Source organism: Garra rufa, chromosome 11 (genome assembly GCF_049309525.1).
Source record: "Garra rufa chromosome 11, GarRuf1.0, whole genome shotgun sequence".
Classification (NCBI taxonomy): domain Eukaryota; kingdom Metazoa; phylum Chordata; class Actinopteri; order Cypriniformes; family Cyprinidae; genus Garra; species Garra rufa.
The window spans coordinates 47,191,508-47,262,326 of NC_133371.1; the positions used below are offsets into that span (position 1 = coordinate 47,191,508).

Here is a 70,819-nt window from a genome sequence, read left to right on the forward strand (position 1 = left end):
TAAATCATATCACATTATATTAGATCATATTATGTTGTTATGTTATGTTTGTTATTTTATGTTATATTATATTATATCATATCATATATCGTATTATATTATATTATATCATATATAATATATTATATCATATTATATCATATTAGATCATATTATATTATCTTATATTATATTATATCATATATTATATTACATTATATTATATCATATCATATTATATTATATTATATTATATTATATCACAATATATGAATTTATTCATATATATTCATATATTATATCAAAATAAACAAAAAATGTAATATATTACATTACATTTATTATATTATATTATATTAGATCATATTATGTTGTTATGTTATGTTATGTTTGTTATTTTATGTTATATTATATTATATCATATCATATTATATCATATCTTATATCGTATTATATTATATTATATCATATCATATTAAATTATATCGTATATAATATATTAGATCATATTATATTATCTTATACTATATTATATCATATATTATATTATATTACATTATATTATATCATATCATATCATATTGTTATATAATATTATATTATATCACAATATATGAATTTATTCATATATATTCATATATTATATCAAAATAAACAAATAAATGTAATATATTATATTATATTATACTAGATTAGATTAGATTAGATTTTATCAAATATCAATCATATTACATCATATTATATTATATGTAACCCGTGGCCACAAAACATCAAAATGTCATAAGTAGCAATAGCCAAAATAATAGTCAAAATGATATTTTTTTCTTTTATGCCAAAAAACATTGATATTAAGTAAAGATCATGTTCCATTAAGACATTTTGTAAATTTCATACCATAAATATATCAAAACCTAATTTTTGCTAAGAACTTTATTTAGACAACTTTAAAGGCCATTTTCTCAATATTTTTTTTCAGTTTTTTTCACACTCAGATTCCAGATTTTCAGATTCATATTTATTTAGCTTTCAGATTATGTACAAATTTATTTATTTATTTTAAATAATTGCCGCATATGACTGGTTTTGTACCCCATTGTCACATATATCCTAAAAATATTTAAAATGTTCTTTAGGATATTTACAAATAAGGAAATAGAAACATAAACTAAATGTAATATGCTAATATAATACAATATGTTTAATTTCCATGTTTCCTTTTAGATGTTTACTCTAATTCACATCAGATTTGAGCAGATACTGAAGTTTCCACACAAGGTTTCATGCTGTTTTATTTTATAATGGGGTCACAGCGCCACCTAGTGACTGACTGAAACACATGCTACAGGCTTATTCACTATTTACAATTTAATTCTTCCTGTTTCTCTTTAAAAAATGGTATTAAATTATTACAACATACATACAATTAATTATTATTATTATTATTATTATTATTATTATTATTATTATTATTATTATTATTATTATTATTATTATTATTATTATATGCTGTTCTTTTCAACTTTTTATTGATCAAAGAATCCTGAAAAAGTATCACAGGTTCACTGAAAAAAAATTATTCATTGAATTTATAAAAATTTTTTTAAGGTAAGTGGTTGCAATCAATTTATTTTAGCTGCATTTAAGTAAAAAAAATGTTAGTGAAAAAAGTTAGTCAACAAAATGTGTTTATTTAAATGTAGCTAAAATTAATTGATTGCAACCACTCACCAATTAATCATTTTTTTCAGTGTTCCAAAAAAAAATCTTTTTCCAACACTGATAATAAATCTAAATCTAAAGGATCACGTGACACTGAATACTGGAGTAATGATGCTGAAAAATTCAGCTTTGCATCACAGAAATAAATTAGATTTTTAATGTATATTAAAATAGAAGAACATCGTAAAAAATATTTCACAATATCACTTTTTTTCCTGTATTTTTTTTTATTATTAAAAAATAGCCTTGATGAGCATTAGAAATGTATTTAAAATACAAAAAAAAAAAAAAAAAATTCTCACATTCTCACAGTTTATTCGCTATAGTTTATATAGTTTTTGTCCCAAATTTTTATCACAAATTTTAAAAGTAATAATTTATTTAAAAAAAAAAAAAAACAACAAAAATGTACTGACCCCAAACTTTTGAACAGTAGTGTATATTGTTAGAATTAGAAAAAGATTTCTATTTTAAATAATTGCTGTTCTTTGTAACTTTTTATTCATCAAAGAATCCTGAAAAAAGCTATAACAGGTTCCAAAAGAAAATCTGTTTCCAACACTGATAATAAATCTAAATCTAAAGGATCACGTGACACTGAATATTAGAGTAATGATGCTGAAAAATTCAGCTTTGCATCACAGAAATACATTTGATTTTTAATGTATTTTAAAATAGAAGTACATTATTTTACATTATAAAAATATTTCACAATATTACATTTTTTTCAGTATTTTTGATTTAAAAAAATAGCCTTGATAAACATTAGATGCACATTTAAAATCTTACTGATCCCAAACTTAAATATATAGTATATAGTATTTTAAAACTACTATGTGTGTGTGTGTGTTTTTAAACCTCTTGTGATAACGCTAAATATAAATTTGGCAGGTCTCCATTAGAGTGACACGACAGTTTCTTGATCTGCATTACACAAGCAAGAATACAGATAAACATGCTTTATCAACATTAGCACGCACATTTAAGATCTGGTTCGTGCTGAGTCACAATGAGCTCATCATATTCAGCCGTGGATACATTATAGTGACAAAAAAGACATTTACAACCATATCTGACTTTATAGGTACACTTTATCAGATCACATGACGTCCTGTGAGCTCACCTGCACTCTGGACCGCAGATAAAAGCCTTCAACGGCAATGCCAAAGCATGCACTCTGAGGGTGAAAGCAAACATGGCAACTCGCTGGGGAATCTGTGGAGCTGGAAACATCAGTCATGATTTCTGTGTGGCCCTCAAGACACTTTCTCATGAAGATCACCAGGTACTTTCTAAATCAATTTAACCCTATCTTAACTCAAATCTGATTTAATTATTAACTTTTCTGTCTCTGTCTGTTTCTGTGTGTGTCGCAGATCGTTGCAGTTGCAGCAAGAAGTCTGGAAAGTGCAAAGAAGTTTGCAAAAACTCACAAGATCCCGACTGCATACGGCAGCTACCAGGATCTGGTGAAGGATCCCAATATCGGTGAGTAAACAGACAGAGCTTGAGAGACAGAATTAAAGGAACAGGCACTCATAATGATTTACAAACGTCTCCCGTCAGATGTGGTGTACATCGGCATTCTCCACACACAACATCTGCAGGTGGGTCTGCTGTTCCTCAACTCTGGGAAGAACGTGCTTTGTGAGAAACCCTTCGCCATGAACCTGCGAGAGGTCAGAGAGCTCGTCTCCGCCGCCCGGGAGAACAACGTCTTCCTCATGGAGGTAAAAGAAAGATCTGATCTACTAATGTAGAAGGGACAAAGAACAAACAAGGCGCAAAAACTCTTTGGATTCTCTATGAAAGACATTTTGAGGTCCATGTATAACACACAAAGTAAATAGTGTCTAAACTGACATCCGTTTCCACTCTTAAAAATAAAGGTGGTTTAAAAGGTTCTTCACAGCGATGCCATAAGAGAACCATTTTTGGTTCCACAAAGAACCATTGAGTCAAACGTTCTTTAAAGAACCATCTCTTTCTCACCTTTTTATAATCTGAAGAACCTTCTTTCTCCAAAAAAAAAACTTTTGTGAAACAGAAAGGTTCTTCAGATGTTAAAGGTTCTTTATGGAACCGTTTAGACAAAAAGGTTCTTCTATGGCATCGTGAAGCACTTTTATTTTTAGGAGTGTGGGTGTTAATTTCCAGATACTTTAACAGCATCATTATTGTTATTTTACTTACAATGGAAGCAATCAAAATCAACGAAGAGCAATGATATTCAAAGGCTACACTGTCTTGTTTCCAGCCAAAATATCTAAAAATTCTTAAATCAAGAAGGATTTTCTAAACTAATAAAAAATATACTTGCTTTCAGAAAAAAACTACCCAAAATTAAGTGCGTATTTGCTTGAAACAAGCTAAATAATCTGCCGATGGGGTAAAAAAAAAAATCCTGTTTTCTGTTTGAAATAAGATTTTTTTGCTTACCCCATTGGCAGATTTAAAAAAAATATATATATATTTTGACTTTTTATTTTGAAAATAATTTTTACTCATCTAGATTCTAGAACATCCTTCTTGATTTAGGAATTTTTAGTTATTTTGGCTGGAAACGATAAATAATAAAAAATAATGGAAATAATGACAAACAATTAAAAAAAACTCTAATTTATGTGAAAGATGTAAAAAAACATTATGACACATGCCATTATAAATATAATTGTGTACAATATTGTGGTATATATATATATATATATATATATATATATATATATATATATATATATATATATATATATATATATATACTATGTACATCTCTCCCCACATTTTCATTAACTTAATGCATTTTACTTTTGTGGATTCTCATTATTCACATTCATAATTATCATTAAATTATTCTGAAAATAAAATCTTATAATTAAAATCTACATTAATCTACTGCACTACAAAAATGCATTACTACTATTATTTATAAATGCATTAATTTATTTTATTGATTAAGTTTTTCCAATAATTGCATTAAAGTAATGGAAATATAAGGGAAATGTGTTTACAACTTAACAATCGCTTTTTTGTAATGCAAAAATTGTTCTATTCATTTTAAATGTTATTTATTTTCACCAGTTTTTGTGATTCTATAACTTAGTTCTCTGATACAATTTATAAATATATTCAACTGACTGAAGTATATTTAGACAGTACAAAAGCAAAACATCTTTGCACCGTATTTGCCATGGATATAATACATATTAGTATAATGTGAATAAATAAGATGAATAAATAAACAAGCTTTCCATGGATGTGTGGTTTGTTAGGATAGGACAATATTTGGCTGAGAGACAGCTGTTTGAAAATCTGCAATATAAGTGTACGCAAAAATTTAAATATTGAGAAAATCGCCTTTAAAGTTGTCCAAATTATGTTCATAGCAATGCATTTTAAGTGTTACTAATCAAAAATTAACTTTTGATATATTTACAGTAGGACAAAATCTCATTTTCATTTTTTGGCCTAAAAGAAAAATCAATCATTTGGACCCATACAATGTATTTTTGGCTATAGCTACATAAAAACCTGTACGACTTAAGACTGGTTTTGTGCTCCAGGGTCACATATTACTATCTTAAAGTCAACACACTGTCAGCTTTTGCACATTTTTTTTGCTCCACACGAGTCCAAAAGAACAGAATGAAGAATCTCATGACAGCTGAAATGAAAGATGGCACCTGTGACTTTCTCTCTGATTTTCTGTCTCCGTCAGGCGGTGTGGTCCAGATGTTTCCCAGTGTACGCTGAGGTTGGCAGGCTGCTCTCAGAGAAAACTATCGGGGATGTGAAGATGGTGATGGTGTATTTTGGCCTGCCTCTGCTGGACCGCGAACGCACCACACAGAGAGAGCAGGGAGGAGGAGCGCTGATGGACATCGGCATCTACTGTCTGCAGTTCGCACTCATGGTTTTCAAAGGGGAACGGCCAGAATCCATCCATGCCACGGGAGTCCTGCTACCCTCAGGTAAAATAACCACCACATTAGCTACATCCTATTTTATCTGAGATGCTTCTAAGCTTGTGGAAGGCATTTTTTAGAAAGAATGTTCACAGATGAGTAAACATTAGGGTCAAAGACGAAAAAGGGTTTAAGCATAAAAACAATAAGTGTAATACTGCTTTAAGTTGTTGTTGTTTTTCCAAAAAAAAAAAATATTAAAAAGTTGTCTGTTTACTTTAATTGCATTTTTGTTTGTGTTTTTCTGAGCAAAAAAGAAATGTCATACATTTTTCCCTAAATTAACAGAAGTCACACACTAAAATGTCATTCGGTGTAACAATCTTGTCAAGCATATTGACAACAAAAATCAATTTAAGACATATTAAAAGACAAATTGCTAACCTCAAATACTAATTGTAGTTTTAAAATTAAAATTAACCACTATAGGTTTTGCCCATTTGTCAGTAATATTTTTTTACGCATTTAAATCACAATAAAATTGTATTCTTTTATATATTTCAATATGTAAGATGTCCTTATCAAAAGAAATTTACAAAAGTGATTTTTGTTTTGTCCATAGAAAGCACATTGAATGTAAGTTTAATGTAAGTAAGTGTCTACTTTTAAGGTTTCAAATAAGTTTTTGGAGAATAAAATGTCAAAATTTGGTTGAAATAATCTTACATTGTCATTCAGTGTATGATATTTATTTATTAGGGAAAAAATGTATGATATTTATTTTTTGCTCAATAAAACAAAAACAAAAATGCATTTAAATTAAACATAATTTTTATCTATATATATTTTTGGAAAAACAATAACAATTTAAAGCAGTATTACACTTATTGTTTTTATGCTTAAACCCATTTTCGTCTTTGACCCAAGTCAGAATAAGCATGTTGTTTGAAATTTTACATTAATATTGTGTTACACTGAATGACAATGTAACATTATTTCAACCAAATTTGAAACCTTTAAAATGGACACTTTACTTACATTTAATGTGCTTTCTATATACATACAATCACTTTTGGAAATTTCTTTTGATCTTAACGTCTTTGATTCTGAACAAACATTGCTCCAGTAGAGTTATCTGGTCTTTAATAACGTTCTCAGAACATTAACACAAAAAATGATTTACTGTATACATCATTCATGGAATGTTTTTCTGAAACATTTTAGTTTTTACTTTTTTAAATGTAACTACTTTCTACTTTCAGATGGTTCAGAGATGATTCAAAAGTAACTTATCCATCATATTTGCAAAATGTTCAAATGTAACCTTCCCTTTCTTATCATATATTTGTCCCTAATTTACAGAAGACACCCACTAACATGTCATTCAGTGTAACTATCTAATCAGGCATATTTACAACAAAAATCAATTTAAGACATATTAAAAGACAAATTACTTTCACCCCAAATACTAATTAGTTTTAAAATTAAAATTAACCACATTGTCAGTAAGATTTTTTTTTCTCATTTAAAACACAATAAAATTTAATATGCATCCCTTATTCTTTAATATATTTTAATATATGGGTCAAAGATGGTATGATGCCCACCTCAAAAGAAACTTTAAAAAGTTTTTTTTTTTTTGTCTTTAGAAAGCACATTCACTGCAAAAAACAAACAAACAAAAAATGCTTTTCTTACTTAGATTTCCAGCCAAAATATCTAATAATTCTTAAATCAAGACAGATTTTCTAGACAAGTAAAAATTATTGTCTTGTTTTCAGAAATAATAAATAAATAAATAAATACAATTAAGTGCGTTTTTGCTTGGGGTAAGAAAAATAATCTTGTTTTCTGTCTGACATGAGATTTCTTTTCTTACGCCATTGGCAGATTATTTTGCTTGATTTAAGCAAAACTCACTTAATTTTAACTTTTTCTGACAAAAAGACGATAATTTTTACTCTTCTAGAAAATCCTTCTTGATTTAAGAATTTTTAGATATTTTGACCGGAAACAAGACAAAAAATCTAAGTAAAAAAAGGTATTTTTGCAGTGTAGACATTTGCACTGAAAAACAAGACAAACAAACTGAGGAAGAAGATACATTAAATAAAAGTTCTGTCTATATTCGAGCAGGTATTCAAGCATTTTTTTGTTTTGTAAAATAAAGTAAAAAGTAAGTTGTGTATTAAAATTTAAAGCATTGCCAATGCAAAACATTTACATTTAGAGACCAAATTACACTGCCAAAAATGCTTTTCTTACATTTTTTGTCTTGTTTCCAGCCAAAATATCTACAAATTCTTAAATCAAGGAGGATTTTCTTGACAAATCAAAATTATTTTTTTAGTTTTCAGAAAAACAAGTCAAAATTAGGTGAATTTTTGCTTGAAACAAGCAAACTAATCTGCCAATGGGGTAAGAAAAATAATCTTGTTTTCTGTTTGGTTTACCCCATTGGCAGATTATTTAGCTTGTTCTAAGCAAAAACCCACCTTTTTTTTTTTTTTTTGCAAGCTACACTGCAAAAAAAAAAAAAAAAAAAAATTGTTTAGCCTCTGAATTAACAATATTTTTCTTACACGATTGGCAGATCATTTAATTTGTTTTAAGCAAAAACGAACAACATTTAGATTTTTTGAAATTGTGATTTTTTTCCCACAAAATTTTAAGTCAGTTTACCTGTCAAATAAATGCATCCTGATTTAAGAATTTTTATATACTATATAAACAGAAAACTTTTTTAAAAACAGAATTTATTTTAAATGCATTTAATTGTAGCCACTTAGTAAAGCTACACCGTAAAACTCACTTAATTTTGACTTGGTTTTTTTTTCTGAAAACAAGAAAATAATTTCTACTCATCTTGATTTAAGAACTTTTAGATATTTTGGCTGGAAACAAGAAAAAAAAGTAAGAAAAGCATTTTTTGCAGTGTATTCCTTACATTTTCTTTAGTTTGTCTTAAAAAGTCTTACATTTACCTTCATAAAACCTGCAGAAAACTTGTGTATCCTATAATGGGAATGTTAGAAGATTCTCAGTGCATGTGTTTGTAATCTGGGCTGTTCTATATTTTTTTGGATCTTCATTTAGGAGTTGACGAGTCGATGGTGGTGGTTCTGAAGTTCTCCGGGAACAGGATGGCCATATGCGCTTGCAACATCGCTTGTCATCTTTCAAACGACGGCACCATCTGTGGAACCAAAGGAATCATCAGAGTGAGTGACTGAATGAGAGCAGACACACACGGCACACTTACTTCATTTCACATCAGGACTGAACTGAAAAACACTCTTATCCTACATCTTTCATTCATTCATTTTCAATTCATCCGTTGATTCTGTTCTTGTTGATGCATTTCTAAAACAAACTAATTTTGCATTTAAATGCAGTTAATTGTTGGCACTTAGTAAAGCTACACTGCAAAAAAAACTTCCTTAGTATTTCTGTCTTGATTTCTAGTATAAATATCTATAGATTCTTAAATAAGGATGCATTTCCTTAAGTAAAATGACTTAAGTTATTATGTTTTGTTTTCTGAAAAAATATCAAAACTTTTGCATTTGAATTAATTTTTTTGTATTATTTATTATAATTATTTTACCTGTCCAGTAAATGCATCCTGATTCAAGAATTTTTAGATATTTATACTAGAAAAAAAAGACAAATATACTAAGAAAGAAAATTATTTTTTTTAAATTAGTAAATTAAATATAAGTATATAATACAAATTAATATATGCATATAAGTAATATACAATACAAAAACAAAACTACACGGCTGAATGTTATTTTATTTTTTATTTATTTTTTCATTTTTCATTTTAATTGTAGTTAAAGTATTTAAAGAAAATGTGTATTTTTGACTTTTTATTATTTTATTATTGCTATATTTTTGTTGTTATTGATTTAATTTAATAGAAATTTGAATTAGCTTTCATTTTTGTATTTTCAGTATTCTTTTTTATTGTTGCTGTAATTTTGCATTTAAATACATTTAATTGTTGCCACTTAGTAAAACTAAGCAAATAAATGCATCCTGATTTAAGAATGTTTAGATACTAGTATAAACAGAAAACTTTTTTAAAAACAGAATTTATTTTAAATGCATTTAATTGTTGCCACTTAGTAAAGCTACACTGCAAAAAAAAAAGAAAAAAAAAAAGAAAAAAATAGTTTAGCCTCTGAATTAACAATATTTTTCTTACACTATTGGCAGATCATTTAATTTGTTTTAAGCAAAAACGAACAGCATTTAGATTTTTTGAAATTGTGATTTTTTTTTTCATAAAATTTTAAGTCATTTTACTTGTCAAATAAATGCATCCTGATTTAAGAATTTTTAGATACTAGTATAAACAGAAAACTTTTTTTTTTTTTTTTTTTTTTTTTAGAAAAACAACAATTTATTTTATTTAAAAAAATATTTAGAATGTTTTTTTAAATTAATTCTACACATTTCTGGTACAAATTTGTGGTCTTGTTTCATTAATAGATTTTTCTTCTCCCTTATTCTTTATTTACTTTTAGGTTTTATATAATTATACATGGGTCAAAGATGAGAAAGGGTTTAAGCATAAAAACAATAAGTGTAATACTGCTTTAAATTGTTGTTTTTCAAAAAAAATATATTAAAAACTTTTCAGTAATTTAATTTAATTGCATTTTTGTTTTTGTTTTTCTAAGCAAAAAATAAATATCATATATTTTCCCGTAATTTACAAAAGACACCCACTAAAATGTCATTTGGTGTAACAATCTTGTCAGGCATATTTACAACAAAAATCAATTTATGACATACTAAAATATGAAATACTTTCATCCCAAATACTGATTAGTCATAATTCTACATTTTATAAATGTGCCACTATCCTAGTAAGCAAAAAAAAAAAAAATGAAAAAAATAATATGCTCCATTATTCCTTTATATATTTTAACACGTACAAGTTAAAATAAGCATGTAGTTTACATTTTACTTAAATATTGTGTTGCACTGAATGACAATCTAACATTATTTCGACCAAATTTTGACCTTTTATTCTCAGAAAACGTATTTGAAACCTTAAAAGACACTTTACTTACATGTGCTTTCTATGACCATTATTTTGATGTGGACGTTAAAATATTTTGTGAGTAAAAGACAATCACTAACCTTGTCATAAAAATGAACCAAAATGGTGCAGTAAATGCAATTCATAAAAGTTAATGTCAATTGCATTGCTGAAAATGTGCTATGGTTAAATAAAATTTGGTGCATTTTTTCTCATTAATGTTTATATTGCTAAATAAACTAAGTGTAATGTCATTTTCAACAGAATAATGCTGTTTTCATCAGTCCTCTGCTTTGTGCAATAGGTTCCGCATCCCATGCATTGTCCAACCATTCTGGAGTTGAACGGGAACAAGACGGAGTTTCCTCTTCCTGAACCCGGTCTGCCTCTGAACTTCCATAACAGCACCGGACTGAGATACGAAGCGGAGGAAGTGAGGCGCTGCCTGCTGAATGGTGACACACCGTTAAACTGTTAAAGAGCATTAGTGGATGTAGTTCTGCATCAGGATGATGTTCATGTTTATGTTGATTTGTCCTGCAGGACTGAAGGAGAGCATCAAGATGCCACTCTCAGACTCAGAGCTGCTCATTGAGATCATGGATGAGGCCCGGAGGCAGGTGGGCGTGGTTTTTGAGCAGGACAGCCAATGACTGGCCTCCGTTCCTTGACTGACCTGATTGGTTGGTGCGACTCCACACAAGAAAACAATCATGCTTGAACATTTGTGTAATGAAAAGTTGTGTGTGCACAATAAAAGTGACATAAACACAGTGGAATCTGTTTGTCAATTCACTATGATAGTCAAAAGAGTGATGCTGACTGATTAATGATCAGCGTTGGGGGTAATGCATTAAAAGTAGCACAAGTTGAGAAAAATAGTTAGAATTATTAGATTTTAAAAAATAATAATTAGCTTTTTAATTTATTTATTGTTCCTTGCCAAAAAAACAAATCTGACATGTAAACTTGGAATTCTGAGAAAAAAAGAAGAGAAAGAATTGTGAGATAAATAAAAAAATCACAATTACCTTTTTTTATTTTTTTTTTATTCAACGACAAAAAATAAAAAAAAATGAATCTGGGATATAAACTTGGAATTCTGAGAAAAAAAAGTTTGAATTGTGAGATAAAAAAAAATCACCAAAAATTCCTTTCTTTATTTATTTTTTATTCCATTATACAAAAAAAAAAAAAAAAAAAAAAAAAAAAAACTGAATCTGAGATGTAAACTTAGAATTCTGAGAAAAATTGTTAGAATTATTAGATTAAAAAAAATAATAATTAGCTTTTTAATTTATTTATTGTTCCTGGCCAAAAAACAAATCTGACATGTAAACTTGGAATTCTGAGAAAAAGAAGAAGAGAAAGAATTGTGAGATAATTAAAAAAAATCACAATTACCTTTTTTATTTATTTTTTATTCAATGACAAAAAAAAAAAAAAAACTGAATCTGAGATGTAAACTTGGAATTCTGAGAAAAATAGTTAGAACTATTAGATTAAAAAAATAATTAGCTTTTTAATTTATTTATTGTTCCTTGCCAAAAAACAAATCTGACATGTAAACTTGGAATTCTGAGGAAAAAAAAGAAGAGAAAGAATTGTGAGATAAATAAAAAAATCATAATTACCTTTTTTATTTATTTTTTATTCAATGACAAAAAAAAAAACTGAATCTGAGATGTAAACTTGGAATTCTGAGAAAAAAAATGTTGAATTGTGAGATTAAAAAAAATCACCAAAATTTCCCTTCTTTATTTATTTTTTTATTCCATTATACAAAAAAACTGAATCTGAGATGTAAACTTGGAATTCTGAGAAAAATAGTTAGAATTATTAGATTAAAAAAAATTACCTTTTTAATTTATTTATTGTTCCTTGCCAAAAAACAAATCTGACATGTAAACTTGGAATTCTGAGAAAAAAAAGAATAGAAAGAATTGTGAGATAAATAAAAAAAAATCACAATTACCTTTTTTATTTATATTTTATTCAATGACAAAAAAAAAAAATGAATCTGAGATGTAAACTTGGAATTCTGAGAAAAAAAGTTTGAATTGTGAGATTAAAAAAATCACCAAAAATTCCCTTCTTTATTTATTTTTTATTCCGTTATAAAAAAAAAACTGAATCTGAGATGTAAACTTGGAATTCTGAGAAAAAAATGTTAGAATTATGAGCTTTGAAAAAATCACCAAAAATTACTTTGTATTTATTTTTTATTTCATAATAAGAAAAAACTGAATCTGAGATGTAAACTTGGAATTATGAGGTGAAAAAATGTTCAAATTGTGAGATTAAAAAAAAAAATCACAATTACCTTTTCAATTAAATTTTTATACCATGACAAAAATCAAATACCATGACATCCAACTAAAATATGCAGGCAGTACATAATATATTGTGCAGAGATGCAGTAGACCAGTGTTTGTCACCATCTGCTGGTTCTTCCAGTCTCTCACAAACATACAGACAGACGCCATCATGCAGATCAGATGGGGAATCTGCAGCGCTGGGAAAATCAGTCATGACTTTACAGTGGCACTGAGGACTCTTCCAGCAGAAAACCACCAGGTAAAGAACCGAAACACACACCTGCTGACATTACAACACCTCCGGAAACTTCATTTTACTGTCAAACTATGATATTAACACACATGTGCACTGAATGAACGCGATAACACAGTTAATCCTGGTGATACACATCGCAGACACACACCTCAATCTCATGCATAAGACACTTTAACATGCATTTCATAACTTTTACATGATCTGCTGAATGTAAACAAAGCGCACAGTTGAATTAGGAAGTTTTACTGTGTAGCGGGGAAACAGCGACACCAGTGTGATCTGGCCAACATCGGTACTGCACTGTGCTTACGGAAAGAAAACAAAACTCGCTGTTACATATACAATAGCATTTTATTACTTATAGAATAAATACATTTGTATTAAAACTAAAATCTGGTATTATTAATATTTAAAGAATGATACAATGATATTTCCTGGCTAAATGACAGGTGGTGGCTGTGGCAGCACGTGACCTGAAGCATGCGCTGGAGTTTGCGCAGAAGCACAGCATCCCGAGGGCGTATGGCAGCTATGAAGAGCTGGCTAAAGATCCAGAGATCGGTGAGAGACTGAAACAAAACAACATCATCACGTGTGCATTATTTAAACCCCCTCCATCTGTTCTCCTGTTAACTCTAGTCAACAGAATCTCAATGATTGGGACAAGATAATAATAAGAATTCATCATCATTTCTTAAAGAATCGCTAAAGTAAATTAAGAACCTGTTTTATTAACTAGGTGGAAGTCCATTGAAATGAATAAAAAAGTAACTGCAACTCTTTATCTGTCATTTCCAACTTAAAAAAAAAAAAAAAGTCAGAATTGTGAGATTTAAAAAAAAAATCACATTACCTTTTTATTTTATATTCCATGGCCAAAATAAATAAATATATAAATAACCTCAGTCTGAGATGTAAATTTGGAATTCTGAAAAAAAGGGCTAAAATTGTGAGATTTAAAAAAAAAATATCACAATTACCTTTTTTAATTATTTTTTTATTCCATGGCAAAAAAAAAAAAAAAAAAAAAAATCTGAGATGTAAACTTGGAAATTTGAAACAAAAAAGTTAGAACTGTGAGATAAAAAAAAAATCACAATTACCTTTTTAAATTATTATTTATTCCATGACAAAAAAATAAAAACCCAACAACAACAACAAAACTGAATCTGAGATGTAGATGTAAACTTGGAAATCTGAGACAAAAAAAGTTAGAATTGTGAGTTAAAAAAAAAATCACAATTATCTTTTTAAATTATTAAATTATTATTTATTCCATGACAAAAAAAACTAAATCTAAGATGTAGATGTAAACTTGGAATTAGAATTGTGAGATAAAATCACAATTACCTTTTTTATTTATTTTTTATTCCATGACAAAAAAAACTGAATCTGAGATGTAAACTTGGAATTCTGAGGAAAAAGGGTAAAATTGAGAGATAAAAAAAATCACAATTACCTTTTTAAATTATTATTTATTCCATGACAAAAAACAAACAAACAAATAAAACAAACAAAAACTGAATCTGAGATGTAGATGTAAACTTGGAATTCTGAGAAAAAAGTTAGGATTGTGAGATTAAAAAATAAAAATAAAAAAATACCTTTTTTATTTATTTTTTGTTCCATAGCAAAAAAAAACCTGAATCTGAGATGTAAACTTGGAAAAAAGGTTAAAATTGTGAGAGAAAAAAAATCACAATTACCTTTTTAATTATTATTTATTCCATGACAAAAAAAAAATTATAAAACAAACAAAAACTGAATCTGAGATGTAGATGTAAACTTGGAATTCTGAGGGGAAAAAAAGTTTAAATTGTGAGATTAAAAAATTCTCAATTACTTTTTAATTTATTTTTTATTTCATGGCAAAAAAAAATTGAATCTGAGATCTAAACTTGCAATTTTGAAAATAAAAGTCAGAATTGTGAATTTAAAAAAATCACAATAAATATTTGTAAGCTGCCATATCAATTCCAACAGGTTTTATTTAATTTATTTGATTTATTTGAGATATCTAGATATCTTTTTTTACTGTTTATAATGTGTTACTAATGCAAAATGGAATCAGCAGTAGTTTAAGGAGTTTTATATGTTTTTTCTTTATATTTTCTTTTATTTAAATTCATTTTCATATCCTACAGCAACATTTAACATGCAACGATGTAAAGAGGAATTGCAACTTTGTATCTCAGAATTGTATCTTGCAGTTCTGACCTTGCTGTTCATTCTGTGATAAAATGTTGCAATTTTCCTTTTTCACTGAGTGACTGTACTACAAAAATATTACTTGCAGAATATGAGGAAAATCATTAAATAAAGAGTAAAATAAATAAATCCAGTAGATTGATGCTGGAATCTGATGTTGGCTGATTGTGATGGGATTGTTGTGGATGTGTTTTAGACGTGGTGTACGTGGGCACCATCCACCCTCATCATCTGGCGGTGGGCAATCTCTTCATGAACGCTAAGAAGAACATCCTGTGTGAGAAACCACTGGCCATGAACCTGAAGGAGGTCCAGCAACTGATCGCCACAGCCAAGAAGAACGACGTCTTCCTCATGGAGGTCAGCAGACGCTCATCTTTAAATTACAGTCTTGCATGACTTTTTTTCAAAATAGAAATAAGTCTTTCCTATCACTTTGTATCAATATAACATAACCTTGCTGAATAAAAGTATTCATTTCTTTCAAAAAAAGAGAGAAAAAGAAACACACTGAGTGTATAATGTTACAAAAGATTTCTGTTTTGAATAAATGCTATTCTTTTGAACCTTCTGTTCATCAAAGAATCCTGAAAAATAAAATGTACCACAGTTTAAACACAAAAACAAGCAGCACAACCGTTTTCAGCATTGATAACAATCAGAAGTGTTTCTTAAACACCAAATCAGCATATTAGAATGATTTCTGTAGGATCATGTGACACTGAAGACTGGAGTAATGATGCTGAAAATTCAGTTTGATTAAAGAAATAAATTACATTTTAACAGGTATTCACATAGAAAACAGCTATTTGAAATTATAATAATATTTCTAATTTTTACTGTATATTTGATAAAACCAATGCCGCAAATCAGCACATTAGAATGATTTCTGAAGACTGAAATGATGCTGAAAATTCAGCTTTGATCACAGAAATAAATTACATTTGAACAGATATTCACAAAGAAAAGATATATTTTAGATTGTAATAATATTTCACAATTTTACTGTTTTTACCATTTTTTTAAATCAAATAAATACAGCCCTGATGAGCTGAATGGATGTCTTTCAAAATCATTAAAAATTCTTACTGATCTTCTGAATCATATGTATAACATTTTAACTGGTTTAAAAATAATTTAATATTTTTTTAATGCATTTGTGTACATTTTATTCAATTTTATTTCAGTTATTTTAGTACAAGTTAAAACACCACAAAAAAGGCTTATCTTAATTTGTCTTGTTTTTAGTCAAAATATTTAAAAGAATTCTAAATTAGGATGTATTTACTAGATAAGCAAAAGGACATAAGATATTTAGTCTTATATTTAAGTGCAAAATCCCCCCCCCCCCCCTGGAAACAAGACTAAATATCTCATGCTTATCTACTAAATGCTTCTTAATTTAAGATTTTTTTGATATTTTGACTGGAAACAAGACAAAAATAATAAATAAGGTACGTTTTTTTTTTTGCAGTGAACTAAATGAAAATGCAAAAAGTAGCTTTGGCCTTCTCCGCAGGCCGTCTGGACACGTTTCTTCCCAGTCTCGGTGGAGATCAATCGGCTGCTGTCCCGGGGCGAGGTGGGCGAGGTGAAGGTGGTGCGTGCGGATTTCGGCGTTCCTCTCACGCATGTGGTGCGCGCCGTACAGAAGGAGCTGGGAGGAGGAGCGCTGCTCGACATCGGCATCTACTGCGTTCAGTTTGTGCTCATGGTGTTCAACGGAGAGAAACCAGAGAGCATACAAGCAACCGGAGTCTGTCTGGACACTGGTACTCAACCAACACACATACAGACAACAGAACATCACAGATATTAAGCACAGACTGTTTGTACACAACTTTTATACTTTTATACACAAAATGCAGCTCAGTGCGCTTTAAGGCATTAAAAATCATTTCAAAATTAAAAAAAAAGAAATATAATAATTAAAAAATGAATACACACTGACTAAAGGGACGATGGCATTTTAGTGCCACGTTAAAAATTAGACTTTGTTGTAATATTTCGACTTTATTCTCAAAACATTTCGACTTTATTCTCGTAATATTTCAGCTTTATTCTCAAAATACTTCGACTTTATTCTCAAAATATTTAGACTTTATTCTCAAAAAAATTTAGACTTTATTCTCGGAATATTTCAGCTTTATTCTCAAAATACATCGACTTTATTCTCAAAATATTTAGACTTTATTCTCAAAAAAATTTCGACTTTATTCTCGTAATATTTCAGCTTTATTCTCAAAATACTTCGACTTTATTCTCAAAATATTTAGACTTTATTCTCAAAAAAATTTAGATTTTATACTCATAGTATTTCAGCTTTATTCTCTTAATATTTCAGCTTTATTCTCAAAACATTTTGACTTTTTTCTCAAAACATTTCGACTTAATTCTCAAAAAAAATTTGACTTTATTCTCATAGTATTTCAGCTTTATTCTCTTAATATTTTGCTTTATTCTTGAAAACATTTTTACTTTATTCTCATAATATTTCAGCTTTATTCTCTTAATATTTTGTCTTTATTCTTGAAAACATTTTTACTTTATTCTCATAATATTTCAGCTTTATTCACATAATATTTTGACTTTATTCTCAAAACATTTTGACTTTATTCTCAGAAGATTTCGACTTTATTCTTGAAAACATTTTGACTTTATTCTCATAATATTTTGACTTTATTCTCATAATATTTTGACTTTATTCTCAAAACATTTCGACTTTATTCTCATAATATTTTGACTTTATTCTCAAAACATTTCGACTTTATTCTCATAATATTTTTACTTTATTCTCAAAACATTTAGACTTTATTCTCTTAATATTTTGTCTTTATTCTTGAAAACATTTTGACTTTATTTTCGTACTATTTCAGCTTTATTCTCAAAAATTTCGACTTTATTCTCAAAAATTTCGACTTTATTCTCATAATATTTCGACTTTATTCTCAAAACATTTAGACTTTATTCTCAATTTTTTTTTACTTTATTCTCGTAGTATTTCAGCTTTATTCTCTTAATATTTTGTCTTTATTCTTGAAAACATTTTGACTTTATTCTCGTAATATTTCAGCTTTATTCTCAAAATATTTAGACTTTATTCTCAAAAATTTCGACTTTATTCTCATAGTATTTCAGGTTTATTCTCATAATATTTAAACTTTATTCTCGTTTCATTTTTACTTTATTCCCATAATATTTCAACTTTATTCCTGTTAAATTTTGACTTTATTCTCATAATATTTCAACTTTATTGTTGTTACATTTTGACTTTGTTCTCTGAATATTATGACTTCAATCTCGTAATCTTAGATTTGTGGTACTAAAGAGACTTAAAATCCATTCATTTTAATATTTTTACATTTTTAAATCGTCTTTATTTGTCAGTGACAGAGGTTTGTTTCAATGTAATATTGACAGGTGTAGATGAAGCGATGATCGTCACGCTGAAGTTCTCTGGACACCGATTGGCCGTCTGTACCTGCACAATCACCGCTCAACTTCCAAACGAAGCCTTAATCGCAGGAACGAAAGGCACCATTAAGGTCTGTTGAATCTAAATCACGTGTTTCGTCTGCGTCTGCCTCTGATGTGTTTGTTAAACAGGGTTAAAGCACTAAAAGCTGTGCAGAAGATACTTTCCATTCCAGCTTACATACAACTCCACTCCTCTGTTTGAATTCTCAACCCATGCAATGTAAACATTTGGTGATATATTACTGGAACTGCTGACTAATACAGCTTTTAAAGTTAAATGATTGCCATACTGCTCAAACTCAATTACATTCACCCAAACAACTCACAATGATTATTCAGATTATTTACATTTGCATCCATTTTTCTGGCAGATGCTTTTATTCAACATTACTGCCTTGTATCTGATCCAGGCCTGCAGGACACATCACTTTTTATTAAAACTAGTTATATATCTTTTCATTTGTATATCTGTCACATAATTTTCACAATTAAAATTTGTCTCAATGTGTTTCCCTGGTCAGAATAACGAGATTTAAAGTGGTTAAAAATAACGAAAATAAATAGAATAAGAAAAAAATGAATAAAGCAAATAAAGAATTAAAACAATGTTTTAAAAAGAATAATTTGACAAGAAAATTAAGGATTTTGTTTTGCAATGATTAAAGAGACTAATATATTTGATGTTAGTATTTTTATTTAATATGTTCATTTAATATGTAAAAAATTTCAATATCAATTCTAAAAATGAACTTCAAAAAAGCCTATAGCAACTTTAAACTTGCTTTTTATATAGCCACTTTTATACATAAAATGCGTCTCAATGTGCTTCACAGGTCAGAATTACAGCATTTAAAGCATTTTAAGAATTATTAAAAAAAAATGAAATTCATTTGACAAGGAAGTGATGGAAGAAAGTAACAAAATAATTTAATACAACGACTAATAAGACTTTTTTAATACATTAATTCTAATAAGCAAATGTATTTAATGTTAAAAACATTTTATTTAATAATGTGATGCTGTTTTATGTCTGACGATTGTGTTCGATTACATGTGGAAGCATCTTTTTTTGGAAATTCTGTACAGAAGATGTGCAATAGCGACCCTAGTTGTGTAGCAATGAAGACACAGATTCTCAGAGCACAAGAACAGCTTAAGTAAACGTCAAGTACACTTAAATGTCTATTTAAGCATATTTCTGAGAAGCACATTTCTGAAAACTTTGCAAAAAGGAGACTGAAATAATACTTTCCTATTTTTAAGTTTAAAAGAAGTATACTAATACCACACTTGAAAGGGTTATCAGTCAAACTACAGGAGTTTTAACCTTGTTTTAAAGGTCACTCATAAAGGTTTGGGGTTGTCTTTGTTGATCAGGTTCCGGCTCATATGTGGTGCCCGACGTCTCTGATGGTGAACGGTGTGGAAAGCCATTATCCGGTGCCGGAACCGGCTCTCCCGCTCAACTTCATCAACAGCACCGGCATGAGTTACGAGGCTGAGGAGGTCCGACGCTGCCTGCTTAACGGTACAGAACTATACAATCATCATTTCATCATTACATTCTGAAAAACACATTGTTATCAGGACCAATGAGCACCTTATGCTTATTTCTTACTAATTTTAGTCTGCTGATTTCAAAAATAGTGTCTTTTTTGCTGGACCACATCACACTTTTTCATCAAATTTGATGCATTTTGTAGCATTTTTGCTTTTAACTGTTATTTTTAAGCTGAAATCAACTTGAATTATCCTTTAATCAGAAGAAAAACACCACAGACGCATGATTCCTGTCTGAATCTCAAATTCAGAATCAACTATTTGATTCATTCTCAGCAAATGTTTTACATGCGTGACATTATTTTATGCCCAATCCTTCTTATTTTTTTATATATTTTTTATCATTAAAACTAAAACTTTTTTATTGATTGACAATTGCATTAAAGTACATTAAAGCTGATACACAAATTTGACCCTGGACCACAAAACCAGTCATAAGGGTCATTTTCTTATAAGTAAGCTTTTTATTGATGTATGGTTTGCTAGAATAGGACAATATTTGGCTGAGATACAGTACAACTATTTGAAAAATCTGCAAAAAAACTAAATATTGAGAAAATCGCCTTTAAAGTTGTCCAAATGAAGTTCTTAGCAATGCATATTACTAATCAAAAATGATGTTTTAATATATTTATGGAAGGAAATGTACTAAATGTCTTCATGGAACATGATCTTTACTTCATATCATAATGATTTTTGACATAAAAGAACATTTTGACCCATACCCCTATGTTTGGCTAGTGCTGCTTAAGACATTTATCATTTGAAAATCATTTTTAGTGATATTTTTTAAACTCACCATTGTCTTTTTTTTTTTTTTTGTCAAGAATTGCACAACATAAACTTTTTTCATGCAATTATTTTTTTCCCATTTTTATCTCACAATTCTGAAGTTTGCATCTTGTAATTCTGTTTTTGTTTTGCCATGAAATAAAAAATAAAAAATGATTTTTTTTTCTTAAAATTCTGATTTGTTCTCAATTGCAAGTTTATATATTACTTTTATATTTTCAGAATTGTGCAATTTTGCCCTCATCTCTTATAATTTTATCTATAATAATTTTCAATCAATTTTTTCATCCCATGGCTAAACAAGTTTCATATACACTGCTGCTCAAAAGTTTGTGATCAGTAAGGTTTTGAATGTATTTTAAATACACTTTTTCTGCTCATCAAGGCTGTGTTTATTAGATCAAAAATACAGAAAAAAATGTAATATTACGAAATAGTATTATGATGGAAAATAACCTTCTTCTGTTTAAATATACATTAAAAATGTAATTTATTTCTGTGATGCAAAGCTGAATTTTCAGCATCATTACTCCAGTCTTCAGTGTCACATGATCCTTCAGAAATCATTCTAATATTCAGTTTTAATATTTTCAGTTTCTATTTCTTTTTTCAGGATTCCTTTTTGAATACAAAGTAAAAAAAACAGCATTTATTTAAAGTATAAATCTTTATTTATAAATCTAAATTTAACAATATACACTACTGTTTAAAAGTTTGGGGTTAGAAAATTATTATTTTTTCTTTTCTTTTTGAAAGTAATTATTGCTTAAATTCACCAAAGATGTGATAAAAGTGATAGCAAAGAGTTATAATGTAATTTATATTTGGAATAAATGCTGTTCTTTTTCACTTTTTATTTAGCAAAGAATTCCAAAAAAATATTTGGTAGCGCAACTGTTTCCAACACTGATAATAAAAGTAATAAATCAGTATATTAGAATGATTTCTGAAGGATCATGTGACACTGAAGCCTGAAGTAACAGCTGATGAAAATTCAGCTTTGCATCACAGAAATAAATTATAATTTAAAGTTTATTAAAATAAAAAACATTATTTTGAATAGTAATAACATTTTGCAATATTACAGTTTTTTTCTGTATTTTTGATCAAATAAATGCGGCCTTGATGAGCAGAAGAACCATCCTAAAAAAAACATTGCAAATCTTACTGATCCCAAACGTGTATATTAGGCCGTTTTTGGTGCATGTGTGTGTTATTTAAGCATTAACCACAAGATGGCACTTTTGTGAGATGATCAGCATGACCTTCCTGTGATCCGGTCTCTGGTGGTTTCTGTGGTGCAGGTCTGAAGGAGAGCTCACGCATGTCTCACGCAGACTCCACTCTGCTGGCTGAGATCATGGATGAAGCCCGACGGCAGGTGGGCGTGGTCTACAGCCAGGACAGCCAATGAGCTTTCAGCTGCCATCGCTGCTCATATCATCACCTTTAGTCAGTAAAGGTTTCTGGTGCTCATATTATATTGATTAACACAAAATAAAGTCAGTGTTTTATTCTGTTGACATCGTCAGTGTCTTTCTGTTTTCACTAAACACTTCTGCATATGGTATTTGATCATTCAGTCCCATTTCTTCATAATAATCCACCTGCTGCTTAAGCAAAAACAGTTTTTTCATGCACCTGTCAAGTTTGAGATTTTGAGCTTTTTTTGTATTTCATCAAGTGTTTTTTCAGACTGGTGGAAAGAAAACACTCAAAAGACACAGTTAGGTGTTTCTTTTTCAAGTTTAAATCTCGCAATTGTAAGTTTATGGAATATACATAAAAAGTCAGAATTGCGAGTTTGTATCATGCAATATTAAGAAGAATTAAGTCAGAATTGTGAGTTAAGTCACAATAACCTTTTTTCTTATCTTTTCTTTTTAATTAAGGGGAGACACTGCAGGCAAAAAACTTTTTTCATGCACCTGTCAAGTTTGAGATTTTGGGCTTTTTGGTTTTTCATTTCAACGTTTCTTTTCTGTTGCTTATAAACTTGCAATTCTGACTTTTTGTACCTCACTTTTTCTCAAATTTGTGAGATATATATCTTGCAATTGTGAGTTAGAAAGTACAGTTCTGAGGAGAAAAAAAAGTGATTTTTATATCTCACAATTCTGACTTTATTTCTCAGAATTGTAAGTTTATATCTTACAATTCTGAGAAATAAACAATATCATATCTTTTTTTTTAACATTAAGAAGAATTAAGTCAGAATTGTGAGATAAGTCACAATAATCTTTTTTTATTTTCTTTTTAATTACGGGAAGATACTGCTGACAAAAAAAAAAAAAAAACAGTTTTTTAATGCACCTATCAAATTTGAGATTTTGGGCTTTTTGGTGTTTCATAAAGTTTTTTTCCAGACGAGTGGAAAGAAAACACTCAAAAGACACTGTTAAGTGTTTCTTTTATAGCACTATATCTATTTGTGTCAATAGATTTCAATTAACAGAATTTTTTTCTCCTATGAAGCCATAAATCTCCACTTCAGTAGCGCTTACACACACCAAACTTTACATTTTTTATTCCTGTCTATATCCTGAAGGTTTTTACAGAGGGATTTGTTCAGATATGATTTGCTTGATTTTATACATTTTAGTCCCCCAAAATGGTAATAAATAAATAAATAGTGTTTCCTGTCTGTTCTAAGTTTTTTCTAAATTATGGAGTGACGAAATGAGATACTCTTTAAAAACATTTGACTCGAATATGTCAAAAAAAATTTAACAAGAATTTAGATTTTCTAGTGTCTAGAAATGTTTGCAAATAAGTGCATATTTCATTAAATAATGCCCCATTTGCATATTTCAACCTAACATTTTAGAAAACCTGTAATACAAAAAATGTTTGCAATTATCAATGTAATTTTGTGGTCCAGGGTCAAATGTGTATCAGCTTTAATGCACTTATCAAAATAATAAACGCAATCAAAGCAATTAAAATTTTAAAGTAATCAAATTTTAATGTTTTTTTAAGTCTCTTTTGCTCATCAAAGTTCCATTATTTGATCAAAAGCACAGAAAAAAGTAATACTATGAAATATTAGTGCAATTCAAAAGTTTTTAATTTGAATATACGTTAAAATATAATTTATTTTTGTCTACTCTATAGTCTTCAGTGTCACAGGATCCTTCAGAAATCATTCTAATATACTGACTTATTACTTTTATTATCAATGTTGGAAACAGTTGTGCTGCTTAATATTTCTTTGGAACCTGTGATACTTTTTTCCGGATTCTTTGATGAATAAAAAGTTAAAAAGAGCATTTATTTAAAATCTAACAATATACTGTAGGTCTTTACTGCCACTTTTTTATTGATTTAACACATCCTTGCTGAATAAATGTATTGATTTCTTTCAAAGAGAGAAAGAAAAAATGTCCAAAACTTTGAAGGTGTTCAAAAGTTTTCTTTTTTAAATAAATGCTGTTTTTTTCTTAACATTTTATTCAAAGAATCCTGAAAAAATACAGGTTCCAAAAAAAAAAAAAAAAAAAAAAAATCAGCATATTATAATATTTCTGAAGGATACAGCTTTGTGTTTAAAATATATTAAAATGGAAAAACACTATTTAAAATTGCTTTAACATTTTTGAAATATTACAGATTTTTTTCTGTATTTTTAATCAAATAAACAGCCCTCATGATCATAAAAGTCTTGTTCAAAAAGCATTCAAAATCTTATTGTTCTCAAACTTTTGAGCAGCAGTGTGTATGTATTAATATTATTATAATTATTATTATTATTTTTTTTTTTTTTGTGGTGACTAATACAATTGAAAGAATATTTGTGTTCCTTTTATATGATCCTTTTTGAACAGCTGATACTGATACGCCTGCATTAATGAACTTATCAGCTCTGGCTCAGTTTCTCATCTGATAAAGCTGGTTTGTTCTGTAGATGCTGTTATGTAAGTGACCTCGAGCAGGAACACAAAGGCAGTATTCATGAGGAAAGCACTGCCAGTACTTTATCCAGAGAGTATTCGACCTCATCTGTGATATAAAACCCACTTGTTGACAAATTGCACTTGTATTGTAAGAGATTAGACTGTCAGCTTTAGGCCTGAAGCTCTAATCAACAAATGCATGAATGCAAATAATGTCAAGTTTGATTTCATGCCTCATCGTGTGATGTATGCATTTCTCAGTGATACCTGAACAAAAGTTTTGCTGAACATCAGTTTACAAAACGTATTTTTAAGATCACTTTTTAAAAAATTTTAATATCTGAATACCTCAAAACAAATATTTTTTGTAGCAAATAGTAATTTAATAAATCAAATGTAAAAACAAAAAAACAAAACAAAAAAAAAAACAGTATTTTATAAGATGATAGTTGTGGAATGAGAATTTTTTTTTTTTTTTTTTTGAAATATGCTTCCATTTCATGTTTGATGTTTTCAAGTCTTTAAAAACAATTTTTTATTTTTTAGCTTTTGAATAAAGTCCAGATATTTTACACTTTTGGTATTTATAGAAAAGTATACTATGATGTGATTTTTTATTTTTTTACTTTTTTTACTTACAGCATTAGTGCTATCTGAGCAATAGTGTTGCTAAACAATAAACATCATTTACAAAATGTATTTTTAAGATAACTTTAAAAAAAAATTATATCTGAATACCTTAAAACAAATATTTTTTGTAGCAAATAGTAATTTAATAAATCAAATGTAAAAAAAACAAACAAAAAAACCCTGTATTTTATAAGATGATAGTTGTGGAATGAGAAAAAAAATATTTTGAAATATGCTTCCATTTCATGTTTGATGTTTTCAAGTCTTTAAAAACAAATTTTAATTTTTTAGCTTTTGAATAAAGTCCAGATATTTTACACTTTTGGTATTTATAGAAGGGTATACTATGATGTGATTGAATGTGATTATTATTATTATTATTATTTTTTTTTTTTCACTTTTTAGTGCTGTCTGAACAATAGTACTGCTGAACATCATTTACAAAATGTATTTGTAAGATCACTTTTTAAATTCATTTTGTAAATTTTTTAACATTTTTAATATTTGAATACCTTAAAATATATATTTTTGTAACAAATTATTTTTTATAACAAATAGTAATTTAATAAAATATATAAAAACAACCAAAAAAATACAGTATTGTATAAAATTACATTTTTTTTAAAGAAAAAAATAATTTTGAAATAAGCTTTCATTTCATGTGAGAACAGACTTGTTTGATGTCTTCAAGTCATTAAAAACACATTTTTATTTTTTAGCTTTTGAAAAAAGTCCAGATATTCTATACTTTTGGTATTTATAGAAGTATACTATGATGTGATTGTGATTTTTTTTTAACTTTTTTACTTATTGCTATCTGAACAATAGTATCGCTGAACATCAGTTTGCAAAATGTATTTTTAAGATCACTTTTTAAAAATAATTTTGTAAAAATGTTAACATTTTTAATATCTGAATACCTTAAAATAATTATTTTGTTACAAATTATTTTTTATAATAAATACTAATTTAATAAATAAAATGTAAAAAAAACAACAACTAAACACAGTATTGTATAAGATGATAGTTAAAAAAATTAAACATGCTTCCATTTCATGTGAAAACAGACTTGTTTGATGTTTCAAGTCATTAAAAACACATTTTTATTGTTCAGCTTTTGAATAAAGTCCAGATATTTTATCCTTTGGTATTTATAGAAGGGTATATACTATGATGTGATTGAATGTGATTATTATTATTATTATTATTATTTTTTTTTTACTTTTTAGTGCTATCTGAACAATAGTATTGCTGAACATCATTTACAAAATGTATTTTTAAGATCACTTTTTAAAAATAATTTTGTAAATATTTTATTTAACATTTTTAATATCTGAATATATTAAAATACATTTTTTTTTGTAAAAAATTGTTTAAAAAAAATTGTGATTTAATAAAATGTAAAAAACAAAACCAGTATTGTATAAGAAAAGATGCTTTCATTTCATGTGAAAACACTCATTTAATGTTTTCAAGTCTTTGAAACTTTTTGTCAGCTTTTGAATAAAGTCCAGATATTTTATACTGAACATCATTTACAAAATGTATTTTTAAGATCACTTTTTAAAAATAATTTTGTAATTATTTTAACATTTTAAATCTTTTTTGTAACAAATTATTTTTATAACAAATAGATATTTCAGCATTTATTTTGAATATTTATATAAAAATGTAATATATATGTATAAATTATAAATATAATAGACAAAATATATACAAATGTAACTATCTACAAATAACATTAGTGAATAAAAATATATAAAATCATAAAATTTACAATTTTAATATTTGATATATATAAACTTTTTTGATATTTAAGATTTTTATATAAATATAAAATATTTTACTGAAATATAGACAATATCACAAAAAATGTATGTGTGTGTATACATGTATAATTATATAAACTTTGATATTTAAGATTTTTTATATTAATATAAAATATTTTACTGAAATATAGACAATATCACAAAAAATTTATGTATGTATGTGTATATATACATAATGTAATAGAACATTAATGGTTTAAATTATTTTTTTAAATACTTAATTTAAATATACACACTACAAAAATATACAAAATCATATTCTGTATATTTCTGTAAAATATATTTTTTATATAAACCACCCAAAAAAATAGACACATATATACATATTTCTTATATATAACCACAGTAGTTCAGCCAGGTGCTTATCTCCTTTATTAATTCAGTCTTGAATAATACAACACTTCAGAATGATACTATAGTTTACTCTTACAGTTATAAGTACATCTTGCACACTAGTGACACAAAGCAGGTAGATCTGAACACACTCACTCTCACTCTCACACACATTCAGGAGCAGCAAAGACAAACAAGTGCTTCGTGAGGGGATGAACAGGAGAGATGGATGCTGGGAATGCGACCGATGCTGCTCAATCTATGCTGCTATTCATCTCTGGGAAACTCTGCCGTTCTCTTACTCCACTAAACGCAATGAAATGAGCCGGACGTGGACAAGCCAACGATAACATTTCAAAAATATATAGCACATTGGTCGCCTCGTCCCAAATCAAACGCTCTCATGAACTAGTGCAACACAGAATGTAACATTATTAGGAGCGTGAACACAGAGAGCACACAGACAGACCAGACTAACACTACAAATCAAACTAGAGTTACAGTATGAGTGAGCCCTTCGTCACACGCTCCTTTGATCAAGGGCAAAGGTTCATGCAGACAGACAGCTCTGCTTACATGAGTGTCAGACTGAAAAGGAAATGAAAAAAGTGAGAACATCCAATCAGAGAACAAAACGTCTAAGTGATGATGGTCCACTGGCCTGTGGGAGGAGCCAGGCTCATGATGAAGATGAAGATGACATCAGGTCACCGGTCTCAAAGCCTGCTGGAGTCGGGAGGGTTCGAGGGAAGGGAGGGAATGGAGTGATGTATGAACAGCAGAGGAGTGCGCTACAGTCCCGTTCAGCTTACTGCACTGGGACGACACGCATGGTGTTGGTGTAACCGGATCCTGGACGCCAGCCGGTCAGGACGATCACCACATCACCGGTCTTGAAGAACCCACGAACCTTACCTGAGAGAAAGAGCAGAGCATGAGGCTTGATTTTCCCACACTGACAGCCTTCGTCTAATTTTTTATACATTCACATTATTATTTTTTTTAAGTTAAAGGAGAAGTTCACTTCCAGAATGAATACTCCAAGACATCTTTGCATCTGTCTTTCTTCAGAAAAACATTTCAGGATTTTTCTCCATATAGTAAACTAACGTGGTGCCCACCACAGAAAGAAGTGTCTTATCTAGTGGAACAATCTGTTATTTTTCTGTTAAAAAAAAAAAAGAAGCTAAACTTTATATACTTTTCAACCTCAAATGCTCATCTTGTCTAGCTCTGTGTGAACTATTCTGTGTGTATTTTGGTTCAAGTTTCTTTCAAAAAACTCCCATTTCTTCAACTTCAAAATCATCCTACATTGCTGTTTTTACCTATTTTTTGTAAAGGGCGTTTGATCTTCTTTGTATGTTTACTTTGTAAACACTTCTGCAGTGATGTAGGATGACTATATCGGCGGCCATATCGGTATCGGCCAATAAATGCTATTTTTTAGTATTATCGTTATCGGTCCGATAACAAAATTAGGTCAATCTCTTTAAGCCGATAAATTAGGTATTATTTCTGCTGGATGAACCACTTCACATGCTTGCTACTGGCCACTAGGGGTTTAATCGTCGCACTATAAGAGCTGCTTCTAGAGAGAAGAGAAGATGTCAGCTGTGTGGGAGATTTTTGTTGTGGGAAAAAAAAAAAAAAAGGAGGACTACAGACGTGCAATCTGCAACATTTCTAGTAGGCCTTTTTTTTAATTCACACAAAGTCATGCTGTATCAGAATTAACATTTTATTTATATATTGCAAATGTTTGATTAATATTTTGATTATGCAACTAATGTTGTTCAGTGACTTGTGAGTGTTGCTTTATGTTTTTTTTTGTCAAGCAATATATGTCATGTAAAAGAAAGTTGAAATGAATAGTAACTATAGTCCAGAGATCAGTTCAAACTTTTCTGAAGTTAAAGTTTTAAAATAAAATCAGTTGTTCACTGTATGTGTTTGCCTATTGTTTTTGCAATCAGGCACAGAAAAAATATATATCAGCCTATATATCGGCTATCGGCCTCCAAACGTAAAATAATTATTAGTTATCGGCCAAAATTTCTATATCGGTGCATCCCTATTGAAAAGGAGATGTGAGTTTAACATACCCTAACTGTCTTGAACTGGAAAAAACAGGAGACCTAGACATGACAAGCGTTTTTTTCACAAATTGTCAATTTGTTTTAAAAATTACTGATCATTTCCCTAAATAAGGCCCTTCTACTTTAGAGCCTTTAAAGCTGCATTTAAACTACATTTTGGAAGTTCAAACTCACATGTGGACCATTGAAGTCCACTAAATGGAGACAATTCCTACAATGTTTTTCCTCAAGAAACATAATTTCTTATCGACTAAAGAAAGAAAGACATGAACATCTTGGATGACAAGGGGCTGAGTAAATTATCTGTAAATTTTTGTTCTGGAAGTGAACTACTCCTTTAATAATACGAACATGCAAGTAACAAACTAAAGGACAAATACAATAAAACAGACACAAATTAATAGGGTCCTATGAAATCAGTTTTATTTCTTCCCAAATTGCTTTTTATTTTATTTTTCCAAATTCTGTTTTAATTTGTCTGGATTCCGTTTTTTTTTTGTATACATTTTTTAATGGAAAGCTTAACCAAAAATTATATTTTTAAAAGCTCCATGAAATACTTTTTATTATTTTTCTTAAATTCTGTGAATCATTCCATTGTAATTGTATGGATTCCATTTTAATAGGTTAATTTAATTAATTCATAATTTTTTTTTTTTTTTTTATCATTTAAATTGTTTTATTTATTTTTTTAATTTTGAACTTTATTTTGATTATCATAGGGTCCTAAATAAACTCAAGTACCGGTACTAGTAAAATGCAGAATCGTACCATTTTTTACATCTATAAATCATAAATCTATTGCAGTGTGAAACATAACCAGTCACAGCTTATGTTCATTTTGAGCTTATTTTCAAACATGAATTTCCAGTTTTGTCTTATCATTGGGAATTGCGATGCATAGTGTTTTAATTATAGTACATTACAACATTTTGTTTCTTGCATTATCATCACGACCACCTCTGTGTCTTACCGAGTTCCATGGCAAAATTGACCCTCAGGTCCACATCCTCGGCCCACACATCGTTGGAAGTTTTGTTGTAGAATACGGGGAAGATACCACGGTACAGATGAGCCTGTCGGGCCGTCTGCTCATTACGGGTCACGGCGATGATTGGGGCACGTGGGCGATACCGGGAGATCAGATGAGCGGATCTGGACAATCAGACAACAGCGTGTTAATAAAAGTTACTTAGTTATAATACATAATGTTTTAACACCTTCTGAGGAGTTGCAGGAAACACTTTTTATTGTATTTTTATTTTCAAGGACATCAGAATTTACCTACACCACAAACTAGAGCTGTTTAACGAGTAAATCGCAATCCAAAAAAAGAAAGAAAAAAAATTTCTTACATAATGTGTGTGTACTGTGTAGATTTATTATGTACATATAAATGCTCACACACACATGCATATATTTCAGATAAAAAAAAAAAAAAAAAAAAATTATATTTTATATTTTTTTTATATATATATATATATAACACCAATTATATAAATCTAAATATTTTCAAAATATATATTTGTGTGTGTATTTACATATGGGTCACAGACGAAAAAGGGTTTAATCAAAAAACTATTTGAAAAAACAAGTGTAACACTGCTTTAAATTGTTGTTTTTCCCCAAAAATATTTAAAGCGTTTTTCTTTTAATTTAATTGCATTTTTGTTTTTCTGAGCAAAAAATAAATAGCATACATTTTTCTCTAATTTACAAAAAAGGCACCCAGTAAAAATTTTTTACAACAAAAATGACAAATTATGACATATTAAAAGACAAATTGCTTTCACCCCAAATTCCAATTAGTTGTAATTCTACATTTAAAATTTTGTCCAGTTGTCAGTACGAATTTGTTACGCATTTAAAACACAAATTAATATACTCCCTTATTCTTTTATATATTTAATATGTACAAGTCAGTATAAGCATGTTGTTTAAATTTGTACATAAATATTTTGTTACACTGAGTGATAATGTAACATTATTTCAATTAAATTGACATTTTATTCTCCAAAACCTTATTTGAAACCTTTCTATGGACATAAAATCACTTTATTTCAGATGTGATTAATCGTTTAACAGCACTACCACAAACCCACAGTCCTAACCCAGAGACAATCATGTGACTAAATTAAAGTACAGAGAACGTTAAAGCAAATACCCTACTCCATTCTATTCTGTTTGTAAAACACACATACTCAGGTCTCACACTCATAGCCATTCAGGAAATAAAAAAGGGTCAGGGAATGATAATTTGAGTTATAACCGTCAATATTGATCGAAATTATTCTGCATCACCATGCTGCTCTTAGTAAATATACAGAAAGGAACCAGTTCAATAAACTGATCAAAAGTATCAGTTTTCACAAAAATATTGTCCAGCACAACCGTTTTCAACATTGAAGATAATCAGAAATGTTTCTTGTGCAGCAAATCAGCGTAACTGACACTGGACCACAAAACCACTCTTAAAGGTCCCATATTGTACACATTTCTGGAGGTTTATTTTAGTTGTTGATGTCCTTAAGAATATATATTTGCGGTACAAGTGACAAAATCCATCTCAATATATTTTTACAGCTCCTTTTTTAGGAGCTCTGTCAAGAACAGGTCGATTTTGGCCCATCTAATTAATATTCATGAGCGTCTCTTCTGATTGGCCTGTTGTTTTCTGAGTGACGCACAGCCAGGCCAATCACAGGTAACTACGGTCATGTATCGTTGTAGCCGAACCCAGAGCCATAGAGAGAGCCTAGCCTGCTGATACTCAACAGGATATTTCAGAATGATCATTAATGTGTTTTCTTTTTCAAACACCGAATGCAGTAAGCTACATAACTGTTGCTTTAGTAAAGCCCCTTTCACAATTCGCGCTGATTCCGGAAAATTACGGGAGCAAGTGCTGTGTGAACAAAAGCCAGAACCATAAAGGCAGTGTTGTAGTGATGATGCACGTTACCCTGCGACTCTTCACAATGAAAAATACATGCAAAGTGGAATGAAGCAGCGATCAGGGAGCTCCTCACTATCAGCACTGAAGCACAGATTGTTCATCAGGTTAGTTTCAGTTCAGTGAAATGTAAGCAACGCATTACATCTCACATCCAAATGTCACATGTCTTTATGGGTTGTGTGTAAAGCACGCACAGATTCCGGAAAACAACTGTAAATGAACCAAATTGGGGGTTTGACAAAAGGAGGATGGGACAGTGGTTGGTGCTCTGGGAGTAGATCAGACGTCACATTTTTACGGAAGTCACAGCGCCTAGTGAAAAGGAACAGCTACTTTAAGCATGCTGTGTGAATTTTACTGTGGATTGACTGCTTTGAAACTTATATGGTAGTTACATAGCCCCTAGACCTCAGTTATCATGAAAAAAGCCGGGAAATTTTGATTTTGACAATATGGGACCTTTAAGTAGCACGGGTATATTTGTAGCAATAGCCAAAAATACAATGTATGGGTCTAAATGATAAATAAATCATTAGGATATTAAGTAAAGATCATGTTCCATGAAAATATTTTGTAAATTTCCTACCATAAATATATCAAAACTTACTTTTTGATTAGTAATATGCATCGCTAAGACAAATTACAGGCGATTTTCTCAATATTTAGATTTTTTTGCACCCTCAGATTCCAGATATTCAAATAGTTGTATCTCGGCCAAATATTGTCCTCCTCACAAACCATACATCAATGGAAAGCTAGTTATTGAGAAAAATGGACACTTATGACAGGTTTTGTGGCCCAAGGTCACATATTAGAATGATTTCTGATGGATCATGTGACACTGGAGACTGAAGTCATGACGCTGAAAATTCAACTTGATCACAAAAATAAATTACATTTTAATTAGGGCCGGGACTTTAACGCGTTAATTTAGATTAATTAATTACACAAAAATAACGCGTTAATTTAACGCATTTTAATCGCACTAAGTTTTGCACCGCGGAACGTTTCTCACTGGATGAGATTCGGCGGACCGATTATACTGGAGCACAAACTAGCGTTCAGACAAGCCAAAGAACTTATACCAAAGAAGCTGCGTCCGTCCTAAATAGTAGAGTATGTCCCAAATCGTAGTATGTTTAAAAAGTATTCCAAAGATTCCCGGATGGTCTACTACTTAACGATCAATGCACACTCTTAACTGCTAATATTGCCCGCAACACACTGCACCGTGAACGAGGATTCGATTAGAACTACAAACACGCATAAAAAGTGTTAAAAAACTACAAACATGGAGGATATGCGCGACCAACGGACAGGTAGAGAAAGGGGTTTGAGTGATAAATAATCAGTGTGTAACCTGATAAAAACTATTTTTTAAATGTTATCCGCGTTATATTCCATGTGCAGCAACATTTATAATGATAGGTTTGGTCATTAACGTTTAAATGCATAATTAAGCAAACACAAGAGAAGAGTTCTCGGAATGAAAGACTCGTTAAAGAACGTGCCTCTTGCTACACTTAATGGCAATATTGCACTGGTCTGTTGGACTTGGTTGAACAAAAATAAACAATATTTTGTTGCTTAAGCTTATGTATTCAGTCATTATTCAATGGTATACTAAAAATCCATGTAAAAATCTTAATTCTCACTGTTCTCAGGTCAAATATTTACATGCGATTAAGGCCCCGTTTACACGAAGGGAAAACGCAGATATTTCCCTGCGGTTTGGCCTCTCATTTACACGAAAACCCCGTTTTTATCACAGAAAACGATTATTTCTAAAAACTCCGGCCAAAGTGGATAAATTAGAAAACGCCGTTTTCACGTTGTAGTGTGGACAGTGAAAACGCTTTTGAAAACGATGACGCATATTTATAGTCATGTGACGCATATTGTACCAATAGATATCTATGTTTAATTGTGCCTGTGCTATTCACACACTGCTGCTAAAGAGATTTACCTTGTACACTCTTCAAATTACAGTCCTAAAATGATGACGGAAAATTTACTCACAGTTGCTGTCCTGCAAAACATGACGACAACTGCTTTTCAGATAAAATATGAATCAGCGCGATATAGACGTGTCAGTAGATGATGAGATATTTCCGTAAATTATCCCGCCAGAAGAATTGCGTGAAAACTTATTACGTCTGTATAATTTTGGAGGCTTTACGCATGCGCAGTAAGGCGAATTTGATGTTTTCCTACGTTTCAGTGTGGATGAGAAACTTCTGGAAAACGCTTGGAAACGCTAGTGTGGACGGAGAGCGTTTTAAAATGAAAACTCAGTTTTCAAGTGTATCCTGATTAATGTAAACGTAGCCTAAAATGCGATTAATTACGATTAATTAATTACAAAGCCTCTAATTAATTAGATTAAATTTTTTAATCGAGTCCCGGCCCTAATTTTAATATATATTCACATGGAAAACAGCTATTTTATTGTAATAATATTTTGCATTTTTACTGTATTTTTTTTTTTTTTTTTTTTAATAAAAGCAGCCGTGGTGAGCAGAAACAATAGCACTTAAAAATCCTACTGGCCTTTTTTCTTACCTGCACCAAGCTGAACTCTCACTTCAGACCCATCCCCTCTTACCTGCCAGTCTTGGTGAGCACAATAATGGCGCTGGCGCAGCATTTGAAAGAGGACTCGACCGCGCCCACAGCTACGGCATCTGACGGGTCGCGGGTCAGAATGGTGGAGCGCCGCAGCTCCTCAAACAGCTGCCTGTGGAACATGGCTGCCTCTGCCTCACGGGCAATCTGACAGCATCGGCCAGTGGGAAGGGGGAAGGGAGGGGTTACACACAATCATTCCATCAATCACTCAAACAGAGAAAAAAAATATAGAAAGAGACACATGTACCCGAACGCTTACACCAGTCCTGTACTGCTTTCGAAAGCTTTAGAAAAATTAACAGATAATTTACATTTACCTTGTCATTTAAAATTTACATGTCTTTCTTTCTTCAGTCGTAAAGAAATTTTTTTTTTTTTTTTTAAGAAAAACATTTCAGGATTTCTCTCCATATAGTGGACTTCTATGGTGTCCGTGAGTTTGAACTTCCAAAATGCAGTTTAAATGCAGCTTCAAAGGGCTCAAAACGATCCCAGCCAAAGAATTAGGGTCTTATCTATTGAAACAATGAAAAAAGCTGACAATTTATTCACTTTTTAACCTCAAATGCTCATCTTGTCTAGCTCTGGGTGTACTCTGTGTATTCCGAGTCAATACAGTTAGGGTATGTCGACAAACTCCCATTTCATTTTCTCCTCCAACTTCAAAATCGTCCTACATCGCTGCAGAAGTACCAACCAAGTGTTAAAGTGAATGTGCAAAGATCATCAAATGCACTTTACAAAAAAAGGTAAAACAGTAATGTAGGGTGATTTGGAAGTTGGAGAAGAAATACAATGGGAGTTTTTTGACATTCCCTAAATGTCTTGAACTGGAATATACAGAGTACATATGTGACCCTGGACCACAAAACCAGTCATAAGGTTAAATTTGACAAAACTGAGATTTATACATCATATGAAAGCTCAATAAATAAGCTTTCTATTGATGTATGGTTTGTTAGGATAGGACAATATTTGGCCGAGATACAGCTATTTGAAATCAGAAATCTGAGGATGCAAAAAAATCAAAGACTGAGAAAATCACCTTTAAAGTTGTCCAAATTAGGTTCTTAATAATGCATATTACAAATCAAAATTTACATTTTGATATGTTTACAGTAGGAATTTTACAAAAAATCTTCATGGAACATGAACTTTACTTAATTTCTTAATGATTTTTGGCATAAAAGAAAAATCTAAAATTTTGACCCATACAATGTATTTTTGGCTATTGCTACAAATATACCCCAGCGACTTAAGACTGGTTTTGTGGTCCAGGGTCACATATAGAGCTAGACAAGACAAGCATTTGAGGTTAAAAAGTATATAAATTGTAAATTCTTTAAGAAAATAACTAGGAATGCACCGAATGTTCTACAACCAAAACTATTCGGCCAAAAATAGCAAAAAGAGCTCTTTTGGTGTTCGGCCGTTTAAGCAAAAAGGCTGAATAAATTATAGCAAACAATGACATGACACAATCATATAGAGGTGCACACTAATGCAGCAAACATGTCTGAAGTGTGGAAGCATTTAAAACTGTCCGAGAAGGACTCAAATCATTCCAAGCATGTCTTCCATGAGAAGAGAAAGGGCTGGTTACTGTATGATGACTGAAATCATCTATTAGTAAATAAACTACAGAACGTTATGTTGTCTAATACATGCACCAACTGTATTTATTCTGATAGCGCTGCAGCAGTTTCTTAGCCAGGGTTCAAAGTCCAAAGATGAGAATCATCAATCAAAAAGTAGTACTGAGGTCTTCTTGCGGGTTTCCACCAAAACAAGTCAACATTCATAAATGTTAGTATTGTAATTTTACTGTTGCTCTGTAAAATAAAATAAAAAAGACGAATAATAATAATCATTACAACAGCTATATTATTACTTTTATTCTAACATTCTACTTTGCTCAGCAATGCTACATTTGTTTCTACATTAAAAACACATGCCTGATTCAAAAAGGGGGTCTTAAAAATGGCCACAGAATATTATTTTACTAACGTATTAGTTTTAAGCTAAACTGTGCTTTGTTGGTTGGCTATAATGTCTACTAGAATGTTAGAATGTTTTAAATTGTTGTTTTGTAATTGTTTTTTCCCCCCCTTTGAATAGTGGCTATTTAATTCAATTTTAATTTAATTTAATTTTAGGCTTTGGCCCAGTGTGTAATTTTGTTTAGCTTCAGCCTCGGCCAAGAATTTTCATTTCAGTGCATCCCCAAAAATAACCGATCGTTTCGCTAGATAAGACCCTTCTTCCTCAGCTGGGATCATTTTGAGCCCTTTGAAGCTGCATTTTGGAAGTTCACTTGCAGGCACCATAGAAGTCCACTATATGGAGAGAAATCCTGAAATGTTTCCCTCAAAAAACAATTTCTTTACGACTACAGAAAGAAAGACCTGAACATCTTGGATGACAAGGGGGTAAGTATATAATTCAATAATACATTAAATAATTCTAAAACTAACTATGATATTTGAATTAAATTGCGATTTGAAATTATAATGGATGATTCTTTTTAAGGACTACAGGTAAACATCCATGGTGCCATGTGTCTCTCTCATTTCTCTCTCTCTTCCAGCCCTCTTCTGTCCCTGCTCTTCCTACTTCCTGACTGTGATCTGTGATGGATCTGGTTTTCCACATCGTTTTCAAGCCGCCTGCCTACCTTCCGGACCCAGTGAGGACTATAAATGCAGAGGCCAGGATTTTAAAGGATGCCTCCACTGCGCCAATGGCGATGGCCTCGGCGGGATCGGTGGAGTGGGGCAAACAGCGACGCAGGTCCTCAAACACCTGCCGGTGGAACATGGCCGCTTCTGCTTCGCGAGCGATCTGATGCAGCCGGCACGTGATACAACAGGAGGAACACAGCAGAGATAGAGAGACAGACAGAGAGGAAAGATACACACATAAATGGGACAAGAAGGAGTGAAGGAGGTGATGAGTGAGAATCAAGAGTAAGAAGAAAAAGAAAACAAAGGAAAAACAAAAACGAAAGGAAAGAGGAAATTAGTGAAGGTGTTAATTCAGTGGAAATGGTTAGTAGAAAAACAACAACAAAAATGAATATTAAAACACATCCAGACTCTCACAGTAAATTATTAATGCAAATTAATATTAATTACAACTAACCAACCACCCTTAAAAGAGAAGTTCAATTCCAGAACAAAACTGTAGTCATCCAAAATGTTCATATCTTTCGTTCTTCAGTCGTAAAGAAACTGTTTTATGAGGAAAACATTTTAGGATTTCTCTCCATATAGTGGACTTCTATGGTGCCCCCTTTGAGTTTGAACTTACAAAAAGCAGCTTCAAAGGGCTCTAAATGATCCCAGGCAAGGAAGAAGTGTCTTATCTAGCAAAACGATTGGTTATTTTCACAAAAAGAAAAAAAAAAAAAAAAAAAGAAAAAAATATATATTATTTTTAACCTTTAATGCTCGTCTTGTCTAGCTCTGTTTTCTGGTTCAAGATAGGTAGGATGCGTCTAAAAACTACCATTTTTTTTTCTTCAACTTCAAAATCATCCCACATCTGTTTTACCTTTTTTGTTAAGGGCATTTGATCTTTGCATGTTCACTTTGTAAAAACTGGGTTGGTACTTCTGGAGCGATGTAGGATGATTTAAGTTGGAGAAGATGAGATGGGAGTTTTTAGACGTACCCTAACTGTATTGAACCAGAATACACAGTTCACTCAGAGCTAGAGCAGAGAAGCATTTGAGGTTAAAAAGCATATAAATTGTAATTTTTTTTTTTTTTTAAGAAAATAATTGATCTTTTTGCCAGAAAAGACCCTTCTTCCTCAGCTGGGATCACTTAGAGCCCTTTGAAGCTGGAATTAAACTGCATTTTGGAAGTTCGAATTCGGGGGCACCATAGAAGTCCACTATATGGAGAGAAATCCTGAAATGTTTGCCTCAAAAAACAGAAAGACATGAACATCTTGGATGACAAGGGGGTGAGTAAATTATCTGTACATTTTTGTTCTGGAACTGAACTTCTCCTTTAAATCAATGAAATTAATTCAAATATGGACATAAACAAAACCGTGACCAGTAAAGTGTAAGTGAATTGTGATGATATCAAGGTTAACTGTTATCATGCAAAAGCAAGTAAAAAGTTCAGAAGGAGTAAATAAGGAAGGAAAGTTGAGCACATTGAGACAGGAAATAAGACATCGAGCATGCTGGTTTTCAGAAAGCTTTGAGCTCACCCAGAATGAACAAACTAGCTTCAAGAAATTGTGTTTGTAAAAGCCAAGGGATTTAATCTGCTGGTGAATATTTCCAACTTCTGGAGTGTCTAAGTAACATGTGATTGTGAATGTGTTGGCGTGCTTTGAGTTTGCGATGCAGAGCATGTGGATAGTTTAACAACTGGCAGACAGAAAAAAACAATGTCTTCCATTTAAGACGGATAAAATGTTAAAATGGGCCGTGAGTTTTAGCGAAGGCTGTAACTGACCCTGACACAACTCAGACAAACAAAATCAGCTAGTGAAGGCAAAACACATGCGTATGAGAAAATGAAAGTCATGAAGGATGCTGTGGCATTAAAGAAATATTACGGGTTAAACATAAAAGATAAAATAGGGTCCAAAAGACAAAGCAATAATAACTAATTTAAACCTAATGATATAAATGTTACAAATTACAACTAATATTTCAGATTGCATTATTTATAGGTGACTAATTAAATGTACAGTTAGTAAATTAATGACATCTGCTTTGCACAGACAAATATTTAGGTTCTATAAAAATACTTTCAAATTCATGTTAATTTTAAAATTTAACATTAACAAATATGCTGATTATATAATTTGGAAAGAATTAGAATTATTAGTGTATTACTGGACATGGGTCAAAGACGTTAAGATGTCCACATCAAAATAAATTTACAAAAGTGATTTTATGCCCATAGAAAGCACATTAAATGCAAGTAAAATGTCTTTTAAGGTTTCAAGAAGTTTTTGGTAAATAAAAAATGTCTAAATTTGGTTGAAATAATTGTCATTCAGCATTACAATATTTATGTAAAAATTCAAACAACATGCTTATTCTGATTTCTACATATTAGAATATACAAAACAATAAGGGAGTTTGTGTTCTTTGTGTTTTAAATAAGTAAAAAAAAATACTGACAAATGGGCAAAACCTAGGATAGCAGATTTTGTCAAATTACAGCTAATTAGTATTTGAGGATAAAGTAATTAATCGTTTAATGTCATACATTTTTGTTGTAAACTTAGGGAAAAATGGAAGATATTTATTTTTTGCTCAGAAAAAAAAAAAAAAATGCAATTAAATTAAACAGAAAACATTTTTTGGGGGGTATTGTTTTATGCTGGAAACCCTTTTATGTCTTTGACCCACATACAAATTTTACTTTTTACAGATGCTTTCCAACCTTAAGAACTTGTATTTAACCCGTAAAATTTCTTTGGAAATTCCTTTAGGATTTTTTAAGATGAGTAAGTTATGAGTGAAAATAGGAGTCAGGTACTAGAACATTAGCCGTCTTAACGGTGTTAATTTATGTGTCAGTAGGGGGTGCTCTTACCATGTGCTGGGTGCGTACGGCCTCCAGAGGATAGTCTCCCTTTGCGGTCTCTCCGCTCAACATGATGCAGTCAGCACCATCCAGAACGGCGTTGGCCACATCGCTGCCCTCGGCACGTGTGGGGCGAGGCTTCTTGATCATGCTCTCCAACATCTACAAACACACAAGACTTGAGTGCACTTGAGATTACAAGAAAACATCTTTACCAGAAAGCTTTCATTAAAGCAACTAAACTGTAGCTTTGCTGACCTGTGTGGCACAGATGATTGGTTTTCCTGCTTTGTTGCAGCGACCAATCATCATCTTCTGGGCCAAGAACACCTTTTCTGTTGGGATTTCAATACCAAGATCCCCACGGGCAACCATGATGCCATCACTGGCCTCCATGATCTCATCAAACCTGATGAATAAAAAAAGATGCATTCAAATCCAAATCATTTTTACACTTCTAATACTCCATATTGAGTTCAGCTGGAGGATCCACTCACCTGCGCACACCCTCGTGGTTCTCCAGCTTGCTGATGATCTTGATGTTCTTGCCCTTCTCTCCCAGCACCTTACGCACCTCATGCACATCAGCTGCCTTGCGGATGAAGGAGGCAAAGATCATGTCGACTCCCATCTCCACACCGAACTGCAGGTCCTGGATGTCTTTCTCCGACACGGCGGGCAGGTCGACTGCAGCGCCCGGCAGATTGACACCCTTCTTACTACCCAGACTTCCTCCGTTCTCAATTTCACAAATCAGATAATCAGAGCCTGAGAAAGAGGTGAATATGGAAATGGGTAAAATTTAGGATTAGTTCGCAAAAGTAGGTGCTGCAAAAAAACTAAAATACCTAAAAATTTTCCCCAAGCTGACTGAAATCTAAAACACTTGAGTCTGTGACTAACGCTTTACGGTGTGTTCACACGGGGCGCAAGCGTCAACGTTTCCCATTGACTTTGAATGGGTGACGTCAAGCTTTGCCGAAAGGAATTGTGGATCCGTCGGCGGCGCTTCACTCGCGTTGCTCGCGGCAGAAGTTGAGAAATTTTCAACTTCTTCCGCGAGCAACGCCAGTGAAGCGCCGCGTCAGCCAATCAGATCGCTCTATGCAAATACAGTGGCCAGGCGGCAGCCAATCACGTTCATTCTGTTCAAGAGCAGCATTTCATTGGCCGACGCTGCTATGACCATAAACGTCAGCCACGCCTTCCGTTAAGCGTTAACGCTTACGCCCCGTGTGAACACACCGTTAGATGTTATGAGCGATTTCGTACTTTCGATCGCTGTAGCGCCCCCATCAGGCCGATTGGGGCGAGTCTTTGTGACTGTCCAGGCGTGTGAGTACTACCATCCCTCCAAGTTTTAAGTCTCTACAACTTACGCTTTGATCTGCACAATCAGTTTTACATGGAGATCACTGATCTGTGACCATTCCAACAATTACAACAGGGTTTCAGCATTCTGCATTTGAACCCCTAAATATTTGGATTAGAAAAATGAACAAAAAGTTCATTTAATTTATAATCTTAATTTAGGGATGTTTATGTTTGAACTGGAAAACGTTACAAAAAAGCACACAATTAATGCTGTAACTATTAATCTAACCTAGTAATCTGCTGAAGTGCACATTAAAACTTTAAAATGTTTTTAAGACCTGCAGAAACCCAATTAATTTTTATCACAGTGGCAAATCCGTCACTCACCGATCTCCAGGACCTGGAGAGAAATGAGTCCATCATCAATATAGACTTTGCTGCCCACTTCGACCACCTTGGTGATGTTCTTGTAGTCCAGCCAGAGTGTTTCCTCATCACAGTTCTCCATGAACGAATCGTCTAAGGTCACTTTGATCTTATTTCCCTTCTTCAGCTCGACCTCAGCTGTGCCGCTCTGGAACAAACAGACAGATGCATACTTGCACTATTAAAACAAATTGCCAAAGAAAATGATCTGTAGAACTAGGGTGCACATCCATCACTATTAATCTTTGCACTAACAACAGGTAATTCAGCACTAAACACTAATCTTGGACCAGCAACTGAAAGAGTACACTTACCCCTTTAATGAGTCCGGTTCGGATTTCCGGTCCCTTAGTGTCCAGAGCAATGCCCACTGGCCTGTACTGAATGCTGCCCGGCTCGAAGCTGGCACAAGCTTCACGTACATTTTTAATAGTTTCACCATGATACTGGAAAGAAAGAAATCAGAGATTAATAAAACAAGGAAACACTGTAATTTCTTGATGTAACAGTGTTAAGTGCACTTGAAAGTCTCATGGCAGTACGACTGTTATCTGACTGCACAGGTTACATCATTCTTATTCCCTCTGTGGCCAGGCTTTATCGCTTGCAACTTAGCAACGCTCAAGGTGTGTGTCTAGACTATCGAAACTGGGTTACTCTCTTCCACTCAACACTTAGACTCGTGCACAAATGAGCAGACACTTACGTGCATGGAGTGTGTGATATGACAGGACACAAAGTCCATCTGCTAGAGTTTGATCTACTGACCATGCAGTAGAAGTCTGCTGTAATAAACCTGGTTATGTGAGTACCTTTGATTCATGACGTTAGTGCTGTCCAACAGCTGTAGTACTAATCACAATCCAGCTGCTTTCGTTTCAGTAGCTTGTGTGCACTGACAGCTCAAACTCTACACACACAGTCAAGGTCATTCTGTTGAGCAACCAACAGTCCTGTGTTTGTTTAGGAGTGTGAAACGTTTGGGCTATACAGCAGAATTTGTTTAACCCAAAGTCCTCGATCAGCAGAGGCATATCACAGTAAGTTTTCAGGTTTGAATAAACATACAAAATGATAAATTGATAACGGTAGCTGTTAAATGTTGACTTTCTTTTCTGGTGTGCTCATAAACATTTTTTGTTTTAAAGTTTTGCCAAAATGCAACCTGGGCTGTTTTTTTAATACTGAAAACGAGACAAACTTGTATCTAAAAGCATAATTACGACAAATGAGCCGTTTTTGAGATTGACCGTGATTTCGTTTTGTGGTCAGTGAATGGGAGAGCTAGGGGCATAACTTTGAGCGCATCAAAATCGATATTTTTACAACACTAAGAAGGCTCGACACGACATCAAACTTTGCTCGAAGTATCGCCTGGGTCTCTACACATGAACTCCAGCAGTCAAGAAGTGTCGATCTCCGAATGCAAGGATGGATAGCTCCTAAAGCATATTTCCATATAAATGCACGGCTAATTCGTTGTTTTGTCGCAAGTGAAAAACAATATTAACCTTCTAGTTGTAAAAAGAGCCTCATACAAGCCTAATATTGTCCTATGGAGTCCATTCATTCGCATTCGGAGATGGACACTTCTTGACTGGCAAGACGGCCGCGAGCGGAAACTCAAACAGTGAAAGTGAGTTGTTCAAAACCTTTCTTTTTAGTAAACTCTGTGTGCACAATGTTCTCAATGCTGGAGTTCATGTGTAGAGACCCAGGCGATACTTCGAGCAAAGTTTCATGGTGTGTCGAGCCTTCTTAGTGTTGTAAAAATATCGATTTTGATGCGCTCAAATTTCTGCCCCTAGTTCTCCCATTCACCGGCCACAAAAAAAACGAAATCACGGTCAATCTCAAAAACGGCTCGTTTGTCGTATTTATGCTTTTAGATCTATGTTTGTGTCGTTTACAGTTAAAAAAACAGCCCAGGTTGCATTTTGGCAAAAGTTATCCTTTAAGGATTGCACTTCCAGAATCAATATTTCCTGATAATTTACTCACACCCATGTCATCCAAGATATTCATGCCTTTCGTTCTTCAGTCACAAATAAATAAAGTTTTTAAGCAGAAGATTCTAGCATTGTTCTTCAGCCAAGAAATAAAGGCGTTATTTAATGAAACGATCGACCATTTCCTCAAAAAAAAAAAAAAAAAAGCGCTTTTGTAGTTTTACCTCTTTTTTTTGTAAAGGACAAAAAAAGAAGTCTTTGCACTTTAACTTTATAAACACTAGGTTGGTTCTTCCGCAGCGGTGTAGGGCGATTTTGAAGTTGGAGGAGAAAATGAGATGAGTTTTTCCAACATACCTTTATTGTCTTGAGTGCACAGAGTACGCATTCACATCGCAGAGCGAGCATTTGAGGTTAAAATGTAAATAAATTGTCTTTTTTTCTCTTTTTGTAGAAAATAACCAACTGTTTCACTAGATAAGACCCTTATTTCGTAGAGATCATTTAGAGCCCTTTGAAGCTGCATTTAAACTGCTTTTATAACCTTCAATCCTTCGAGCACCATTAAAGTCCACTATATGGAGAAAAATCCTGGAATGTTTTTCTCAAAAACAATTTCTTTGCGACTGAAGACAGACAGACATGAGCATCTGGGATGACATGGGCGTACATTATCAGGAAACTTTTATTTTTTATTTTGGAAGTGGAGTAATCCTTTACCCATTTATCTTCAGGTTTTGGAAGGGCGATTGAATGATTTTGCCCTAAATGAACCTTTTGCTCCAAACATGTTAAGCTCCAAACAGCCCAGAACAGGATCAGATTGCTTCCACTTGTACAAATACAAAGAATAAATTCTGTTCATGACACACTTCTGTCTATCAGTCAGAAATCTGAGCTGAATTGTCAAACTGCAGCTCACTTTCAGAACTGAAAATGACGTTCACCATGATCACGAGGCTTAGCTCATAGCCAGCGACTCTTTTATGAACCATTAGTGTGTGATAAAACCTCACCCTTTATGCCGTAGACAGACGATAAACTCTTCATTGGGAGGGAACAGATAAACTATTTATAACAGCCTCAATGTAGATTAGGTTACGCTCGCTCTCTCTCGGTGGCCTTTGAACCTGGTTGAATACTTTAACTCCTCTTTCAGTCTACAAACCTAAAGCTGTGAGCAAGTTTGAGTGATTTATGTTTGTTTTGTTAGAGGATGACATGCATCGGTCAAATTCATAACTAGATATGAACAGAAGAGAATTAGACTGAGAGAAAAGAGTAACGAGAGCAAGAAAGTGTGTAAATAATGAAGTATGTACCTCGTGTGAGCCGTGAGAGAAGTTCATGCGAGCGATGTTCATGCCAGACTTAATCATCTCCTTCAGCATATCCACAGAGCGAGAGGCCGGTCCTGTGGTCACATGATACAGAATACACTTCCTGTTACCTCCAGACTAAATTACGTGTTTTTTTTTCAAAATCCCATATCTGCTTCATGACATGAAATTAATCCAATAAAAGGTCTGGGAAACCGGTCTCAGCTAAAACACAACAGCACTCATCAGACAGGACCTGGAGTAATTAAAGATTTAAATAACATAACCCTCCAGAGAATGTGCGAAATTGTGATCACAGAAGCAAATGCATTCTATTTCTGCTGTATTATAAAGCTGTTTGAAAGAGTGGCAGTAAGAGCTTGTAGGACATTCGTTTTGAAATGTCTATCTGAGCATCCACTGACCGATGGTGCAGATGATTCCAGTGTTGCGGGCGATGGTGGGCTCAGAGTCGATGTCCAGGAGACACATGTGCTCCAGGAAGGTGTCGGCCATGGCAGCGTTGAGCTGCTGCGTCTGGATGAAGGCAGAGCCCATATCCTGAGCTTTAACGTGGGGCATATTGGAAGAGACGGGTATTATCCTACAGAGAGAGAGAGAGACCAATGTAATGACATCCACATGATCAATTGACTTGTTATAATGGATATAGAGACAACAAACAGGGTTAGTACAGATACTATAAAATTAACTTCTAGAACTTTCAAGGACTTTACGCACTACTTTGTCGTTTTTCAAACACTTCAATCAGAGATCTCACTTATCAAACAATGTCTTGTCTTTCAAATACTAAAAAATAAATAAATGGATGGATAAATACATACTAATAAAACAAAAAGTGAAGCACATGCAAAGTACACTACACTTTTAATACAGTAAAAAAAACTTATTTGTATTTGTGTATACTTTCTTCATTTGTTCTTTGTTTTGTTTTAATAACTGTACTGCCTTAATTGTTTGATGTTTTCTACCATTTAGGAAAAAAAAAAAAAAAAAGCAAAACCGCTCTGAAATCCTGATCTGAAGCAAATGATTTGCCATAAATAGTCTAAAGTCCCGGACTGAATCAAATCATTTTTGAACCTCACTCTAAAATCCCGATCTAAAGCAAAAGATTCATGAACCTGCACCAAAGTCCTAATCTGAACCAAAGGATTTGCAATCCACGCTCTGAAGTCCCAATTTAAAGCAAAAGATTTGCGAACCTGCTCCAAATTTCCGATCTTAATCAAATGATTCAAAATCCGTGCTGTGAAGTCAGGATCTCAAGCAAAAGATTCATGAACCTGCACCAAAGTCCCGATCTAAATTAAATGATTCACGATCCACACTCTAAACTCCCAATCTAAGGCAAAATAGTTGCAAACCTACTCCAAAGTTCTGATCCGAATCAAATGATTGGCGATCCGCGCTCCAGAGTCCTGATCTGAATCAAATGATTATTTCAAGTACCTCTTCAGAAATATTGCTATTTTCAAGATTTTTCCAGGCCTTAAATTTCAAAAAGTCAGATTCAAGCACTTTACACACCATGTACGAACCCCTGAACAAAAGATTGAAAACTAGAGTACATCTTAAAGGTAAGGTAAACATAGCAGACTGTAGTGATTAACCCTGATTTAAACTCAATAGCATAAACAGAGACAGGTTCTCTGCAGGGAGCCTGACGCCATAAAAAAATTAAAAGCATTTTGCTGAAAATTTAGAGTCACATAAATTTAGCTAAAGTGCTATCCTCATGCCAGATTGAACAGAACATGATGTCCGTGTGTGTAGCGAAGGTGTGGTGAAAAGGAATGTTTCCTGTCCATGTTATGCAACAGATTCCAGTACTCCAGAAACATGAGAGTTGTAGCAAGTTAACATAAAACTTTCCACGCGTTCTGTGTTTCAGTGGTTTAGGCTTTGGTTTATGGCTTGTAACCAGAGGGTTTCAGATTTGTTTACTTGAAAGATATTTCCTGAACTCACGTCCAGTGTACTGAATCAGAGTCTTTCTGACAGGGTTCGTGCAGATACTGTAAAAATAAAAATTTATTTTTGAATTTCAAGGACTTCAATCAGATATCTTGCTTATCAAACAATGATAAGCAATTAAAACCATGGTTAATTTTCTTAACAGATTTGTTATTAAGTATAACAGTTTAATGTTTGCAGAAAAAACAACAAAGCAATGACCTACAGTAGACGAGGAACTGTACATTCATTACAGAAAAATGTATCTACAGCTACAAAACATGTTAGGGCAAAGCAGAGTGAAGATCAAACACACAGAATACAGAACAGTAAACCAATTAATCTTATACAAACAAACTTACACACATCCTAAGAATGTGACCGAACAATGACATGTCTTTATGGTCTCTGAAGTCATACAGCACTAATCAAACACACACAACCCCACGAGCTGGTCTTTGTGTGCTTGAGCTGACCTTGATTTTGTATCTTAAGGGGGCTGTTACCAAAGCTCAAATTAAAACAGAGATAATCCACCTGATATAGCCTGAAGACAACCTGATATAGCTCTGCTGGCACACGTATGTCAAAATCAGCATCATGTCAGACTAAACTGTGAATCATAGCTTCGGAATCAAATCAGATGCATTCAACAATTTGCATAGTCATCTATCTGCATTAAATATTCCTACTGGAAAGTGAAACCAGTCACATGACCGCAGGATGGGTTTGGTGAGGATTTCACTGCACCTAATAAAGAAAAATGAAACAAAAGCACGCACATCAGTCTCAAAAGGGTGCTCGACCAAAAAGCAACAAGTAAAAAATAGAATATAAAGTCGGCAACACCAAAGCTCCAAAAGTATCAACAATAAATATTTTTGATACTTTTGGAGCTTAGGTGTTGCCGACTTTATATTCTATTTTTAACTGCACCTAATAAAGCCACACCGCATCGATGCCACGGTGGGCTGTCGTACGTGAGGAGATTCACATCACCACAAACACGCTCTTCCTCACGTAGTCATGTGATGACTAAGACAGGCAGAGTGGAAAATCCAGGCCCTCGTGCAGTGAGCCTCACTCATAGTGAAAGGAGGGGCTTTTCTGCATCTAGATACTACAGGAAATGATGCAGACTGTGGTTTGTGTAAAGTAATGAGATGCTACTTATGCTACACACATGCAGCTGTTTTCACTCCAGGTATTGACTGCATTCATGCTATGTAGCTCAATAGACAATGCTAGCAAGGACACTGAAGGTCAACAGGGTTAGCCTGGAAATGAATGTCACGTGAATGTCTTGTTATTATAGGCCTGTTTTATAAGCACATCCCCTGCTTTATCTACAAAAATCCCAGCTATGCAAACACAGGCTTGATCTCAGAGCCCAATGAACAGGAACAATTTCACTTTCAAAGCAAACTGGACAACTGCAATTCGAATTCCTTAAATAATAAGGCTTGGGAAGGCATGGTATAATAAAATTAATAAGTAGTAGAAAATACAAGAGTCATATTAAAAAGCACTTCTAAATATATGCAGAGACCTATGTAGATCAGAACTCCTTTAAAGCAACCATAAAGGAACCCCCTAGCATCACTAATCACCTAGTCCAATGGTTCTCAACCTGATTCAGATCATCAGCTTATTATTGGACTCCAAAAACTGAAATGGGTGTGTCAGGCAGAACGTACAGTGTTGGAGGGCCTCCAGGAACCACTGAACTAGTCAATCTACTCTTTGAACTTAAAGGTTGTATCAGCGATTTCTAGCCTGAAACATAAAGTGTCAAATTCAGCTGACCTTTCTTCACGATCCGCTCGCTGCCTGCCCCATAAATTGTCTGTGAAAAAAACGCGTCTCTCTGGTCAGCCTAGGGTCCGAGATATGCCAAAAAAAACAATCGGCACTACCAACCTTTCCACAGATAAACAAACAGTGTTTCAACCAATCAGCGTCTGGGGTTTGGTGTTGTGGACTTTCGCTCCGCCTCCCTCACATCCCAGCACCAGTAGGAAAGTCCACAACAGCAAACCCCTGACGCTGATTGGTTGGAACACTGTTTGTTTATCTGTGGAATAGTCGATAGTGCCGATTGTTTTTTTGGCATATCTCGGACCCTAGGCTGACCAGAGAGACGCGGTTTTTTCACAGACAATTTATGGGGCAGGCAGCGAGCGGATCGTGAAGAAAGGTCAGCTGAAATTGACACTTTATGTTTTAGGCTAGAAATCGCTGATACAACCTTTAACAATATACCTTCTTCATAATTCATAATCATATCACACATTTACTCTTTAAAAACTCAGTTACACTATAGTCTCCAGGCACCAACATTTCCACAATTTATATACGATGAATAACTGTTTGATCAGCTGAGATTTCAGTAAGATTAGGATCTTTTTTTTTTTTTTTGTATTACAGCATACTGTTTCATTTTGGCATCCTAGAAATGGTGCCAGATTTTTTTATTGTCATGTTTAACAGCTTAGAGATGTGCAAAAACATAGTTTAAAATCGGTGACAATATAAACAATCAAGGAATTGGTATTAGCTATATAGTACATATCACTTTGCGTGAGTGTACTGCATATAAAGTTGGACGCACTTATATAGCTGACTTCATACATTGCTGTGCACGATAATATAATTTTTTTTTTTTTCCCAGTTAAAGCCAGTCACACCAGACTTTGTGCATGTTTAATTTTTATGGATAGTGCAATGATTGTAACATCACTTTAGCAATCATGCACTCGTGTCTTTTTTATTATACATTAGGGCTGCAACGATTCGTCGACGTTGTCGACAAAAATCGATAATAGAAATAGTCGACAATGAATTTCATTGTCGATGTTGTCGCCAGACAACCGAGTGAGGCATCTTTCTGCCGAGAGTCGCACATACGCAGCTTCTATGCTGAGCGATAACATACAGAAATGGCGGCGTCCAACGCAGCAGCTGCGCGTACCAAAACACGCCCGTTTCACACATACTCCGTCTGCAGTGCTATGTTAACGGATTAGAACGATCACAATGTACGGACTGCAAATGCGTTCTGTGTGAAAGCAAAACGAGTCTGTGCTGCTTCTGCACCGCATACGTAACGCACACGGACTGTAGACGCACTGCAGACTGAGTATGTATGAAACAGGCGTAAAGTTTGGGAGCATTTTAGCCTGCTACGGCGAATTAAAATATTACCTGCATGGTTTGTAAAGCAGTCCTTGCGCATCACGGCAGCACCTCTGTGATGCACGAACATTTAAAGAGAAAGCACGTCGGACAGTTGAATGAAACGGAGTTTGGCTGGCCTCGGTAAGATTTAAATAACATGGAAGCCAATACGTTTTGTTTTGGATATACATTTTTGTTTACTGTTTTATTGCTGCTGATGGTTTACAGGAAGAAAATGTTTACTTGATTTTAATTTATTTTTTCTTATAAAACAAATGTGCCTGTCCATTAAAAAAATTATAGAGTTTCTTAATTTATGCATTTATGTCTGTACTGACCGAGCACTGTGCCTAATTGGTTTTAGACAGGGCATTTTTATTTACTTTTAGTATGAATTGGCCTATCAGCAGCAAAATATGCATTTTTCATTGAAGTACCCCCTTCTTTCTTGTGTTTACTATAATTTTCCACATAATTAAAGCAATCTCATGCTAAATTTGAGAAAAATTGAATAATTATCCGATTAGTCGACTAATCGTTTCAATAGTCGGTGACTAGTCGACTATTAAAATAGTCGTTAGTTGCAGCCCTATTATACATTATAAAAATTTAAACAGTAAAATTTTTATAGTTTTTTTTAAAGCAGTCTCTTCTGCTCACCAAGCCAAAAACCTAAATATTTTTATTAAAAAAAAATGTTTTTTATTCAAATATTTTAAAATGTAATTTTAGCATCATTACTGCAGTCACGTGATCCTTCTGAAATCATTCTAATATTTTCATTTGCTGCTCAAAAAATGTATTATTATTATTATATTAAAAACAAATTGAGTTGATTTAGGTTTCTTTGATAATTAGAAAGTTCAGAAGAATCTTTAGAAAGATTAAGTTTAGAAATGTCTTTATTATCACTTTAAAGCATCCTTGCTAAACAAAAGTATTGATTTCTATTTCTTTGCCAAAAAAATGATACTGACTCCAAGCTTTTGAATGGTATGGTGTATATTATTACAAAAGCTTTTTATTTCAGATAAATGCTGGTCTTTGGATCTTTCTATTCATCAAGAAATCCTGAAACGGAAAATGTACTCAACTGTTTTAAATATTGATAATAATAATGATAAAAAATGTTTCTTGAACAGCAAATTAGAATGATTTCTAAAGGATAATTTAAGACTGAAGTAATGATGCTGAAAATTCAGCTTTGATCACAGAAATAAATTACATGTTAGAATATTTTAAAATAAAAAGCAGTTATATTAAATAGTAAAAATATTTCACAATATTACTGCTTTTGCTGTATTTTGGATCAATAAATGTAGGCTTGGTGAGCTGAAGAGACTTCCTGTCCAAAATAGTTTGACTGGTAGTGTATAATACAGCCAAACTGTAAAAATATGTACTCAACTTCCCTTTATTGCAACACTGCAGTCCTGCAAATCATCTAAAAGATCACGCTGAACTTCCATTGATCACTAGTCGTCACATGATACAAATTCAAATAGTTCACCAGACTTTGGAAATTTCTTGCGTTTCTCCTGCATTCATATGCATATAAATGGAATTCAATGGAAAGAAAAGCGCAGCATAATCAACCCTTAAGCCCTACAGCTGTGTCGGGTCATATCTATGGTCTAGTGTTCCTTTGACCTCTGTATCTGTCACAGCACTGATGCTGTCTAACTTTAGTGCACGTCTATTAATCCACCGCAATCCCGCATCTAAACACACACACAGTCAATTACAATGATCTGAATGAGTTTGTACACAAACAATACATGCCTACAAGAACTGGTTGGTTTAGTAACTAACTATAAATGTCCTCTGGGCCTAACAAAACTTTCACTCATCAGAAACAGCAGTCTGACTCCTAAACTAACCCACCTGTAGGCCCTTCGGCTTTGGGAAATAAGGCATTGTGTGTTTCTCAGAGCCCTGCAGAGCAGTGCCAGTGTGCGTGACCTTCTCTCCCCAATCGCAGCGCTGCAAACACGGACGCCAGCCAGAAAGAAGCAGCATATATCGTGCTGCCGAGGAGTTTGAGCACTAAATCCTCTTCCCCTCAGAGAGGATAAAACACGCAAGCAACACGCACACTTACTGTCCTGCACGAGCATTAAGGCTCCAGGCCAACACGAGTGCCTAAACACACTGGTAGAGTTGAGGACTGGCCACAACAGGGCCACCTTGTTTAGTGTAGATCACATTACAATGCTGGGCTAAAATAGGAAGTGGATGCCATAAGGACCAGTTGGGATTGCACCAGTATGAAACGGACTCACAGTGGGACTCAGAAGGACTCATATCTACCGCAGTCTGTGAAGCCAAACGGGTGTTTTACTGCAGCAAAGAGCGGCTGAGGTGAGTCTGTTCTCTGTGATTCAGCATAATGACTAATAACTGAGCACTGGGACGTCCCTGGTGAGGTCTATGAAAGGCCAGTTTGTGTCACTGCAGAGCTGTGGGTGGCTATTTTACTGTTGGTTTCTTTTGCTGGTTTAGTGGAAGCTTTTGACATTCTGGTGTAACTCAACAGGATGTTACAGCAAATATTCCCATACTGCATCGACACACACTCACTGCAGAACTGAAAACTGCTTCCTTGAAAAAGTGTTGACAGTTTGAATACGTCGATGTTGAAACAAGTGCCAACACTGTTTATAATAAACTTAATTTAATGCACACTTGAATTCAAGCTATGCATATTCAGCACAAATCAGAATTTATGCATGTGCTCTCCATTTCAATGTTTGAAATTGGAATGACAGGAAGAGCAATTTACTGAATTGCATTTAATTAAAGGATTACTCCACTTTGAGAATAAACATTTCCAAAAAATGTTCTCACCCCCACGGCATCCAAAGATATTCATGTCTTTCTTTCTTCAGTCGCAAAGAACTTTTTCTCCATATAGTGGACTTCAATGGTGCTCAATGGATTGAAAGTTAAAAATGCAGTTTCAATGCAGCTTCAAATGATCCCAAACGAGGAATAAGGGTCTTAACTAGTGAAACAATTGTTTTAGATTTTTTTTTTTTTTTTAAAGAAAATAAACCAATGTATATGTATACACTTTTTAACCAGAAATGTTAAAGACAGTTAGGGTATGTCAAAAAACTCCCATCTCATTAACTTCAAAATCATCCTACATCAATGTTTTACCTTTTTTGTGAAGAGTGTTTTTGTTAGATAAGACACTTATTTCTTGGCTAGGATTGTTTAGAGCCCTTTGATGCTGCACTGAAACAGCATTTTTAACCTTCAATCCGTTGAGCACCTATGACGTCCACTATATGGAGAGAAATCCTGTAATGTATTCTTCAAAAAACTTAATTTCTTTGCGACTAAAGATAGATATGAATATCTTGGATGACATGGGGATGAGTAAATTGTTTATTTTGGATGTGGAGTAATCCTTTAAGTACACTTAGAGAAATATATAATGCACATTTCTATGGGTGGCATTTCAAACACGATTACTCTAGCATTTCTGGGAATAGCCCATATATGATATAATTTATGGATAAAATAAAATGTACTATGTTTATATCATTCCATTTTAATACTAGCTTCTTAAATTCACTCATGTTCCATAAAATATTTTGGAAATTTCATACCATAAATACATCAAAACTTATGGTTATATCCATTGCTAAAAACTTCATTTGGACAACTTTAAATTTTCTCAATATTTAGATTTTTTTGCAACCTCAGATTCTAGATATTCATATAGTGTTATCTCTGCCAAATATTGTCCTATGCCAACAAACCTTTCAGATGATGTAATAATCTCAATTTCACAAAATGAGTGGTTTTGTGGTCCACAAAACCAGTCTTAAGTTGCTGGGGTATATTTGTATTAATAGCCAAAAATACATTGTCAGGGTCAAAATTAATGATTTTTCTTTTATGCCAAAAATCATTAGGAAATTAAGTAAAGATCATGTTCCATGAAGATTTTTTTTGTAAAATTACTACTATAAATATCTCAAAATGTAATTTTTGATTAGTAATATGCATTGTTAAGAACTTAATTTGGACAACTTTAAAGGTGATTTTCTCAGTATTTTGAATTTTTTGCACCCTCAGATTCCAGATTTTCAAATAGATGTATCTTGGTCAAATATTGTCCTATCCTAACAAACCATATATCAATAGAAAACCTATTTATTAAGCTTTCATATGATGTATACATCTCAGTTTTGTAAAATTTAACCTTATGACTGGTTTTGTGGTCCAGGGTCACATATGCTACGGAAGGTCATTCCACAACAGAATAAAAAAAGTAAATGCAACTTTTTTTATAATTATTGTGAGTTTAACTCCCAAATGTGAAAACTGTGGCATAAAATAGTCAAAATTGTGAGATAAAAAGTTGCAAATATCTTTTTTATTCTTTATTTTGTGACAGAAAGAACAGAACTGCAAGGATGTAAACTCAAGCACAATTTAGTCTCAGAACAACAGGCACAGAACAACCTTAACCTTAACTGTGTTCTACATAAAGATGCCTTTGGAAGTATTAAAAGCTCTCAATTCATTTCTGAATGAGAGCCAACAAGCAATGCAGTTGACATAAATTAACCTCGAACAAAAAGACACAAGGTAAGAGCCAAACTTGAAATCTGACAAGGCAAAAAGTGTCAATGCATGTGATTGCGAGACAAACACACAGAACTGTCCAATTCCTCCCTCGCAGAAACATGATGCAGCATCATAATTAGCACCCATCAATGAAGTGTGCGCTCCCACACGATGAGAGCCAGAGACTGCGCTTGAGATGCCCGCAGGGGCGCGATTTTAGGCCAGCACCATTCATTCATTACTGCATTTATATACTTATAACTTAATGCAGTGCATAGTGCATAGCAAACTGAGCGTTTAGAGCCTCTCTGAAGATCAAACATCACCTTCTTCATCATCATCATCATCATTATCTGTGTTCACACAGGTGGTTTTGCTCTAGTCCTGCTGGGGGAGAATGTGGCGGATGCGCTGCGGGTCACGTCCCGCCTCTGCGTCACATTCTCCGCCAGCGCAGACTCTTGCGCGAGGGCGCGCACGTAAGTCTCCAATTCGAATGAATTCATAATGAACGACGGTTATTGATCAACTATCAATATTAAAATGACAAAGACGATGAATGTCAAGAGAGACGGTTAGAAAGGATAAAACAGCGGAAACCGCAGTGAAACATACGTTTAAAGACGTGCAGTGTGGTGGGAATCAACTAAAAATGAACGTTTGCCAAATTAAATACAAAACTAGCACAAAAACGGTTAAAATCCTCAGCAGGATGTGTAAACACCAACTGAAGATGAGCAAAACCTGCGCTATTTTATGAGAGCAGCTACTCTGACGGATGAAAACCTAAGCTGAAACTGTTCACAACAACGTTGCTAGTGGAAAAAACCTAACTGTATGATTATAGCAATGTTGATTTGTGTTGGTGCTGCAGTGAAGATACTCACCTGCGTTTGCTGCTAGTCGGCCGTGACTGATGCGCTCCTGATCGAGAGCTCAAGGTGATCTGCCAAACCTACCGGGAACTACTTCCGTCAAAGGCGCACGCGGATTGATACGAATGACGTCACACTATAAAAAATGCCACTATAAGTGTTTTTTTCAGCGGTGTTTGATTATAACATTGCAGAGAAAGATCTCTAAAGGTTTCTTGACGTTTCGTCAACGAAAGGAAACTCAACAATGCGCTAAAGACTTGATAAACAAAGCCAAGCTTCCTGATGGGGGATTATGAAACGCAATATGAGGGAAGTGGAATGATCCAATCAGAGCGCAGGAGAGGCACGGTGCCTGAGCACGAGGAGATCACGTGACATGAGGATGCTGTACTGTTCTGCTTTTAAACGGAAAATGAACGTCAAAGTGCTTGTTGATAATTTAAAACACGTGTTTAAATAATACAATTGACGTATTGGCCATATAAATCTACTCGTTTGTTTATATATAGAGTGCATACAGCGAAATGAATGCACTTCCGCGTTAATCCATCCTGATTCCTGTGGTTGAGACTTGCGCAGACGCACGTAGCGGTCATCTTTTAACTCTTTAAAGAGCAAACACTGAGATATTTCACCGTTATATATCGCATATAGCTTACATTAGCGATGTAAGAGCACTAAACAAACTATCATCTCTAAATTAATATGTTTATATAACAAATGCCACTTACTCAACCAGTTTTTAATACATATGGCATGTTCACATGTAAAACCTTGCAATGTTTTTTGGACGTGCACAATGGTAGCACTGTGCTTTTGACTGATGCATTATGGAAAAAAAAAACGTTTTTCATGACTCATAAAAGCTCATCAAAGCTGTCTGGTAATATGAATCAGGTATTTCCATGGGATAGCATCATTGTACCATGGTACTAACACTGGTTAGTGATAGACAACTGTGTAATTTACAATAGGAATGTAAATGTGAAGTGATGAGTTATATAAATAACAGTATACTTGTGTCTTTTGGAGACTTGGAGGCCTTCATTTGTTAATTAATAGCGCCCTCTAGTGTGCATATGCTGTTTTCAATGGCAGTGATTTTTTTCTGTCTCTTTATTATATGCACAGAATGTGGGCAGGAATAGCCAATGCAAGATATAAAAGATCAGCAGCATCAAGGTGAGTTTCAGAACAAAGCTAAAGATTCAAATGCACCCTTTTTATTGCACAGATTTGAAATCTGCACTATTCATTTCTGTACTTAAACCATGAAACAGAGTGTAATGAATGAAGGAATATTACACATGGAAATATCTGAATATTCTCAAAAGCATATGCATTGGACTTTTATTCCGTGTTTGATTCTCAAAACTGATAGTAACCTTTGCATTTAATTGCAACCTAATTGAACATCCACTTATAATAGGAAATTTGAGCATTTTTGTGTATTTGAACCCTTTCCAACAATGACTGTATGATTTTGAGAGCCATCTTTTCACACTGAGGACAACTGAGGGACTCATATGCAACTATTACAGAAGGTTCAAACGCTCACTGATGCTCCAGAAGGAAAAACATGCATTAAGAGCCGGGGGTGAAAACTTTTGAACAGAACGAAGATGTGTACACTTTTCTTAATTTTATCTTGTTGTTTTCAATTAGTACTGCCCTTCAGCAGCTACAAAAGATAGTTACATGTTTCCCAGAAGACAAAACAAGTTAAAAAATACCCTGATCTTCAATCTTCGGCTCTTCTAATGCGTGGTTTTTCCTTCTGGAGCATCAGTGAGTGTTTGAACCTTCTGTTATAGTTGCATACGAGTCCCTCAGTTGTCCTCAGTGTGAAAAGATGGATCTCAAAGTCATACAGTCATATTTGGAAAGGATTCAAATACACAAAAATGCTGGAAAACCAAAGAATTTGTGGAACCTGAAGGATTTTTCTAAAATGTTTTCCTTAACAGTTTAGGAAAAATAAGCGTATGTAATATAATAATCAAGCGTATGTACACTTTTAAACAAGGTCAGTTTTATAAATTCAACTTTTATTTTCTCTTGTGGACTATATGTAAACATCTTTTATGTGAAATATCTTTTTCAGGTCAGTACTAAATAAAAACTACCATGCATTTTGTATGATCCCTCTTATTTTGCTAAAATAATGAACATTTCGCAGATTCTGTAAACTTTTGACCTCAACTGTATTTGAGGACTAGCATGTCTGAGGATGCATCATTTCAATAGCTAGTATTGGTTGTTGTTTGAAGATGAGTCTGTTTTGAGACTAGTTTGTTGCTGTCATGCTACATTGACCATCTGCACGTCTGTGTCCAGGTGAAGGTGTCTGGACTCACCTGCTCTCCACGACGGCTCCACCGCTGCTGCTGCTCCCGCTGCCCATGCTGACCGCTGCTCACCTGACGGCCGCTCGCTCACTGACCGCTGCTCACCTGCTGTGTGTCCTTGTGCCTCTCTCTCAAACCCATCTTCCAATCCATGCAAACTTCGACCTGTAAGCCGCCACTGCTGTCTGCAGACAGGCAGTGGTCAAATCCCATCATAAATCCCATTGATGCACTCTGGATTGGCTGTCAGCTGCATCAGAGTTCTGGACAGTGGCTCAAACTGAGTTCAGGTTTGCAATAACAACAAAGTCTGCAATCAAAAATCAATCTTAATCAATCTCACCTTACTTACCCAGTTTATTGATTACATTAATAATTGCAAACTTCTTTTTTGTATTACAAGTTTTCTAAAATGTTAGGTTTAAATATGCAGATGAGCATTATTTAATGAAATATCCACTAATTTGCATACATTTCTAGTACAAAAATCTAAACACTGGATGAAGTCAGTTTCAAAATTCTTGTTTAATTTGTTCAACATATTAGAGTCAAATGTTTATACAGAGGGAATTTTGGGTATCTCATATTTTCACTCAATCATAGTTAAGGAAAAACTTAGAACAGACAGAAAACTCTGTATTGTTTACCATTTTGGGGGGAATAAAATGTTGTATAAAATCAAGCAAATGATATATGAGCAAATCCCTCTGTAAAAACCTTCAGGATGTAGACAGGAATCTGAATAAAAATGTGAAGTTTGGTGTGTGTAAGTGCTACTGAAGTGGAGATTTATGGCTCAGTGTAGGAGAAAAAACTCATTTTGAGGAAACAGCCTTTAAAAATCTATATTGTAATTGAAATCTATTGACACAAATAGATAAAGTGCTATAAAAGAAACACTTAACAATGTCTTTTGGATGTTTTCTTACCACTAGTATGAAACACCAACAAGCCAAAAATCTCAAACTTGACAGGTGCATGAAAAAACAGTATTTTTTTTCACGTGCAGTGTTTCTTCTTAACTTTAACGCTCTATATTCTATACTGATTTTATTTTTCAAATACATTTTTAGAACAATAAAGCCGATACCTTATTAAGAAAGTTGTCTCCTTTATGAGGAATAAAAGCGCACACATACGAATTTACCAACAGATGCACATACTGAATGGTTACTTCATGTTTCTCTTAGCAGTGTTATTTCAGCATCATTATAGTTTCAATTACTACTATGAATTAATATTTTGAAGTTTATGTTTATATATTTTGTATTTTTCAATTTTTTTTTTATTTTTTTTTAGAAAGTATGTATATATTATTTATTATTTGTGATCCTGGACCACAAAACCAATCTTAAGTAGCATGGGTATATTTGTAGCCATAGCCAAACAAACATTGTATGGGTCAAAATGATCGATTTTTCTTTTATGCCAAAAATCATTAGGATATTAAGTAAACATCATGTTCCATGAAGATATTCCTACAGTAAATATATCAAAATGTAATTTTTGATTGGTAATATGCATTGCTAAGAACTTCATTTGGACAACTTTAAAGGCGATTTTCTCAATATTTAGATTTTTTTTCATCCTCAGATTCCAGATTTTCAAATAGTTAGTCCTGTCCTAACAAACCATACATCAATGGAAAGCTTATTCATTCAGCTTTCAGATGATGTATAAATAACAATATATCAATATAAAAGAAATAAATAAAATACTAATGATAATACAACTGATTATTTATGAATTTGAACTTCAGTTGAATTATTATTATTTCAGTCATTTATTATTAGTTAATTTAGTACATCAAGTTCATTAAGAGCTGTTGCCTGGGAGTTTTAGTTTTTTTGTGTTTTATTTCAGGTATTTCTATATTATTTGACTATTATTTATTTACTAATATAGTATTTCTTAATATTTAATATTATTCTTTTTTATTTTTAAAAATCTTTTTAATTCAAGTTTTAATCATTTTATGTGCACTTTAAAAAATAGTTTTAGCTCAGTAATTTTAGTAAATGTTAGTGCTTATTTATTTTAGTTGGTTGCTAAAACAGCATTGTATGGGTCAAAATTATTATTTATTTTATACCAAAAATCATTAGGATATTAAGTAAAGATCATGTTCCAATATAAAGATAATAAAGATGTAAATTTCCAGCCGTAAATATATTAAAACGTAATTTCTGATTAGTAATATGCATTGCTAAGAGCATAATTTGGACAACTTTAAAAGTGATTTTCTCAATATTTAGATTTTTTATTTTATTTTTTTGCACCCATAGATTCCAGATTTTTAAATAGTTGTATCTCAGCCAAATATTGTCCTATCCTAAACCAAACATCAATGGAAAGCTTATTTATTTAACTTTCAGATGATGTATAACTCTAAGTTTTAAAAATATTTTTATTTCAGATTTAATTGTATTAATTTTAGTACTTGTTAGTGCTTATTTATTTTAGTTAGTTGCTTAAGCAACATTTCTCTTTTTTAAGTTTAAGTTTTTCATCTAATATTTATCTTTTATTTAATTTTTAATAGTTCTAGTGTTAATAAATACATAAAAGCAATTTGTCACTGAATTACTTCTAAAACACACCGAACAAGATGTCCTCTACTGTCCTCTCATTAATTTTAAAGCAGTTCTGCTTTAGTCGATTCTAAAATAGGCATTTGCTATTTTAAGTGTTTATGAATAATTAATCCAAGTGTCTTTTTTACAGGACGGCAGGATATGAGACAGCGCTGTATCTCTCTCAGAGACGTGAGTCACGCAGCCGAGGACGAGCTGGATAATGGCTTATCTCTCTCTCTTTCTCTTTCTCTGTGTCTCTCTGTGTCTCTCGCTCTGGAGGTCATTGTGTGCAGCGAGGCTCTTAACGAGGTAAGCAGGGTAAACTCTGATTAATACGGTAACGGTTGAGGCCGTCACACCGCAAAACTAGAGCTGGTGTACAGAGCAGGATGACATGAACATACTGTATACAAATGTCTTCAATTCACAATGATAAAAACACACACAGATATAAATAGACTCTGCTGATAAAAATAGCACACTGCCATCGGCTAATGCAGCATCACGACACAGATGTTGCTTTATTCTCTTCATTTTGCTCTTTTTGTCTCCCTCAGTTGCAGTTTGTACATTCAAACACATCATTTAACATGATTTGCCTATAAAATTGGCAGTGCATCAAAAACACAAGATGCCAGCTATGTAATAAAATCAAATTAAAGATTAAAAAGACATTAATCATTAATCATCACAAATCTCAATTGAAAAAAAGGACCCTTTTAAAATTATTTATTGATTATTTATATTTAAAATTATGTTGAATTATTATTATTTCAGTGAATTATTATTAGTTATTTTAGTACATCAAGTTTATCAAAATAAAAACAAGAGCTGTTGCCTTTGCAACTGGCTGAATTAAAATATTTTTTTTTTAAATCATTTTTTTTCAGTTATTTCTGTGTTATTTTAATATTATGTTTTTATTAATATAGTATTTATTAATGCAATGTACTAAAATGATTAATAATAATTCACTGAAATAAAAAAATAAAGCTGAAATTAAATAAAAGATACATATTAGATGAAAAGCTTAAACTTAAGAAAGTTTATTTTAAAAAAACAAAAATGAGAAATGTTGCTTTAGCAACTAACTAAAATAAATAAGCACTAATAGTAAATAATAGTAGATAAATAGTAATAAAATAACACAGAAATAACAAAAATAAATACAAAAAAGAACATAAAATTATTAAAACTTAAATTAAAATTATTTTTAATTTATAATAATTATATATAATAATAATAATAATAATAATAGAAATAAAAATAATAGAATTATTTATTTATTTATCTACTAATCTACTATTTATTAATATTTTGAATTATTCTTCATTTTAATTTTATGAGCAACATTTCTCATTTTAGTTTTTTAAAAATGGAACTTTCTTAAGTTTAAGTTTTTCATCTAATATGTATCTTTCATTTAATTTCAGCTTTATTTCAAAAAAGATTTTGAATAGTTCTATTGTTAATTGATACATAAAAGCAATTTGTTACATTGAATTGCATCTAAAAATTTCAATTTCAAAACAGTGACCCTTATGACTTGTTTTGTGGTCCAGGGTCACATTTAATTTGTAAAATTATTTATGAATTTGAATTTCAGTTGAATTATTATTATTTCAGTGCATTATTTTAGTACTATTTTAGTTTTTTCAGTTATTTCTGTGTTATTTATTACTATTAGTGCTTGTTTATTTTATTTAGCTGCTAAAGCAACATTTTTTTTATTTATTTATTTATTTATTTTTTACTTTCTTAGGTTCTGTTCTGTTTTTCATCATTTTCATATGTATGTTTTATTTAATCTCAGCTTGATTTCAATTTTTTTTAAATTATTTCAGTTAATTATTATTAGCCATTTTAGTACATCAAGTTAATCAAATTGAAAAAAACAGCTGTTGCCTTTAGAACTGGCTGAATCAAATTATTTATCTACTAATATAGTATTTATTCATATTTTGAATTATTATTTTTAATTTTCGTTTTTTGTTTTTTTCGTTTTAATAATTTTATGTGCTTTTTAAATTTTGTTTTTCAAATGAAGTTTAAGTAATTTTTGTATTTGTTAGTGCTTATTTATTTTAGTTAGTTGTTAAAGCAACATTTCCCATTTTTGTTTTTAAATAAATTATTTTTTAAGCTTAAGTTTTTTATCTAATATGTATCTTTTATTTAATTTCAGCTTTATTTAAATTTTTTTATTATTTCAGTAAATTATTATTAGTCATTTTTACATATTATTTTTATTAGTTATTTTAGTACATCAAGTTAATGAATTAAATTATTTATCTAATAATATAGTATTTATTAATATTTTCAGGTTTTTTTATGTATGTTTTAATAATTTTATGTGCTTTTTAAAAATATTTTTATTTCAAATTTAGTTTTAGTAATTTTCGTATTTGTTAGTGCTTATTTATTTTAGTTTGTGACCCTGGAACACTAAACCAGTCATAAGTAGCATACATTGTATGAGTCAAAATGAGATATTTTGTAAAAACTGCATCTTCATCTCACTCTTTCAGTTTTAGTTTTAACATTCAGACCCATCATTTAACTCGATTTATTTATGGTGCCAGCAATGTAATAAAATAAAATGACTAAAAATACATTAAGAATCAATATACTGTTGCTTTTGAACATGGTGGGTTTGATCTTTTTTTCCTGACAATCCATTTAAATGCATTGCTTCTCTCTCTCTCTCTCTCTCTCTCTCTCTCTCTCTCTCTCTCTCTCTCTCTCTCTCTCTCTCTCTCTCTCTCTCTCTCTCTCTCTCCTGTCAGCTGTAGGTCACATGACTCACTCTGCTGGCTCTCACTGAGCATGCTCAGTTCACTGTGTTGTCAGGCAAAAAAGAAGACAGCACTGGAAGAGACGAGATCTGCAACAGATAAACACACAGAGTGAGCCGGAGATGGAGAATTAGCATGGATGGCCGCTGCTAGTGCCCAGTAATTCTACCCCATCGGATGGTTCGGTGGCGTGTTTCTTTATGTATTGTGTTGTTGATCCGCTGTCTGTCGTGTCGGAGGAGAAGCAGCCGTCTGGCGGTCGCTCCATCCTCGCTGAAGGTGAGCTGGATGTGGGGGAGGGGGTACCGTGGATGCTGGCCGTCTGTGTTTTTCGGGATGCATCGGTATGTAGAGGCTCCTGCGGGGCATTATGGGTGTGGAGGGGGGTGTTTGAGGACACACGGGGGATTGGAGCAGATGGATGCTGTCCAATATGATGATTAGACTCATATATTGGCCGTAAATCATTCGGTGCTTGCGAATGCTTCATTAACAGACGTGTTGTTTCATCCTAAAATGTGTGCTTCTTATTTGTTGTCATTAATTTTGCTCTTTAGATGTCAGTATGTTAGTTTTTGCATCAAACGTTTGACTGATTTCATGCAGGTTTGATATAAAAGACACAAATGCATCCATTAGAGGGATGATATTCACAAAGACGTGCATCATACAATAATATAAGACACAGACGCTGCTGGAGAGAGAAACTGTGACTCTATAGAAACAAAATGGCTGTTTTTCATTTGAGATCTGAATTTGACTGAAAATGTCACTGCTTTTATTATTCATATTATTTATATGTTCTTTTTCTATTCTTTTGACTTGTTTTATTTTTATAAAAAAAAAAGACCCTCTAACACTAGTTCCCTATTCTTTTTCTATTCTATCTACTTGTTTTTTTTTTTTATTTACTATAACTGAGACTTGCTCTTTTGCACTCTCTCTATCTGCATCTGGTAAATTACTACTGTATTCATTTCAAATGAAGTTTGAAATTAGTTATTATTCAGGACAAACAAACAGGAAAATGTGGATGTGCATCATTGACAATTAAATGTACAATTAAATAAAGTTTTCATTTTGATTTTTTTTGTGATTTTCCAGCTTATAGTTAAATTTATAGGGAAAGTTTCATATGCGATAGCAATTCAAATTGGCATAAAATAATAAAAAATAATCATAAAATAATCACAACAGATGTAGCAATGAAAGCTAAGAATAAACAAAATCTTTTTTTTTAATTGCAAATCTCATTACTGTAATACAATATTTTGAATGCATTAAAGTATTACATATAAATGCATTAAAAAAATTAAATACGAGTGTAAAAAATATCACAGCGCAAAAAAAATCAATCCTACAATAAAAATATTGGTGTAGAAATTAATTACAAAGAAACTGCTAGTAACATTGATTTAAACAAGAAAATTTGAAGTAGAAAGACTAAAATTGTATTTTCTTTGTAAAACATACTCATATTTACAACTTAAGACAATTCTGCATCTGCTTCATTAACAGACGTGTTGTTTCATCCTAAAATGTGTGCTTCTTATTTGTTGTCATTTAATTTCCTCTTTAGATGTCAGTATATTAGTTTTAGCATTAAATGTTTGACTGATTTCATGCAGGTTTGATATAAAAGACATGAATGCATCCATTAGAGGGATGATATTCACAAAGACGTGCATCATACAGTAATATAAGACACAGACGCTGCTGGAGAGAGAAACTGTGACTCTATAGAAACAAAATGGCTGTTTTTCATAGATGTTTTTGATCTGATCTGAAGGTCTGTAGACTAAATTGAGACTTAATTTGACTGAAAATGTCACTGCTTTTATTATTATAAATTATTCTTTTATTATTCTGTTCTTTTTCTATTCTTTCGACTTTTAATTTTTATTTAAAAAAGACCCTCTAACACTAGTTCCCTATTCTTTCTATTCCATCTACTTGTTTTTTTTATTTACTATAACTGAGACTTGTCACAACATTTATATACATAATGTATTGCTCTTTTGTTGTTTTTCATTTTGCATCTGCTAAATTACTAAATGCATTCAAATTTCAAATGAAGTTTGAAATTAGTTATTATTCAGGACAAACAAACAGGAATTATGTGCATGTGTGTCATAATTTTTCATGACAATTAAACAGATTTTCTTTTTCAGAAGTTTTAATTTTGAATTTTATTTGTGATTTTTAAGCAAGTTTATTTATATGGAAAGTTTCATACACAATAGTTAAAATAATTCAAAGTGACTGGCATAAAAATAATAAAAAATAATCAAAATAATCGCAACAGATGTATATAAAAGATAAAAGTAGCAATAAAAACTAAGAATAAACAATCATTATCTTTAATCGCAAATCTCATTGCTGTAATACAATTATTTGAATGCATTAAAAAGTATTACATATAAATGCGTAAAAAATAAATTAAATACGAGTTTAAAAAAAAACATGAAATCTTGAAGCAGAAAGACTAAAGTATTTTCTTGTAAAACATACTCATATTTACAACTTAGAATGTTTTTGCAGTAATTTTATTTAAAATGCATTTAAAAAAACATTTAAAAAATAATTTCACAATGCAAAAAAATCGTAATGCTCCTAAATATGATATTTTAATGTAGAATATGTGTCTTAGGTTGCATGAGTATGTTTGTAGCAGTAGCCAAAAATACATTGTATGGGTCAAAATGATCAAAGTTTTTTTTTTTTTTTTTTGTGCCAAAGATCTTATTCCATGAAGATATTTTGTAAATTTCCTACCGTAAATATATCAAAACTTAATTTTTGATTAGTAATAATTAAAATGCATTGCTAAGAACTTCATTTGCACAACTTTAAAGGTGATTTTCTCAATATTTGCAGATTTTCAAATAGTTGCATCTCGGCCAAATATTGTCCTATCCTAACAAACCATACATCAACGAAAAGTGTGTTTATTCAGCTCTTAGATGCTATAGATAAATTTACCCTTTTGACTGTTTTTTTGCTCCATCTTTTGAATATTGGGGAGAAATATAAGGCATGCATGTACTTGGCAGGTTTTGTGACGTCAGTATGGTCTGTTTTTATCAGATATGACTTATGCACAGGACTAATTGGGAAATTGCTTCTATAAATTTGTGCCCACATACACACACATATACACACACGCATATACACACACACACACACACACACACACACACACACACACACACACACACACACACACACAGTCGAAACAGTGACACAGACAGAAGGGGTTGTTGCTAGGATACACAGTGGCGAGATGGAGGAGAAGGAACAGAACGTTATTTTAAACGGCTGCGCTGAGGTGAAACCAGAGAGAGAAAGTCGGCTTGGTTTCTGTAGTTCTAGAGGAGCGGATAGCTGTCATTTACAGTCTCAAAAATATGACACTGGAATTTTTCATGTGAGGAAAATGTCAGCGATGTTTGACTGTGCAAAGGTCACGATGCGAGAGTGATGCTGACTGGTTGCTTCTGGGCGATTTGTTGTGCATTGCAATGTGGTTGCTAGGGTGCTCTGAATGGTTGCTAGGGTTATTTGTAGATGGTTTCAATCTAGATGTTTTACTTTTGAGTTTTATTTGTAATTTTCATTATTTTTAATGGTAATTCTCATTAGATTCTCACTGAAGCGTATTTTTTGATGTATTAAATTTGAAATACACCTAAAAATCAATTATATAGAAATAAAAAAAAACTATGTAACAATGCAAAAAAAGTCATAATGGTCCTACAAATGGTAAAAATTTTAATGCATACATTAAATAATATATATATATATATATATATATATATATATATATATATATATAATATTTAATGTATGCATTAAATTTTTTACCATTTGTAGGACCATTATGACTTTTTTTTGCATTGTAATTGGTCAAAGACGAATAATTAAGCTTAAAAAATAAGTGTAATACTGCTTTAAATTGTTGTTTTCCAAAAAACAAAGGTAAAAGTTTTCTCTTTAATTGCATTTTTGTTTTTGCTTTTCTGAGCAAAAAATAAATATCATACATTTTTCCCTAATTTACAGAAGACACCCACTAAAATGTCATTCAGTGTAACAATCTTGTCAGGCTTATTTACAACATATTAAAATATAAATTACTTTCACCCCAAATACTAATTAGTTGTAATTCTACATTTTTAAAATTTGACACTATATTAGGTTTATATATATATATACTGTGTTTGTTTGTGTGTATATATAAATATATATATATATATGAAATAAAAGAAAATATAAATACTAGATGAAACATGTAAAACTGGAAATGTAGCCTAAAGTACTAAAATTATAAACACACATACACACACACACACACACACACACACACACACACACACACACACACACACACACACACACACACACACACACACACACATATATATATATATACTGTATGTGTGTGTATGTGTATATGTATATATAAAATATCAAATAAACATCAAATTAAACACTACATTTAAAAAAAAAATTACTTGTAAAATGTTCTTGAATAATCTAATTTTAAAACATTTTTTCTTGCTTCAATGTTTGTTTAAATGATTTATTTTCAACTGTTTTATGTTCCAACAGATCAGTAATGTTTGTTTTAGCAAACAGCACTAAGCATATGTTTTCTTCCATTATTCCAGATGTTATGTAATCTTGATGATTGCAGATATTATAGATAGTATGATGCATAATTCTGCAGTAATGTGTTGTTTCTCTCGGCTAACTGGTTAATAAGTTAAATGTAGAGCTCTCTGTGGTTTTGATGAATTATTTATCTAATATTCGGTATATTCTTCCTCAGAGAGCCCAGAGCTCATCTTACTGAAGGTGTCTGCTGTCCTCCAGAGTGTCTGTTGTTTTGCGGTTTGAGCTGAAATGGATCAGAGAAGCTTCATCCTGTCAGAAACACGTCTGTGAACACCGGAGCCAATGGTGAGCATTCACACTTCATTACACGCAAACACCATCAGACACGGCCTGCGTTCACCTGCGGGTCTCTGAACACAAACTCAGGGCTGATGGTCGGCTCTGGACGCTGGCTGAGGAATGACAGATGTGAGATGACACACCACTCTTTATTTGACCTTTCATTAAGGTCCGCCCTCCTCATTACTGTTGCTCATTTAGAACATCCCATAGGAGACAAGTGAAAATTTGCATTTTAATGTGTGCATTGGAAAAAATTTATTGGATGTTATTCTAACTGTACTGTATATGAGCTGTAATAAATTGTGAGATGGTTGACAAAAAAAAAGCCATTTTTCTTTCAAGAACCCCAACTTTAAGTTGTTTAATGAAATTATGACTTTTTAAAATGTGTTTAAGTTTAATGCATTTTATTTATTTCTGTGAATCGTTTTGGATATATAATTATTTTGATTTTATATGTTTGTGTTATGTGTTTGGTACGGAGCCCCTTACGTCACCTGTAGAAGAAAAATAATTAATCCGTGGGGACGGTTTTGCAATTCGTTCCCTCAGTTTATAAACCGTACTCACGAATTCTTAAACTGTTCCCTCGGTTTAACAATTCATGCCCACGGATTAACAAACCGTGCCCACGAATTTCCAATCCGTGCGCTCAGATTTTGTAAACCGTACCCTCGGATTTTGAATCCGTACCCACAAAATCATAATCCGTGCGCACGCTTTCGCAATCCGTTCCCACAGTTTGTAAACTGCTCTCACGGATTTGTGATTATGATAAGCTTTTCACCCAGAGTTAGATGCATGCTGCACTATTAATGTTATTATTTAATAAGGCCTATTATTACATTGCATTTAGTTTGAGAGCAAAGGAATGGTAACATCACCTGTACATTATTTGTTTTGTATTGCTTTTTACCTTCTCCTCTCCAAAACTCGTTTTTTTTTTTAAATTCAGGTAATTTTATATTTTGAAAAATATTATATAAAACAAAGCCGTTTGAACAGCGCTCTTCACTTATTCTTTTATTTTGGTACCATGACCGCACTTACAAAACAGGCTTCTTTTTATCGTTTATTATTAATAACCAATAGGTTAAAACACATGATGTTTTGGCAGCTAATCTATTGGTGATTAAAGGTTGTATCAGCGATTTCTAGCCTGAAACATAAAGTGTCAAATTCAGCTGAGCTTTCTTCACGATCCGCTCGCTGCCTGCCCCATAAATTGTCTGTGAAAAAACCGCGTCTCTCTGGTCAGCCTAGGGTCCGAGATATGCCAAAAAAACAATCGGCACTACCAACCTTTCCACAGATAAACAAACAG

General features: G+C 32.3%; 4 protein-coding genes across 7 annotated transcripts in view; 3 read left to right on the top strand and 1 right to left on the bottom strand.

Moving 5' to 3' along the window:
* Positions 1-2,848: 2,848 nt before the first annotated feature.
* LOC141345863 (trans-1,2-dihydrobenzene-1,2-diol dehydrogenase-like) lies at positions 2,849-11,321 on the top strand. Its single transcript, XM_073850784.1, has 7 exons — positions 2,849-2,983; positions 3,075-3,186; positions 3,265-3,428; positions 5,414-5,666; positions 8,697-8,821; positions 10,958-11,108; positions 11,197-11,321. The coding sequence occupies exons 1-7, from the start codon at positions 2,894-2,896 to the stop codon at positions 11,304-11,306; spliced, it is 1,005 nt and encodes a 334-aa protein (XP_073706885.1). The 5' UTR covers positions 2,849-2,893; the 3' UTR covers positions 11,307-11,321.
* A 1,784-nt stretch (positions 11,322-13,105) lies between these two features.
* On the top strand, positions 13,106-22,678 carry LOC141345923 (trans-1,2-dihydrobenzene-1,2-diol dehydrogenase-like). The gene is made up of 7 exons (XM_073850846.1): positions 13,106-13,230; positions 13,677-13,788; positions 15,632-15,795; positions 16,955-17,207; positions 18,856-18,980; positions 20,290-20,440; positions 22,569-22,678. Exons 1-7 carry the CDS (start codon positions 13,141-13,143, stop codon positions 22,676-22,678), a joined length of 1,005 nt encoding a protein of 334 aa, XP_073706947.1. The 5' UTR covers positions 13,106-13,140.
* Positions 22,679-27,965: 5,287 nt separating this feature from the next.
* On the bottom strand, positions 27,966-46,801 carry LOC141345444 (pyruvate kinase PKM-like). Of its 2 annotated transcripts, none has more exons than XM_073850298.1 (10): positions 46,627-46,801; positions 46,205-46,296; positions 43,248-43,379; positions 42,895-43,081; positions 41,691-41,961; positions 41,452-41,602; positions 41,203-41,355; positions 35,610-35,776; positions 31,022-31,203; positions 27,966-28,864 (listed from the first exon to the last, which is right to left on the bottom strand). In XM_073850298.1, the coding sequence occupies exons 1-10, from the start codon at positions 46,781-46,783 to the stop codon at positions 28,758-28,760; spliced, it is 1,599 nt and encodes a 532-aa protein (XP_073706399.1). In that variant the 5' UTR covers positions 46,784-46,801; the 3' UTR covers positions 27,966-28,757. The 2 variants fall into 2 exon arrangements, with proteins under 2 accessions (XP_073706399.1, XP_073706398.1); XM_073850297.1 differs by lacking the exon at positions 35,610-35,776 and adding an exon at positions 38,307-38,473.
* Positions 46,802-64,599: 17,798 nt separating this feature from the next.
* Positions 64,600-70,819, top strand: part of LOC141345193 (protein mono-ADP-ribosyltransferase PARP6-like) — a 176,416-nt gene continuing 170,196 nt past the window's right edge. For all 3 annotated transcript variants that reach the window (XR_012356972.1, XM_073850076.1, XM_073850077.1), the window contains exons 1-2: positions 64,600-64,815; positions 69,368-69,498. Coding sequence is in view for 2 of the 3 variants with exons in the window: in XM_073850076.1 (XP_073706177.1) it covers positions 69,496-69,498 (3 nt within the window). In the remaining variant the exon portion in view is untranslated. The remainder of the gene's footprint in view (positions 64,816-69,367; positions 69,499-70,819) is intronic.

What these genes read in the sequence shown, in the direction of transcription:
- LOC141345863 (XM_073850784.1), top strand. Translation starts at nt 2,894, where the DNA reads ATGGCAACTCGCTGGGGAATCTGTGGAGCTGGAAACATCAGTCATGAT. An exon ending in TTTCTCATGAAGATCACCAG is followed by an intron (nt 2,984 to 3,074) that starts GTACTTTCTAAA and finishes TGTGTGTCGCAG; the next exon opens with ATCGTTGCAGTTGCAGCAAG. An exon ending in GAACCAAAGGAATCATCAGA is followed by an intron (nt 8,822 to 10,957) that starts GTGAGTGACTGA and finishes TTTGTGCAATAG; the next exon opens with GTTCCGCATCCCATGCATTG.
- LOC141345923 (XM_073850846.1), top strand. Translation starts at nt 13,141, where the DNA reads ATGCAGATCAGATGGGGAATCTGCAGCGCTGGGAAAATCAGTCATGAC. An exon ending in TTCCAGCAGAAAACCACCAG is followed by an intron (nt 13,231 to 13,676) that starts GTAAAGAACCGA and finishes GCTAAATGACAG; the next exon opens with GTGGTGGCTGTGGCAGCACG. An exon ending in CCGACGCTGCCTGCTTAACG is followed by an intron (nt 20,441 to 22,568) that starts GTACAGAACTAT and finishes TCTGTGGTGCAG; the next exon opens with GTCTGAAGGAGAGCTCACGC.
- LOC141345444 (XM_073850298.1), bottom strand. Translation starts at nt 46,783, where the DNA reads ATGCCCCACGTTAAAGCTCAGGATATGGGCTCTGCCTTCATCCAGACG. An exon ending in CAATCATCTGTGCCACACAG is followed by an intron (nt 41,356 to 41,451) that starts GTCAGCAAAGCT and finishes GTGTGTTTGTAG; the next exon opens with ATGTTGGAGAGCATGATCAA. An exon ending in GTGCTCACCAAGACTGGCAG is followed by an intron (nt 31,204 to 35,609) that starts GTAAGAGGGGAT and finishes CTGATTGTCCAG; the next exon opens with ATCCGCTCATCTGATCTCCC.